Genomic DNA, 61784 nt, shown 5'->3' with positions numbered 1-61784 from the left:
CATCTCATTTATTACCTTCCAGGCCTCCCCGTATTGCCTTTCACCTTGCGCTGCCTGCACTCTTCGCACACTTTCCATCACTTCCTCCCCTTTGATGGTGTCGTAGGTGCTGAAGAGAGACTGTTTGGCTTCGTTCAGTGTCTCGCGACCCTCCTCTGTTGGTTCTCGCTCAAAGTTGAGTCGTGCTTCCTCCATCCTGCCTCGTGCTGCTACAGTGGGCCCTAGTAACTCAGTCCCACTTTTTCCCCCCTTGTGACGCTCCTGGATCCCAGTGCAAATACACTTTGGTGTTACCACACGGGACCAACAGATGGTGGACGCAGTGGTTCTCAAACATTTTTGGCTCAGGGCACCCCTGCAAATAACTTTTTTCATCTCCGGCACCCCTGAATTTCACAGGTAACTTTTTTAGAATCTTGTGTCATATTACACTGCGTAAATATGCAAATCTTTCACCCGATGTCACGGAGGAATATACGTTTCCATTAGAACAGACTGAAGATAACTTTATACGTTGACGTTCAACCACTTGAACCTCAGCATCCCTGTTCTGGGGCCAATGTTGTGGTGCGTTGTGAGCTTGTAGATCAGCTATTTTTGGTGAAGAGAGTTGGGGTTAGAACTCATCAAGTACAGTGCAACTCAGGTCTGTTTCACTAAGTATAGAGGTTCTGACTTAAGTGGCTAAACCGAAGTGATATTGATGAATTCCAAATATTAAATATTATATTATATTATATATTAAGTATTTTGCGAAATCCTTGGACTTGCATCACATTCACAGCACCCTATAGGGAAGTGGTTCCCAAACATTTCAGCCTGTGACCCAAAAGAGAAACTAGATGTTTGCCTGGGACCCAAACTAGTGAAAATAGCAGATCTACAAGCTCACAACACGTCGCTTCGTGGCACGTTGTGAGCTTGTAGATTGGCTATGTTCACTACTTCTTAAAGATTTGCTTTCTAATTAATGGAATTTCTTAGATTATTATTATTTTATTTTTTTTATCATGAAAATCACAAACATCAAATTAAGATACCCATAAAAAATGTGCCCGTGACCCACAAATGGGTCCCGACCCAGTGCTTGGCGCCATATAGGGTGCCACAGCACCCACTTTGAGAAACCCTGCTGTAGGGTGTGATAGAAGTAGCGCTGCCAAAAGGTCTTCTCAGGTAATGACATATGCAGTTCTCCTACCTCATAATTATGAACCAGAGGTGGCTCGAATCCAGTAAGATGATGTGGTGGCATCATCACATCACTGCTGCCAAACTCGTTTGTGTATTCAGGCAGCTATATTTTCGTCCATGCCTTACCCCTTATCCCTGAACTTCTTTGCCTTGTTTTACTATTTTGAAAAACATTTTAAAATACTTCAAATAGCCGCTCTACATCGACACATTGTGAGCTTGTGGTAAGGCATGGACAGAAATAGGGCCCTATTAATGTTTTTCCACTCTGTCACAGAGTGGTGAGCTCGCCGATGCCAACTATCTGAGATAGTTTTTCAACGCTATTCCTGTGTAGTCTGTTTCCACCCCAATGCAAGCATTCACATGGTAAAAACACCATCTGAGAAACGAGATTGTTTCGTTTATTTTTGGGCAAGCTTGCATGAAAATTGGAGATAATTGGAGATAAGTGACCCATTGTGGATTGCTCTGGAGAAAATTGTTATTTGAAAATGAAATGTCAGTCTCTTTTCTAGCTAATGATTGTGTCAGCCTTTTGATGGGGGTTGTTCATCCATGTTGGCATGTGTGCTACGCTCGTGGACTTGGACCGGACGGAGGTCACGCTACTCTCATGTTCCGGACAGCATAATGAACATCATTGATCACTGGTTTGGTTATGCACCATTTCCTTTGACTGTATTGAGTTTTACATTTGGCATGGCACTATAGGCAACCGACTGCAACAATCCGGTTTGTTGAGGATATAGTGTTACGTGTTGTAGGCTACCGTAGCTTATGAGACAATGGTACATATTCACTCGGTTAATTCGGGGAATGTTTGGTTAATGTATTTAACGTTGAACTTGAAGCAGTGCTCCACGCTTGACTGACAGTCCACTTTGACTGACACACCTACCCGGCAGAGGTCCTGCCCCCTACGTGTGATTGGCTCCTGCAAAAAAAAAGGGAGGAAAGAAATAGCAGCCCACTGTGGCTTAGATGAGCTTCAAACAATCCTCAGTGTGCGAGAACAGAAAGGGTGGGCAGTTTCATCGCGGCTGCTGCTGCTGCTGTTGTGTGAATGGGCAGAGGAGAAGGGGGTTAGGGGGTCAGAGAACCTAGAACATACAGCTACTGACTACAACTCTGAAGACAAGCACACGAGGAGTGCCAGTGTTGTTCAAAGTCCATCCTCAATGCAGTGGATCTGCTTTGTACAGCAGCTAGTATCAACAACACTGAGTCTGACCAACTTTAAGATTGCTCTCTACTCCCCTGCCTGACTGTGTATGGATGTAATCATGTGGCAGGTAAGGAAGGACTGAAGCTCTACACTTCTAACTTTGTGAAAGTGAAAAAATGTGTGCTTGGTGTAGTGGGTATTTTTGTCCCCTCTGCTGTCTCGCTGTCTTCATGTTTAGCCAACAAAACATTGACTCATCCCAAGTTTCTATGCCTCCAGGCAGGGGCTCAGTTTGAAAGCATGATGTGACGTGTTCCCTTGTTGCATTCAGAGGCTCTATTATGTTCTGATCTATGTAATGCTAAGAGGCCAGGGATAAGATGACCTCACCAAAGAAAGAGGCAATAAGGGGTACCGCTTCTATTACTGTGTCAGTTTATATTGTTTATTAGCGATCAAAACCGAAGGAAAGAACACATTAAAACTTGCCGTGGCCTATATCCCAAGCCTTGTCATGCCTGCCAACTGGGGAAATAAAGAGTAGATCCAAATCCCTCGCTTAATTAGGTAGGCGAGATCATTTGCGGAATGCTGCTGAAATGTCTGCATTAACTTTAAATGTCAGATGTTGTGGTTTATAAATACTCTCTGTTGTGGCAGTACAGTACAGAAGGTCTGAAACATGTTTAGTCAGGTTACACTTTTGATTTTCTCAGTGTAAGTGGTTTATTACGGGGACTGTAACTCAAACTGATCAAGTTCATTGCATACTGCGAGGAAAATGAAAGCACCCTTTCTTTCCATGATCTGATAGCCTCATGACCCACAAAATAACATTTGCTGTACAACCTCTGGTTAGACAATATATATGACCCAGCTTTTATTATATCGTCGTTGTCGGGTGGAAACCTTGTATGTCCAAGACCGTTCGTTTTGTATTTATCATTTTAAAAATGGACTAAACTAGTGAAAACAGCAGATCTACAAGCACACAACGCCTCGCGGCGCGAGGCGTTGTGTGCTTGTAGATCGGCTGTTTTCACTACTTTTGTGCGACAGCCTTGTATGATGATTTGATGAAGCAGGGCTTTACTTGGTGAACAAAAGTACAAATTTGAAACTCGGAGATACGAGGTTTCTGCCCGACAGTGACGATATGCTACATTGCCTTATGCTATGCAAATTGGTATGCACAGAATGTGTAACAGACAGCCCTACAAAGCCAAAGTGCAGTAACTACGTTTTAGGACACGTAACTTATTTATGTATCCAGAAGGTCAAATTATCCTTTGTGAATTTGGGGGATAATGGTTAACTCAATAACAATGAGTTACACATTTAGTGTAACGTATATGCCGATATCTTGTTTGGCTGACTTTTAAAACGATTCATCAGTTTGTTTGTTTTTTCGTAGTTACTGCACTTTGGCTTTGTTAGGGGCACTGAGAAAAGTTTGCTGGACATTCTATATACTGTGTGAAGTTAATTGAGTGGTGATCTGAGACATAGCATGTGGACTTCAGGCAGTCCTTTATTAATTAGTAACCTTTTCCATGCTGGAGGAATGTTAAACATCTCTCCATCAGACCAGAGCACCTTTGATCACTAGCCTGGTATATACAACACATGCTGTCGTCGCCATGGGAACGCTTGTAGATGCTTTGAAAAGAACCATTCCGTGTTGGAGTAATGGAGATATTCTAGTAACACAGAGAATACACAGCTACAACAAAGAAGTTCATACTGTACATGTATTTGTGCAAACTTGTGATATTAAATTTGAGGATTTAAAATGAAATAAACACATATAGTGTGGCTGAATTATGGTTAGAGCTTTTCTAAACTAATTCGTTTACAAACTAACTAGTTTACTTGATACACTGAACTGATTGTAAGTAGTGGAGTGACAGTCCTTTCAAAAGTGGGCTTTACTGTCTGTTGAGGTAATGTTTATTTCATATAATAGCCACAAGATGTCACTCTTTGGCTGCATTGCACAACAATGACGTTTTTAATGTTTTTAATTGGCATGTAGAGAAAGATCAGTTATGGCATTTGAAAATGAGCTAATTGGCTAATTTGCACATTATGAATCTGTGGAATGAAAATGCCATTTCCTTGGGACGTTGAGGATGTTTATTGGGATATGTTCTGTTTAACATTCCTGTGAAAGCAGTACAATACTTGAGGATAGTGATTGATGCCTTTCCTTTATACAGTATGACGTCGAAGGCGTTGGTTCTCAAAGTGGGGTCTGGGGACCACCAGGTGTCGATGGGGGGGGGGGGCAGGGGGTCCTCAGCAAATGTGTTAATATAGTCACAATCATTTTAACCACTTTAACCATATTTTATACTTTTGGCGATTCAAAAATAGCAGATATACAAGCCCATAGCGGGTCACTTCGTGCCGAGCTATGAGCTTGTAGATCAGCTATTTTTGAAAGATCCTGAACATTTGTGCAAAGCTTTGAATACGGGAGGGAGCAAAGAAAACATTTACAGATGGGGGCTAAAATACATATAATTTTGGGGGTCCTTGACATGAAAATGTTTTGAGAACCACTGGTCCTCTCTAAGGCATGCGGCCTCGTGCTCTGAAAGTCACAATCTGTGAGAGTTCATGTGGTTTTGGAATGGATACAGCACATTTTCCCGCTGGTGCCACCTGCCAAGCCACAGAGAGGAAATGAGAGAGTTTGGTGTTTCTGATTACTGACCAGGATAACCTGCAGAGCACACTGACAGAGGCACAGCCAGGAGACCCAAAGGACTCTGTTCAAAAAAGAATAATCTTTTTTTATTTTTATGGTTGGGCTGTAGCTATATTGACACAACGTATTCCCTGTGTTAAGTCACTGGCCTCAAGTCTAGAGTTTCTAATCTTCACTTGATTTGAGGAAAACACATTAGTCTCATAGATTACTGTAACATTTCTTCAGATTGCCTCATTAGCCTGATCTGGGACTTCATTATGAAACACCCTGTGCTCCCAGGAAGGAAACAACGCCAACATCTGAACTGATTATCCTCGATTCAACTCTATGAAAACACTGTGGCTGCACAAGGTTGCCAAGCAAATAATTATTAAGCTGTTTAACTTTTTTGTTTAACTTTGTATGCCTTTATTGATAGGGATAGACAGTAGGCTGACAGGAAATGGGGGAGAGGGATGGGGAGCGACATGCCTGCAAAGGGCATTGGGATCGGGACTCGAACCCGCGACACGCTGTCAGGCCTCACTGAGCCTAGGTGCCTAGACCTGCTGAGCCAGCGGCCCAGGTTCTGTTTTACTTTTTTAATGTAACCTTTTTTTGACAGGTGAGATCTGAATTAAAAAGCTGAGTTCCCTGATCAGCTTGACCCAATTTGCATTCGCTCCTCTGTAAAGTGGAATCCCATCTAAATGAATGTGGGTCAACACTGGGGCCTTGCTGATAATCACAATAATGTGTGCCACTGTAGATCAGGCAGATTAGAGCCCTGTCTAATCGTCTGTCTTGTCTTGCCACAGCTGTAAATCACATTAGGCCCAAGTGAGCCAACGCATTGAGCCGTCTGCTGTAGGGCACAACAACAGGCCAGTCATTGGTCACAGCTATGCCGCGAAGACAGGATTACAGATAAACATGTTAGGTGTCCGCAGGGGCGTCACAAGGGGGGGAAATGGGACTGAGTTACTAGGGCCCAAATATTTTATACTTTAACTATTGAAAAATAGCAGATATACACGCTCGGTGCCGCGCTGCGAGCTTGTGCTTCTATTTTTGGAATTGTGTGCAAATCTTTGAATATATGTATTTTTAAGCGAACATTTGTAACTAAAATGTTGCTGGCGGGTCCCTGGAACTAAATATTTTGGGGTCCATGGCCAAATACATATCATTTTGGGGTCCTTCACATGAAAAAGTTTGAGCACCACTGACGAAAACGGAAGGATTTGAAATATTCAAAGACTTGAATATAGACTGAAAAGTAGCACTACAAGCTCGCTGTGAGCTTGTATATCTGCTATAATTCAATAGTTAAAGCACAAAATAATGCGTAATAATGCGTTCCCTACAGTCTAAATGGGTGAAACCCCCTCACACTATGAAGAACATTCATGGGGGGCCCGCAGTGAATCCTTGTACCCAGGGCCCAGAATTTGGTGCGACAACCCTGGGTGTCCGCCTCGGGAAGAGAAAAAGGAAAAAGGGCAAACTATCTCTGTCAAATAGCGAATGGATCAAGGCCATCATTAGGGGTGATAAAAGACTGCGACCAAAAGGATTAGAGAATGCTTCAACAGGAAATTGTCTCCTTATCTGTGCATGCACAACGTTTCCCATCTCTAAATGGCTAATTACTTGCTTATGAACGTATTTATATTTTGAACCTGATGTCCAAGTTCGATGTTTCTTTCAGAAGACATTGATAAATGTACATGGCTCGAGCCTAGTTTCTACACCCAGCTGCTGCTACCTGCCATTGTTCATGATTAAACACCTAGGCTTTTGTTTATTGTTCTTCTGTGCCTCAGCAGTCATGTGTAAGACACACAATATAGTCAGTAAGAAATTTATGTACGACACATTCTCAGTGGAGGCATATTGATTATTCATGCTGATAGCTTTGCTCTCACAATAGGCTATAGCTGTTTGATGTGTTAACGGACTTGTACTTTAACGTTGCATGTTCCTGGACCATTGATCGTGGCTACCTTTCCGACTCAATAGTTGGGCTAAATCTGGATGTGAAAATAAATATTTCATTCCCCTCATACCCACCGTGGCAAGACAGAAGGTGGTGCTTGCTTAGGAAATTGATCATTATGTCAAATTCATGCATTGTTAATGCGTGTTTCCTCAGTGAGGAAAAAGCTAATTCAACAAGATCAGCACAATAAGATCAGGTTTTGTATGTGAAAAATGTCCGTTAGCTCCCATGTGTGCACAAACATGTGCCAAGATAGCGTACTTTCACACAACCATTGAGCGTGAACAGACAAACTAAACTGACAAGTTGGTATCTGGGAATCTGTTGTACTTGGATGAGTTTGTTCTAACAAGGGCTGCCAGAAAGTGAAGCCATGCATGTGAAACGTCAGAACAAAATAGGATCAATAGTTTTTTTATTTTTTCTCACCATCCTTTTTGAGGTTCTCCTCAAAACTATACATCTTTACAGATGAGCCCTCTTCCCACTCTGACGCCACATAGGGCATTCCTAAGCCAACAGGAGGCTTTGGAGGAAGCCTGGAGTATGCCATTCACATTCCTGTGCTTCTTGACCATGCAAATACATCTTAATACACACCGCTTTGTCTGCACCCGGGCCAGGGTTTTAATATCTACAGTATGTTTCTGTCTGTCAGAGAGGATATTCATTCTGCAGCTTCCCCTGGTAGACAGGAGAAATCAAATGGATATCTCTGTGTGGGGGTGTGGTGGTTGGAAGCAGAGGTACTAGACTAGAGGCACATGGTAGGCAGATGGCACCTAAGTGTTTCCCACATGAGAGAGGAAAAAAACTATAACAGTCTTGAATATAAAGTTCATCCACACATCACCATCCTGTTATGTCAGTGTGGGCACTTGGCGCAATAGCAATATTTGCACGATGGTGGAAACTGGAGTGGATATTTGAAGAGAGTCTGACTGAAGTTGGAAATGATTGCGCTCCAATAGAACCGCTTCACGTCGGGTTGGGATTTTTCATGAGATCCCAGTGAACCTGTACAGTATACGTTGGTGGTGGAGGGAGCGACAACAGGGCTGTGATGTAATCTTTTGCATTCCAGGTCAGCCTGTTGTTCGAGAGCCGAGGGGGAATCGGAGATCCCTGTTTCATGTTGCAGATGAATCCTATTGCGAGCTACAGTACATGGGCTCTGCGTCCTATCTGTGTGTGTGTGTGTGTGTGTGTGTGTGTGTGTGTGTGTGTGTGTGTGTGTGTGTGTGTGTGTGTGTGTGTGTGTGTGTGTGTGTGTGTGTGTGTGTGTGTGTGTGTGTGTGTGTGTGTGTGTGTGTGTGTGTGTGTGTGTGTGTGAGAGAGAGAGAGAGAGACATGTAGAGACTGTACTTGTTGATGAGTTTCCCAAGTTTGTGCATCTGCTATTGTTTGTATTCAAGAATTTCTTGTTGAATGTGAACGCAAACAAAGATGGTGTGTGTGTGCGTGCGTGTGCATGTGCGTGCGTGCGTGCGTGCGTGCGTGCGTGTGTGCGCGCGTCTTCAGCCATTCTGTTTTAATCCCTGGTGACAGACTCAAGAAAAGTTTGGCCACACAGGGCAGCATTGTGCCGCTGGAGAGAGAGAGAGAGAAAGAGAGAGCGAGAGCGGACAGACAGACAGACAGACAGACAGACAGACACACAGACAGACAGACACAGAGAGAGACAGACAGACACACAGACAGACACAGAGAGAGAGAGACAAAGAGAGGGAGAGGCAGTGGGGACAGTCAGTCAGAGAGGGAAACTGATCCTGATGCTTTGACTCTCTCCCCTGGCTGAATGGGCAGGGCTGTGAGGACACTAGCCTGCCTGTCAGGGAGGGGGCATGAAGAGCACCGGGCCGGTGGTTCAGGACAACTTTGCCTCCAACTTTGCCTCCGCTTGTGCCCTCGCTCTCTTTTGCTGCCTCTCTCTCTCTCTCTCTTTCTCTCTCTCTCTCTCTGTCCCTTACTGTCTCTCTCTCTTTTTTCCAACTCTCCCTGCACTCCCTCGACTTCCAGTTGCTGGCCCACTCTCCTACCGTAGGTGGAGCTGGCTTTCCTGGAATTGTGGGGCAGCTTTTCCTGTTGTGCTCCGCTACAGTACCTTACTCTCTCTCTGTCTCTCTCTCTCTCTCCCTCTCTCTCTTTCTCTGTGTGTGTGTGTGTGTGTGTCTCTCTCTCTCTCTCTCCCCCTCTCCCCGAGTCTTCTGGTTAATGACAGCTCTGATGTAGGATTACTGGACTATGAAGACCTGCACCATCTGGATCCCACCGTCCGCACCGATGCTTGTGGCTTTTTTTACGCTCTCGTTGTCTTAAGAGTACTTTTTCGCGATCCGGGGTTTCCGAAGTTCAACCATAATAGCCAGAATGTCTCAGCTGGGCAAAGCCGGGCGAAATCCATCGGTGGGTAAAGTAAACGATAATATGAATGGGACAGCGTTTTCCAGAGTGCGTATGGTGTTGCTGCTGTTTGCGCTGGCGTCTTTCCACAGTGTTACTTTACAAGCTTTTTTTGTAATAAGATGATGTCATCAAAACCTGGGATTAGTTTCCATTGTGCTGTACCTTTTGCATTGTATTCTCTATACAAAGCGCTTTATTCTTTTTTTTTTTCTTTTTTTTTGAACTGCTCAGCCTATCTGAATGGAGTCTTCGTGACTCACCTGACCTGTTTCTCATGTGACTAGACCTGTGCAAGTAAAGTACGGCAGTGGTTCTCAGACTTTTTTTTTGTGCCCAAGGCATATACACCAAAGGGCAAGTCAAAATCTCAAGGCACACCTGTATTAATATCGGTGCGAAATAACCTCTATAATTATGTTATCTGTCTATTAGATTCCCAAAATAGGGATCCAAACTTGAAAACGTAGTATTATTATTATATGGCTTTATTAGATAGTAGTATACAGTAGACTGAAAGGAAATGGGGAGAGAGAGATGAGGAGTGACATGCAATAAGGTCGTCGGGATCGGGATTCGAACCTGTGACACGCTGTCAGGCTGCAGCCTAGGTACCCGAACCGCTATGCCAGCCGTCCGGCCCTATTATTATTAGGCGGATTATTATCATATTATTATTATATATTTTTAGGGTATAGAATTTCCCTAGGTATTGTGTGCTTGTCACAAATTGCAAGGCAAGTGTGCCTCGGCACACCGTTTTAAAAGCACAGCTCTATACAGAGACCATTTTACTGTACAGCACTTTAGCCTTTTCTCTATTTTTGTCTTTTTGATTTTAAGGGGGGAGAAAATCCCCTTTGTGCTAGATACGTCTTTGTTTCCTCTGAGCAACTTTCTTTATCTGTAATTAAAAAAAGAATACAAAGCACTGAAAGGAAGTGATTTAATCATTTCAGGGTAAAGCCTCTTCATCTCAAAACCAGTTACAGGAAGGAGTTCCAATTAAGGCTACTTATGTATGCACCAATGAGTTGTGTATTATTCACAAGTGTAAAGTGGAGCGTGGAGATTTGAAAATTAGAGCACAAATCAGGTTTTTAAGTGGATGCTTAGACAACTATAAACTCTTAATGGGTGAACTGGCGAAAATGAAAGAATTGCAAAAGTGCAGTCGTGTCAGAAGGCCCCATGTCTCTCTCTCTCTGTGTTCTTCTTCCCAACTTCAGCCCGCAGATGACCTGAATAGCAGAGCGCATTGCTTCTGATCCCCATTAATGACCTGCAGACACCTGCATTTGGCTCAATGTCCGCAAAAGAAAACCACAATAGCGCCGTGACAAAAGGTCCACAGATGCTCCTCATACACGGGGGACGAGTGCAACAATTGTCTTCTTGTGCAGTACAGTGGGGACAGTCTAATGCCTCTGCCGATTTGAATAGAATAGAGGGAACAAACCCAGGTCCTTGGCCCTTGGGGTAATTGCTTTATCGACACAACTTCAAAAGGCTACTTGTGCCCGGCTGGCCAAGATAATGAGCTTTTGCCTTCTTTCACACATAATGAGTGGAGGTAGGGAGAGTTCACACAGGGAGACGCTTTGGGCCACAGCGCGTCCCGTCGCAGCTGGGGTGTCTGACTGGGCCCGGGAACAAAGGCTCAGTGTCCAGGATAGTGCGGAGTCCCCGCCATGGGCTGGCTAGGGCCAATGGGCTTCTGCTTGACTGAGCTGTCAGCACTGTGGTGGCCTGCTGCCCTATGCACAGCTCTACAGTGAGAAACACATGGAGACAAGCTAGGCTATTCTTGTACCTGCTGAAATGAGTCACTGATGTTACATCATCAAAATAACCCCGACAGACCTCTCGGATCAAATATTTAGGGACATGATCTTCTTGGGATGTTCGCTTTCTTTTCTTGGTCTATTGTGGCTAAGTACAACATATTTCATATTATTTTCTGTAGTGTCTAGTTGGCAAGACTTGTCCTTCTATTAATGCCAACTAATTGTCTTTACAATTTTCAAATGACCATTGTCGTGTTTTACCATCAAACGTGATAATACAGTCGGGATATGAACGAGGCTTCCGTCTAAAGTTGACCAAGCTGCCTTCACTTTCTGGAAATTGTGCAAAGGCCTGCTCATTAATTTCTATTGAGGGAAAGATGACAGCCCCCCGCAGCTTAAACCTTTTCAGTCCCGCCACCCCTCCTCTCCCCCTTTCTAATTCAATTCTATGTCATCCTCGCAGATAGCTGATCAGCTTCCCTGGATTTCGCTGACAACACTGCTTTGTTTTGCCTGAAGATGGAAACACTGGAGTCGGAGCTGACCTGCCCAATCTGTCTGGAGCTCTTCGAGGACCCACTGCTCTTGCCCTGCGCTCACAGCCTGTGCTTCAACTGTGCCCACCGCATCCTGGTCTCCCACTGCACCCCCAACGAAACAATACAGTCAATCACCGCCTTCCAGTGCCCGACCTGTCGCTATGTCATCACCCTCAACCAGAGGGGCCTAGAGGGACTCAAACGCAACGTCACGCTGCAGAACATCATTGACCGCTTCCAAAAGGCTTCGCTGAGCGGACCCAACTCTCCCAGCGAGACCCGCCGCGAGCGGGCCAACCCCGAAAGTAAAGCCATGACCCGTCCCAGTGACAGGGTCCAGTGCCAGTTCTGCGAGCAGGACCCTCCGCAGGACGCGGTGAAGACTTGCGTCACCTGCGAGGTGTCCTACTGCGACGAATGTCTCAAGGCCACTCATCCCAATAAGAAGCCGTTCACGGGCCACCGTCTGACCGAGCCCGTGCATGACAACCGCATGAGAGGGCTTATGTGTCTGGAGCACGAGGAGGAGAAGGTCAACATGTACTGTGTCACAGACGAACAGTTGATCTGTGCCTTGTGTAAATTGGTCGGTCGGCACCGAGATCACCAGGTCGCAGCTCTCAGCGACCGCTACGAGAAACTCAAGGTAAGACATGGTCTGCTCATGATTACAGGCATGCTTTGAGGGAGCTTGAGGTTGATGATTCACTGTCATACACTGATGATCCCGACAAGCTCGGCCCTTACAGATCAAAGCTGATTTTTACTTTCATGTGAAACCAGTATTAAAGGACCATACTGGTGGTCTGCCATGTTTAGACCATTGCCTACGACTCACAACGTACTCGGCACCGCTGCTGGCCTGACCATTTTCCAAAGCATATTGGGGCGTGTTTGAATTCAGAGGAAGAGACTTACTTAAACTGAACTCAGATAGATCATTACCCCAAAAGAAATTGTATGGTGTGGTTATTTCAAAGTGCATTCAAAAGTTGACCAATGCATTCAAAATTCTAGACAAAAATAGTCCCTGGAAAGATGTTTCACGTACAAAATTCAAACATCTAATGTAAATTCCTTGAAAAGATATCGCCTCGTAAGGGAAAATGTTTACATGCACAAAGCTATGAATAGGACAAGTACTGATGGTGGTATACTTTCTGTACAGCATGTGGATTGTGGACCATGTTTTATATTGAAGCGTAACAGTAATAATACAGATTTTACAGAGATTACAGTTTGTACCAAATGACCACAAAATGTAATATATCGTTGCCTTGGGTGGAAAGCTTGGACCGGTATGTCCAAAATCACTACTTTTCAGCAGATTGAGACAAAAAAAGTGTTCCAAATGGACCTCATTTAGTTATTATTTAGTCACAACTCGCAAGCTCTTTCTTAATACCTTTCTGTGGTTCACACACTTAACCACCGGCATTTACTTTTAACATTTTTCAAAACAATTTTAGATGGATGGAAATATAGATGGAATGTATAATTGGTGGGGAATGGAAATGTCATTTCTATTTCTACTATACTCCTTTGGGTTTAGTATGACAAATAATGCATATTTTCTATTCAAAATGGTTGCTTGTAAAAGTAATTAATCATTGCTGTGAACATGTGATGAATTTGCGTTAAATTGCATTTTATTATTGCAACAGACTGAAAAAAGATGTAGAACAGATCATCCGTAATTGCAAATGATGCATACATACTTTCAGTACCCATTATGTGAAGCTATTAATTTTACATGAGCAGAAAATACTTCTTCATTCGGTTTGAATTTACAGTAACTTTAATCCTGTCATCTCTATTTTGGGCAAGGCATCATAGGTGGAAATCTTATACATAATAGGAAAAAATATTGACATATAAAAAAATCTAAAATATCAGATAACAAGTTCACAACGTGTCACATTGCAACACGTTATGAGCTTGTAGATCTGCTATTTTCATAGAACACCGTCACATGATGAAGTATAAAACAGGGCTAAACTAGTGATATCTGTGAGTAATACAGTATCCAACGGGAGCCAACGCTCTTGGAAACAGTTCTACTCTACTTCTTTGAGGGTTTAAAATGTAATTACAGCCAATGAAAAAGATTGCTTCCAGGGCTGCAGGTTAAGTAGGACTGCTCACTCTCACCACATGGGTGCACATTAATAAGGCATCAAGGGAAGATGCTGTTAGCTGGAACATACAAAAGAGGTGGCTACGCATTCCTTCCATTTTAGACTTGAATGAGCTCGTCAGAAGAGTATGATTCGGGTTTTGCGGGTCAGTATTTTGCCAACACGCACCATGGGACACTAGCGGGAATCCAGAAACCTCATGGGATCATTAATGGTCTATTACAAGTGAACCATGCAGCCTATGTTTAATATCCAGCCTTTCTCATGGAAATTGCCAATCAGATTTAATCATTTAATCCAACACAAGGGGGGGTTCTTTCAACTCCAGTGCATTCTGCGACATATTCTACATGGTGTCCATTGCATGGAATCCTAATACCAGTTGCTTTTCGGTTCTTGTTGGCTCCCTCCAAATACCACTGCTGTTCATGCATGATACACAAAAGGATGGTTCACTGTATTGCACTGTCCCTCGCTCTCACAATAAGAAGGGCCGATGGCACATGCTTGGTCACAGTGAAACCGAGACGCCGTAATCTTAGATTGCAGCTCTTCTGTGATCCAGGTCAGAGCATGAGTCTTAACCTGTCCTCTTTGTTTGATCATGCTGTCATTGTGCAGAGATCTCCAGGCCGCTATCTCAGTGAGTGGAGTGATCAGGCAGACCAGGAGAGAGACCAGGTGACCTTAACAGCATCTTCTTTTACCGAATCAACATCAGGGACAGATTTACTTTACTGAGTAAATCGGAATGTTATTTTTCAAGAGGGACCTTTTTAGATGTACTCTTTCTTTCTTTCTTTCTTTCTTTCTTTCTTTCTTTTTAACTTTTTGGTTCTCATTTTAGTTCCCTCTGAAAATAACAAGAGCAGATATTTGCACTGATTTGAAAAGGTCAGTCAATATGAGCCGCAGAGAAGCGGATGCAGCATCCGTCTTCATAGCTTCTTGTGTGTTCAGTGTTGTGTTGTTCGGTGGTGCTACGGTGTCTGCTGTTGGCGTTTTACTGTTTGTTTTCATCTTTCATTGGCAAAATGATGATGTTGTTGTGGACACTGCCATCTTCCCTCGGGCTGTTCTCTTTGAGGTCAACATCCAGATGATTAAATGTCAGTGGCAGATGTCCACCATGTTTCTCCCATGCAGGGAAACAAAACTCATACCATGGTCTTTCATTGAAATCCAAAGGCCTTTGTTTGTTATCACTCATTGTAAATGGGGCGTGTGTGTGTGCGCACTCCTGTGCATGTGTGTTACTACAATCTGTCTATGCATCCTTTAATCTTACGAACTGCAAACTGTGTGCGAGTGTGAGAGAGACATTTTATGTTGCATTAGATTTCTCATTGCATCTAAAAGAATGCTTTTCCACTGTGATAGCAGAGCGCTCTCTGTGATAGACGTCTCTTTTCCTAAAGCCATTTAAAACCTGATGAGAGGAAAGGATAGCAGCTTCCTCTCGAATGGGAAAAGCTTTTGGTCTCACACCTTTTGGCTCGGCCACTCTCTCTTCCTTCCTCGCTTCCTCGTGTCAATGTTTGGAATTTTATTCTGCGTCAACATTCGCAGTCGTACGCATTTCTACCAAGTGCACTGTACTGCACTCCATTGCAGACTGTTTATTGGTTCTGCCTGTGTCACAACACTTCCATTGCTTCACCGCATGGATTTAATGGATACATTTTAGCTTTCTATTCGTCTGAAAGTAGTTATTTTTCCAGTAGAACTGACTAAATAATTCATCATATGTCTGTCATCGTTTCTTTTCAGTACTTCTTCATGAAATATATTAGGTATGATTTAATTCGGTTAACTGGAATCACTGCTTGACAGATACAATGAAGCTGGAAAGATGAATTATGGAGAAGCCAGCAGTTAACAGAGTCAAGTCTTTCAAATGCTGCTGTCTTGACTTTCTGTGAAAGTTGCATCTTAGATAGAAGCTACAGAGCAGATACTATAGCTAGTAGCATGATCAATAATAATCAAATGTAATGTGGGATATTCCAGGCATTAGGACAATAGTAAGGGTCAGATTGTCTGTACGCTTGGTAGATTATTACACACTACTATTCAGGACACTTGCCCATTAATATTCATTAGATTCTCTTAGATTTTTTTGCCTTTCCCGGAACATTAAACTCAACAATATTCTTAGGGAGTATCAGGCTCGTGTATGCCCTTAATTAAATTATTTTGTCAATTTGATTTAGAGCGTGCTATACGGCTCAGGAGCCACGTTGATGCATTTCTTCTTCTTTTTTTATTTTTTTCCCCCTCACATTTCTGAAGTTAGTTGTTCCTCTCAGGAAGTCTTAACTCTTACTTTAGGTATGTAGGCAACCTTTACAGAGCAAGGCTGAGGGCTTTCTTCACCTCCTCAATCATATAAATAAAACATCTATCTAAGAGCAGATAAAAAATAAAACCTGAGCTATTTCAGTGCACACTGATGCACATGCCTCATGAAAACACAATGTGGAATGTCTGACGTTGAAAGAGCTTTCACCACTATTTGCTAAACCGATTTGAGATACACTGTAACCTTAGATCTTTTTAAAGAATTCTCTGCCTCAGTTCACGTCTCTGGTCGGATGCAAACTTTTTTTGCATTTCCAGGAAAATCAAGCCGTGCTGTTTGAAAAATTGCATGCATTTGGGGCAGCTTAGCACGGAATTGGAGAGTTACATACAGTAAGTCTGCAGTAGAAAAGTCGCGTTTATACAGCAAAATCTTTTTTTTTTTTTGTCAAAATCGACAAGACTAATTTAAGCACTCGGATGTAGCCTACATACTGAACGTCAGTTCCACTAAATAATTCACAGGACACAAGCTAATCTTAATAGAATAAGCCTTTGTTTCAGACTTGACGCACTGTTGTTCTGCTACACGGGGAGACATCTGGCCACCCAATTAGAATTAAAATATGCAATTCCAAACATGAGCTTTTCATCTGAGTCATTGGTGGGTGATTAACGCAGCCAGGGCCTGAGTTGCCCAAATCTCTGGCAGATGCTCCGCTATTCCACTCTAAAGCTCTGTGAGTTTCCTCAGACAGCATGATGGAGGTTTTGGCACGCAGAGCGGATCAGGAGGGGGGTTTTACTGACTGATCACAGACCAAATCTAGACGAGCCTCGCATCCACAGTGACAACGCAGTCTGTGCTCGCGCCGCTTCTTCTCCTCCACATTGTTGGACATGATCAGGGGTGTCGCACCAAATTCTGGGCCCTGGGTACAAGGATTGACTGCGGGCCCCCCAGGAATGTTCTTCGTAGGGGAGGGGGTCTAACCCATTTAGACTGGGAACACATTTTTACGCATTATTTTATATTTGTGCAAGTCTTTGAATATTTCAAATCCCTCAAAGGTTTTTTGAAAAACCTATGTTTCTATGTCAGTGGTGCTCAAACTTTTGCATGTGAAGAACCTTCCAAATTATATGTATTTGGCCATGGACCCCCATCTCAAAATATTTAGTTCCAGGGATTTGAATTATAAATGTTCGCTTAAAAAAATACATATATTCAAACATTTGCACACATTTTCATGACTTTTCAAAAATAGCAGACTTTCCCCCCTTGTGACGCCCCTGGACACGATACGGTCCCGCCGATCCCCCTTCACTCACACTTTCCCCTCCATTCATTCAGCTGTTTACGTATTTAATAGTGCATAACGTTGCAGTGAAATTGTCGCTTGTCGCTTCCCTCTTTCCGCAGCAAGCGCTCGATTCCAACCTGAGCAGTTTGATCAAGAGGACCAATGAGCTGGAAACGCTGATGGGCAAACTGATCCAGACCTGCCAACATGTGGAGGTACCAATGTTCACTTCACTCAGAGCTGCTCAAGCCATGGCTCCTCTCCCAATCTGCCACACAGTAAAAATCCTCTGTGTTCTTTTAACTCTGACAGTGTTCAAACGGAACCAAGTGGAATGGGCCCTTTACTCTCATGATTTTCAGTGTAAAGTAACTAAGTACCTTTACTCAAGTGCTGTACTTAAAGGACAACTTTAGTTTTTTTACAACAAGGGTTCATATTTTAGATTGTAATGAGAGAGAAGAAAAGACGAGTGTTAAAATGTTTTCATTTACTGCTTTCTATCGTTTTAGAGATTTTAAGGATTTCGATTTCAGTGGGCATGCGTACAACTGACTAAATATGTCATTTTAGACACAATAAGCCCATTCCCAAGATGCACCGCAATCTTTCATGATCAGATGTGACGTATGGGGCTAGTATTGTTACTGTAAATAGTAATAAAGAAATCGACAGCTTATTGTGTCTAAAAAGACATATTGTACACATGACCCCACCCACTGAAATCAAAATCGCAAAAAATAAAATAAAAAAATAGAAAGCAAAAATGAAAACATTTTAACACTCATCTTTTCCTTTCTCTAATTATAAAAACAAAGTTGTACTTTAAGTACAGTATTGAGGTATTTTTTACTTTACTGGGCTAATTTTATTTCTACTTCACTAAAATTTCAGAGGCAAATATTTCACTTTTACTCCACTACAATTATTTAGTTACTTTGTAGATTTAGATCAGTATTACAACACATACATTAACCTCTTCAGCCCTATATACTCAAGTTCATTTTGAATTAGCAGAGTATTTCTATATTACAGTATTGATACTTACTTACTAGTAAAATATGTGAGTACTTTTTCCATCACTGATGATTTTACAGTATACACATTAAAATCCTGAGTTTCACTGTAGCTCTCATTTAAACGGGTAGATATGGTATCTACTGTAGCTTACAAGGAAACAGAAAGGAAAGGACAGGCCTAAATCTGTGTACCCAGTGGATATATACAGTACATTTACATATAAAGTACAGTAGGTGTCATAATGTCACTTTCATAGAGGCCTATCCCATTGGTAAATCAAAGAAAACTGTACGTGGCATTTTTAATTTATTTATTATTATTTTTCACGTTGCCAAGCTCTGCATGTGGAGGAAATGCAAAACTAAGCCTAAAGACACATTTGACAGCTATTCATTTTTAGCAAGGTGCAAGCAGTTAGCTTTGGGAGTTGCTAGGTAACTAATTTGCAACAAATAACTGTACTGTAGCTGCCAATTTTTGCTTTACTATTGCAAACAAAGTTATCCAACATACAGTTTATACACTTTGTCAAATCAAGTGTCATTACAAAAATGAATATATATGTTGGCTAAAAGAGAGACAAAGCGCTATTGGTCAGCTCAAGCTGATTGCCTCCTCAGACTTGCCATGACAACATGTGTATAATTGAACATTTATTTTACTTTAGAAAATCAATTATGATCTGTCACCTGGGGCTTGTGTGAATCGTTGGCTCATAGAATCAATAAAATATGCAAATGCATCTGCTTAAATAATCTGACCAACAGTCGGTTATTATTGACTTTCTCTCAACTGCGCTTACTTTATGTCCCCTCAGGTGAATGCATCGAGACAAGAAAACAAGCTGCTTGAAGAATGTGACCTGCTGATCGACATCATACAACAGAGGAGACAAATCATAGCCACCAAGATAAAGGAAGGAAAGGTATTGCTTTATGACATTTTGCTTGCTTCACTGCGCTTCAACTGTTCTAGTTAGCTTATAACTCAACTCATACAAGGAAAATAACATTCTGTGCACGACAGATCCTATTGTCCATTGTAGTTTATTGTAAATACACTTTCTGTGGCTATACAGTAATCTTAACTTTAATGGAAAGGATGAAGCTTTCCGCCGCTGCACTTAAGAGATAAATGCCCTGATTAGGTTTTGTGAGAGATGGGAATTCCACTTGGTTTGTGCTCTAGAAAAAGAGCTTTGCCGCTCACGGTGGCTTAAGTTGTCCGAGAATTATGTGGATTGCGTTAATTGGTTTTGATGATTAGCAAAGAGGGCAGGCAGTCTGATCTGTCGGAGTTGGCCCACGCAGATGAGCTCATCGTCTCTCTCTAACCTCAAGGTTTCAGAAAGCTGGCTGTGTTGCACTGGAGTCTGCGCCATATAGCATTAGAGCAGCCTGAAAACATATTGTTTTCTGTGACAAGGACAATCTATACCTCCAGGAACAAACACGTACACGAGTATACATCTTTGGATACGTGATTTTGTGGAGCTGTAACATGATATCAGTGTTGTCAGCTCATTGAAAATAGTCACCGTACCGCGGTAGCTAATTGGTTTGTTTTCTCAGTATCAGTATGCACGCTCGCTCGTAATGGAGTGGTCTTGGCGCGACACTCGTGCATTCTGACACAAATGCACTTTGCCTCTTTGAATCATTTCCCTTCCCTTTTCCCCCCATTAGTTGCCATTAGAGAGCCTGTGGCATGCTGTGCCATGTCCAATGTCAGGGTAAGATCAGCCCCTGTTTCCTGTGATCCCCCTCTGAGGAGGAGGACGGCTTCCTTCCTCACCCCGTGCCTCTTGTCAGGTTAGAGGCTGCGTTCTGCCTCAGGGCCAATTGGGCCAGGTTGGGGGGGGTGTGTTACCATGGTAATGTTATTCGGGAGACATACAGTATATAAATAAGCTCTCACTTTCTCTAGGCTTAGGTTGGCGGAGAGCGATGGGGATGCCATGTTGATCCATTTGAATCCAACGTTGCTGGCAAACAAACGTGCGTTACTGTCTGCAGGAATAACGAGAAGCTTGTGAACTTTTTAAAAAACAAAAGTGGCGCATGGAGCTGAAGCTGATTTTTGCAATGTTTTCGAGGTTTTACAGCTTGGCCCTGTAAGGCCCAGTACACGCCAACGATTCGCAACGCAACGAGTTGCAACTTGCAACCGTTTGCAGTGGTGTGATTTGGCCCGATGCAGGTTCGGTGCAGTTTGGGGATTCTGTTGCGAGTGGCTGCTGTTGCAGCTTGTTGGTTGTGGTGTCATTTAGTGCTGCACAATACAGTATATCGTTATTGTATCGTTATCGAGGTATGACCATGTGCAATATCAGTATCGCGAAAGGCAAAGATATCGCAATATATCGCCCTGGGTAATATATCGTCCATATCGCCTATATCGTTGCCCAAATGGTTGCCTTTTGTCTTTTGCTACACTTTGACTATCAAAATATAAGTGTGGGAACCCAATAGCACTTTAAATCAAGAGTGATATTGACTTGTTATTATGCAGTTTTTTTAAAATAATGCTTAGTTTTCACTGTTACAACACTTAAAATATTGAATATGAAATGTGTACGGTACGGTAATATTGTATATCGTATCGATATCGAAATATTTGGCATAAATATCGTGATATGAGATTTGGTCCATATCGTGCAGCCCTAGTGTCATTAATGTGGACTGGGCACGAGGCAAGGTGTGGGTCTGTTTGTTTGTCCAGGGCCACATTTGTTTATATATTTTTTGAAATATTTAACTAGTTTCAAATTAGGCTGAAACTGTGCCCAAATTTTGACTGACATCATAGCCCATTTTGAAAGGTCCCCACCGTGACGTGACAATTTAAGGACTTTTAAGACCTTTTTAATACAGAAATAAAGAAAATAAAGAAAAAGACCATTACTCGATTACTGCAACAAAACAAACTGGTCAACTATTGGGCAAAAACATTTTGAAAATGGCCGATCTGCTATTTTCAACTAAATTTCCTGATTCAACTCCTACAATTCTAAATGCTCTTCCCCAGATCAAATATGATTATTTTGGGCGGTCCGAGGATCAAATATGATTATTTTGGGGGGTCCCAAGTTCAAATATGATTATTTTTGGGGTGGGCACGGCCTGAAAAGGTTGAGAACCACTGTCATCAACGACTGACATACAGTAATAGACGGTTGACAATGCATCGTGCTGTGATGCATTTTGAGCTGGTAGAAACCCTGATTTGAGAAAATCCCCAAAAGGTAGCACAATTTCAAATCAATGGAGGACAAAGCACTTACATTTCCACTTTTTTGGTATTGGCACACACCTTTTACTTGTATAACTCATGTGTAAGCAGCTAAGCTAATTCAGTGTATTTCTTCTCAAGTCTGTGCGGTTGAGGAAACTGGCCCAACAGATAGCTGGCTGCAAGCAGTGCATAGAGAGGTCGTCCTCCCTCATCACCCAGGCTGACCAGACCCTCAAAGAGTCGGACCCTGCTCGCTTCCTGCAAACAGCCAAAAGCACTTGTGAGAGGTGAGAGAAAATAAATGGCCACAATATCTTCCCATAGCCTGATATGTGAGTTTGACATGTCACAATGGGCTCTTGTGTGTTGCAGAGTGTCCATGGCAACTGCCTCCTCTCAAATCCTGATACCAGAAATAAACCTGAATGACACGTTTGATACTTTTGCCTTGGACTTCACGAGGGAGAAGAAAATGCTAGAAAGCTTGGACTACCTCACAGGTTTGTGGAGCCTAGCAATTTGAATTAAGTTCAGGACTTCTTTTTTTTTCTATAAATCTCTGAATTACCATGTGGTCCGGTCTGCATTTCTGTTAGCGCCTTTATCCAAAGTGTTTTACAATGTACCTTCCACCATGCACTCACACATTCACTCACCAGTGGTGGACGTTGGTGAGTGAGTACCTTGCAACCATGCCAGGTACCAACCTACTCTGGAGCAGTTGGGGTGTTTTGCTCATGGACACCTTGATACAAAGCCAGGAGGAACCAGGGATCGAACCGGGGACCATATACCTCCTGAGTATAGCTCAGTATAACTGCTAATATCTGATCTATGTTCTGTGCACACCACAGCACACAACCAAGTATAAATCAGACATTACAACCAGTAAGACTCCCTAATCGGGAGATAAGCAACCGCCAGGTCGCATGTAAAAATCGTCCTGATGGTGTCGCTAAATGGGACAGATCCATGTTGATGACATGACTCTAGACATACCGGTACTGTGTGCCACTTTGCGTGATTTTAGGGCAAAATCTGTTGGAGCTGTGTCCAAAAATGTGTTTTTCAAGAATCGGCCTCATGGTGGCGCTAGAAGAGGGCCATGCGCGAAATGAGGGGCGGAGGTTGTGATTTGGCAGGCAAGGAGTGTGTGTGCAAAGTTTGCCATGGATTGGGGCAACGGTGGTGGAGATAAGAGTTGGGGAAAAGTGTGACGTGACTGACAGACAGCCGGTGGAGGTTTTGATAGTAACTGTAACAATAACCTATGTCTTTTGATCTCTTATTTTTTCCAAAGAATCTTTCCTTGATTACTTTTCATACGTATTGAGTAAAGGTGGCTTCCTGTGTGCTTACATACATGTTCATTTTCAAATTAATTCAATATAACTTTTTATTGGACATATTGTGTAACATGCATTGAACTCCGTATGAGGGCTATGACTGCCTGATACCTCAAGGGAACTGTAAACTACTGTAACTCAATTACAGGGCGTATTGCCGTTCCAACAAAAAAACGGTTTCCAAAGCACGATTCACCAAACCTGCTACAACTGATCTCTGCAACTGATTACAGGGATTTTTCTTTTGCTTGTTTTCTCCCTCCAAAATGCAATCCACTCTCTACATCTCTGACAGTTGTCCTAAAAGGACTTTTGACTTAATTCAAATTGTTTCCCCCTTTGCAGCACCAAATCCACCAGTGATCCGCGAGGAGTTATGTACGGCTTCATATGACACCATCACTGTTCACTGGACCTCCGATGACGAGTTCTGCGTTGTCTCATATGAACTCCAGTATGCCATCTTCACCAGCCAAGCCAATGTCATCAGTAAGTTAACCACATGTACCCTATAGTGTCCCAGCCGTCCCTATTCTGGGGCAGGTCATAGTTCTACAAAAAGATTGAAAAACATTCAGCGAAAATAGCAGATCTACTACTTGTGAACTCGTAAATCTGTCTCTGCAATTTTCACTATTTGATGTACAATGAAGTATATAGGGTTTAAGTGGTTAAATGTGTGTGGCTTTTATCATGGAGAGAGCGTTAATGTTTGTTGTGGAAAACATCAATAATGAAAGGGATTTTTCTGTGGAGTCCTCTAAATGGTTTGAGGGATTCATTACATTATCCAGATGAAATAAAGCATTTATCTTGGCAGCAGGGGGCGGAACTCTTGTCTCCTACTTCTGTGTGGATAATAAGATGATAGAAAGAATCTTTGGCTCATATTCATCTAGATCAGACTACAGTAAGCCACTAGTATAAAACTTCAGACGGACTGGATTCCAGACAGTCCAGATGTAGATTGCAAGGTCCAATATTGGCCCTTCGCTGAAGTGGATGACTGATAGTTTGAACAGATCACACTAACAATTTCACAGCGTGTTCAATTAAGTAATCTGGCCTCTTCTGCCCCAGTGCCCAAGCATACTTTGGTCGAGTTGGAATGCTATTGTTCTTGGAGGGTCATGCATTCCCAGAGTAGTGTTAGCTGTAGGAGGTTAAAAACAACTGTTCAGTTGTTGCACTGTATTCATTTGTCACACAAATTCATTAAAGGGGCCCCTGAGTCAACCAACGTGTACGGATCATAGACCGTAATATGAATGGACAGCGTTACGCCCATTTACAGACGGTAAATAAAGAATTCTATTGGTTTGGACAGAGCAGGGGGTGGGCCAATAAATGCTAATGATTGGGAGCTTGTCAAGCCACACCCCTCCTACAGCATACGCTACTTTATCATTAATTTTAAAATACATGGGACCATAATTTGACAAAACGCATATCATGTTCAACCTAGATTTAACACTATAAAATGCTGTCATGAAACTGTACTTTTTCCTATTGCAAACTTCTAATACATTCTTCAATCAATCAATCTTGGCAATTTAAAGAAGACTTTAAACTAGCGACTGGAAGCATAAAGTATTTATGACAATGTTTATTAAGATAATAAAATCAAGTGTAAAGTTCGGCAAAAACCCTTCCACTTGAATAGAGAGTCATTGTTTCTGCCACCAGCACCGGGGAAACAGCTTAACTAGCAGCCGTTGATACGAACTCTCTCTTCCTCTCTCTTCCTAGAGAGGCCCTTTGGTATAGATTGACTTTTAGTTGCTTCTGATCCCTTCTCATCGATCATCTGTTTCTGCTGTGGCTGTAGGTTTGTGTAACTCAGCTGACAGCTGGATGATAGTGCCCAACATCAAGCAGAACCACTACACCGTGCACGGGCTCCAGTGTGGCACCAAGTACGTTTTCCTAGTCAAGGCCATAAACCAGGCTGGGAACCGCAGCAGCATTCCCGGGAAGCTAAAGACCAACAGTATGTCATGTTCAACATTGTTGTTTATTACCCTTGTAGAATGTATTCTACAAAACTACCAATCAAATCAAAACACTTAGTTTAAACACATTTTTTTTGTAGGTCAACCATTCAAACTGGACCCAAAGTCTGCTCACAGGAAGCTGAAAGTGTCCCATGACAACCTGACGGTGGAGAGGGACGAGGTGTTGTCGAAGAAGAGCCATGGCCAAGATCGCTTCACCAGCCAGAGCAGCTACGGCGTCACAGGGAACGTCTACATCGACAGTGGCCGCCATTACTGGGAGGCGCTGATAGGAGGAAGCACATGGTAACAACATTGAGATGTGTCTTCTAAATTATTATGGATAACTAGTGCATGTGCATGTATGTATCTGTTCAAAGTTTTAGTTTTGAGTTTTTGCTCATTTAGCCTGACATGGGGATACTAATGCAAGAAAGGTTGTTGTATCCCAGTTACAGGAGAGCCTTTGGTTTTTTGTGAAGTTGTCCTTGTTAATGTATGCATGGATGTATTTGTTGTATTGTTCAGTCTCTGTTGTACTCTTTGTATATTAGTGATAAGGACCCCCTCGAAAATGTACTATAAACTATGTTCTGAATTATGTAACTTGGTGACTTTAAGGGTGATGACTGAGTTGCACCTGCTGTGAGTATGTGGTAGTGTCTCACAGTGGGGGGTCAAACAATGGGGGTACATCTTTATAAGGAAGTCAACAGGTGTGCATGTTCATATGACCTGAAGAAGACCCACAGCGGATCAAAACGTTGTCATTTTTGTAAAAAATACGTAAATATTACTTTGGTGTGCGGGCTCTACCCTTTTGAACTGAAGCCTCTTTAGCCCAGCACCCACAGTCAATGTGTGTATACAGTAGCTAGGTTTTAATGATGTTTGAGATGAGATATGAGATTTGCTATATGACAGAGCCAGAACATTTTGGCTTTGTAACCTGAACTTTGCAAAAGCCTTTATTCTGTACTTTCCTTCTCTAGGTTTGCAGTGGGCATTACGTACAAGTCGGCGCCGAGGCACGAGTGGGTGGGCAAGAACTCTGCCTCCTGGGTGCTGTCTCGCTGCAACAACTCCTGGGTGGTGCGTCACAACAGCAAGGAGATGCCCATCGAGCCTCCCCCCAACCTGCGACGCATCGGGGTGTTGCTGGACTACGACTCTGGCTCTCTATCCTTCTACGACGCTGTGGGCTCCCAGCACCTGCACACCTTTGACATTGCCTTCGCTCAGCCGGTGTGCCCTGTCTTCAACGTGTGGAACAAATGTTTAACCATCCTCACTGGGCTGCCCATCCCGGATCACCTCGAGGGGACAGACTGCCAAAATTAAAGAAGACCCTGTCTATCTGGATCTGGATCCAGGCAAGAATGGCCACAGCTGCGCGCCCCTGCAGTCCTCTATGTCAGTGGTTCTCAACCTGTGGGTCGGGACCCCCCAGGGGGGTCCCCACATGGTTTTGTAGGGTCCCCAAAGATGACAGTGAAGTGACAATTTAAGGACTTTTAAGACCTTTTTAGTACATCAAGAGGAAAGAATGGGAAAAAAAAGAACTACTGCATCGAGTGGTGAAACACTGACCAAATTGTCAAATAATAATAAGAAAGAGGCAAACATTGTGAAAACGGGCAAGCCGTTGTGAACCTGTAGATCTGCTATTTTCGCAATATTTATCTGTAGAACCGAGTCAAACATAAATGTAATGACTCTGCCTGGTCCCTAGTTCAAATATGATTATTTTGTGGGGGTCACGGCCTGAAAAGGTTGAGAACCACTACTATATGTGCAGTGGGGGCAAGATCAACACGGTAGCTAAAAGGATAACAAAAAATGCTGTTGTCAGACTTCATAGATATTAATCGATGCTTTAAATAATCATTTAAAACATGATTTACAGACATGTCTTAGAAACATGTCTAGATTCTTTTCATGCTTTTTGCACTTTCATGCACATTGCTCTGCTGGTTTGTGTTGTTGGGCAGTGGTGGACAGCAACATAGTACATTTACTTGAGTACTGTAGCCTACAAAGGTTTCATTGGGGTTAAACTTATGACCGTCACTCCACTACATTTCAGACATAATATTTTTACTCCACTACATTTCAGACATAATATTTTTACTCCACTACATTTCAAACTTTCAAAAATACACATATGAATTAACCACTGGAGCCCCCATAGAAATGTTCACTATTTTCTTTTTGGTTTTTTATATTTCAAAAATGTATATACATGTGCATTGATATTCAAGTACACGTTTGACTGAGCAATTTTCACTCAGAGTTGAGTAATATTTGACCAGTACTGGGGTCGAGTACTTTGTCCACCACTGGTTTTGAGGGTTCGGTTATAGGAATGGGGGGGTATTATGAATTGCATTGCAACGCTATTTTCATGCAGGCCCAGGGTCATTTTATGTTTGTGCATCTTTTAATGCATGTGTTAACAGCATAATTTTAAACCTTTGAGTACAACATGTTAACCTTGAAAAGTCATAACAACAGTTCTACAGATGGACCAAGTCAACCACAGTACCTTACAGCCCACAGCACCATATCGATCTTTGAAGATTCTACTATGCATTTCCAATGCATCTTTTCAACGTCTTAGCACTTTCAGAATACAAAGCCTGCCATCACTAACTCACATTATGTCTTGACTCTTGACAGTACTGTTGCAAATGTTTTTAAAGAAAATACATTTGTAAAGAAGGTCAGATACATTTTTTAATATTTTTTAGAAAATACATTTAAACGTAATTTGAATTATTTATTAATTGTAAAGGCAAATAGTCAAGTGTCTTTTGTAAATATAATTAAACAGACAAATTTAAAATGAACAACATTGTCAATTTCTTGATGTACATACAGTACAAGAATAGAGAACTTGGGTAAACTCCACTGTAAATTAAACAGAATGGCCGTGACCTGCTCTATACTGTATGTAAAGTGTCATGATGAGATCACTTTTATTGTGATTTGGAATTGGTGCTATAAAAATAAAAAGTGACTTGACTTGTCAAACCTACCCTGCACCACAATTTTCTCTGCGTGCCGTGTTGTAATAAAATTACTTCGTTTGATTATGAGTGTCACTATATTCCCTATGGTTTTACATGCACACAAAAGAATAAACACAGACCATCACCTTCATGAAACTACAGCGTAAGAAAAGCAATTTGTATTTCTTTAAAAGATCCCTTTTCGCACTGTACTTAAAATTGCCAAAGTTCTGACATGAATTTCCCTGACATCTCTTTTGATCCTCAAATAACATGGCTTGAATGTCACAGGGCTTCCTTTTGACTAAAGTAGATCCGGGAGAAAAAAAAGTAGTTTTAACTTGCCGTGACCTCCCGTCAGACACCCTGGGGGAATGGATCTTGACAGAGCTTTAGTACGTGAACATTTCCTACACCATGCGCTGCAAAATCCTCAGTGTCAATGTATCTATTTGCACACCTTCAGAGTTAAATGAACACTGAGGATTTTGATGCCACCTAGATCTGTTGGTTTAGGAGATGTGTACATGCTTGTGTATAAACAAACACTAGAGGCCATTTATGGACTTTGGTGACAGACACTGACCTGTAAGTAAACACGTTTCTGGCCTCGACTTCACACTGCTGTGCTTCTGCAAATGAAAACATGTAGTGTAACTTAACCTTTTGTTCCTCCTTTCTCTTTTTCAAAGGTCCAAATAGGCCTACACTACAGTTTGGGTTTCTATCTCCATATCGCCCCCCCCCCCCTTGCCCCCACCAATTTTACACAAAATAAATCCTATTAGATTTCATGAATTAATTTAAAAATAATCACACTTTGAGGAATTATGGAGAACAGTAAGGATTGCATTCAACTAAATATAATTAGAATAATACATTATATCGACACACATGTACAGTATTTATATATATTTGGTTTACGTTGATGTTGGTTGACCGTCATTCTTGTACAAATTGTATTATTTTTATATGAAATGTTATAATAATACTTTTATGACAGAGAGTATAATGTGGCACAGATGGAAATAATAATAATGAATGTCTCAGTAAATATAATATGATCAGTCACATAATGTTCAAAATGATTGTAGTAAGACCAGTCTGAATAGTTACTGAATATAGGGAGTGAGTTTGATGTGCATTCCACTCTGTACCCTTATGAAGAAAATGGTAGAGGTTCATCACAACATGTAAACATTGTGCAAATTAACCACAACATAGAAAGCATGTTGTTCCAAAAGATCAGACATGGTTATCAAAAGAATATTGTAGTAAATTATGGTTTCACTGGTTTACCTTATAATGATGAACATGTGACTAAAGAAAGTAAAACACTCTACATAGCACTTATGTCCTGCGGAGAAAGGAATAATTGAGGCGATATTTCAGAGACTGCTCCAGGCCTAAATGCTCTAACATTACATCTGGGGTTTTGTGTACATAGGCCTACTACATAGAGTTAATGTATTTTCCGTGTAGTTAAAAGTGGGTTGCTACTTACAATATACTTCAACTTATGCAACTATGATGAACATGTGACCCATTTGCTTCTACTCCTAAAGTCCACTACCTTTAATTTCAGGAATGCATCTTTATCACCACCTGCACTTCCAGAGTTGCTAGAGATGGATGCATTTCAGCTGGCATTTCGCCTACCCTGACCCTCATTTCTGGGTACGCCACTGGTCTCTCATGGGGGGAGGCAGGCACAACTGGTTACCAAAGACCGGAACATTATTGATGCCTTATGCCCCTTTGGGGGCGAAGAGCACAAGTAAAAAAAAAAAAGTAAACACTTCCAGAGTAGGATACAGAAAAGTCATGTGCTCATAAATAAAACGTTTGAAATTTGAATATTATGTAAATGTAATTTCCCACGTGATTAAATGTAGATTCCAGAGCTCCACCTGGTGGTGCTGTTTTTTCTTTATTTATTTTTTTACTTTTAATTAGGCCTACATCTATACTAAAATTTTGCGAATGTCTGTCTGAGTGAGTGAGTGAGTGAGTGAGTGAGTGAGTGAGTGAGTGAGTGTCTGTCACAGCGTTTCTCCTCAGTGGCTGGAGCAATTGATCTGAAATCGCATCACCATTAGCATATGAACACACCTGACATAACTGTGAAGCCCGTTTGTCACTTTCACAAATCGTATGCTGTATATTAGCATTTTTATGGTGTATCTATATCTATTTAGCCTACAGTACCTTTTGTGACCACACATGTTAAGGGAGGGGCGCTGTTGTTCAGGCCATGCACATGCACACACAAACCCACACACACACACACACACACACACACACACACGGGGGGGAGTGTGTATGTGTGTGCAGGCGGGCGGGCGGGGGGGGGGGGGGGTTCTGGCCCTGTTACAGATGTTGTCCAAAAATCATGCAGATCGGTACACAGTATCTCTGTAGCCGTTAAATGGAACGGGTATTTTCTTACATTGATGCTCCTACATATTAGCATGCAAGCACCAGTTAAAGTTACTTTCCATCCCTCATATACTGTGTGCACAGTGCACATCCCATAACCCACACACTGCACATCATTTCGGAGCTCATATCTTTGAACGGGTAAGGGGGTGGTAAGGGCTAGTCTATACTATAATTTTGCGAATGTCTGTCTGAGTGAGTGAGTGAGTGAGTGAGTGAGTGTCTGTCACAGCGTTTCTCCTCAGTGGCTGGAGCAATTGATCTGAAATCGCATCACCATTAGCATATGAACACACCTGACATAACTGTGAAGCCCGTTTGTCACTTTCACAAATCGTATGCTGTATATTAGCATTTTTATGCTGTATCTATATCTATTTAGCCTACAGTACCTTTTGTGACCACACATGTTAAGGGAGGGGCGCTGTTGTTCAGGCCATGCACAATCACACACAAACCCACACACACACACACACACACACACACACACACACACACACACACACGGGGGGGGGGGGGGGGGGAGTGTGTGTGTGTGTGCAGGCGGGCGGGCGGGCGGGCTGGGGGGGGGGGGGGGGGACAGTATCTCTGTAGCCATTAAACGAAACGGGTTTCTTACATTGATGCTCCTACATCATGCAAGCACCAGTTAAAGTTACTTTCCATCCCTCATATACTGTGTGCACAGTGCACATCCCATAACCCACACACTGCACATCATTTTGGAGCTCATATCTTTGAACGGGTAAGGGCTAGTTATTTATTATGATTGTCTATACAGCCTACATTTTATCCAGAAAACGTTGGACAAGTTCTAGTTGGAATCCAATGAGTCAGCATAGCAGGCGACCGAGTATTTCCCGGTGAATCTGTGCGCAACGGTGGGGGCTTGGGAGTGTGGGGGACACGAACCACTGACTATTGCTGATGATGGAGAGGTTATATAGCTTAGCTTTTATGTATTATGTTATGTAATGTAATCTTGCCGAATTAGTAAGAGACTCGTCGCCAATTGCAAGATATTTAAAAGTTATTTGGGGCCATGATGATATCCTTTCTTCCCACAACAAGGATTTATATTGTCTGTGTTATTGTTTACACACAATTATTTACCACAATTATTCACGTGTGGCAAGATCGCGGTTCACTAGTTTTTAGTAGGCTATAGACTCGAGGTGGGTGAAGCCTTTTCAGAAGTTAATTTAATGTTTTCCATTTAATGATTTCCTTTATCCTCATCTAATCTTGCGCTAATGCACGCAACTGTTTTTGCCATGTTTTAAGGCCGTGTTAGGCTTTTCAGAAGTTAATTTAATGTTTTCCATTAAATGATTTCCTTTATCGTCATCTTCCGCTAATGCACGCAACTGTTTTCGCCAGGTTTTACGTTCTTATTTTAGTTGTTTCTCATAAGCTCGCAACCCTCCTTGCCCATCGCCCCCCACCTTTGCGCACAGATTCACCGGGAAATACTCGGTCGCGCATAGCAGTGGGCGGCAAGTTTGGTGCGGATTGGAAACAAGTGGCCTGGGGCCATGTGTGGCCCCTGGTGTGACATATACTGTAATTGTCATGGCAGAGCCCTGGCCTGAACAGTGTTTGTGTCAAGTTTGGTGCAGATTGGAGCAACAGGGTGCCACTGCAAATTATTAGACAATTTTCACTGAAATAGAAAATCCTGACAATTCTAATGGCAGACCCATGAATAGTGTTTGTGCCAAGTTTAGTGTGGATTGGATTAACAATGCGCTTTAAAATTCCGGATAGGTTATGTTTGTGATGATGTCCAACATGGCAACATCCACCATCGGTCCACCCACCTACAACTTCTAGTCTAGGCCATTTTAGAATATCTAACATTTCTACTATTGCTACAAATTGCTACAAAACTTGTAGATCCAGTCATTTTGGGGCATAAGCAAGAAATTGAATAAGTTGAAGGATAAAATTAAGTCTGATGATAATGATGTACCGTGCTATACTTTACATCAAGGGTGGGCAACCTTTTTGACATGAAGTGTCATATGGGTTCCTTTTCTTGCAGCAAAATTAAATATTTCCAACTGATTTTGATACATAACAACTTTATTTGTGTTGCTTCTTCTTTTAGTCATATTTTCTCATCTCATCATTAGACTCTGAGAGAAATATAATTTACATAATCTCCCATGCAGACTCCCTCCCCAGTCAGAGTATCAGTTTGAAATGAATGTAGAATTATGTGCAGAATGTAATTTGTATATAGGCTACTGCAGTTTTTCAAAAAATATTTAATCAAATTATGACTGTGTGGCAGTGATTACCCGCCCCCCTGTGCCAATGCACAAATTGCCTACCCCTGTGCTTATTATTTAAGACCATTTTTCAAATATTTTATTTTTTAACATTTTGGACAAAATAGACAATTTTACATCGAGGTGCCCAGATGTCCCCACCTGACCTGTATCCAGAGAGAGCTGAGAGACAGTGGGTAAACTAAGTAAATAGCATGCAATCTCAGTTTTACATTTATTTATTTATTCTTTTCCCCTAGTCTCAAAATTTTCCTGGAATAAGTATTAAAGTCGACCAGTTATATTTTTTTGTACAGAATAAATACTTTTGAGAGATGTCAGTCCATCAGACGCAGACCTCGCGTCACCAGGATTTCCGCAGCACCCATGGAAATCCTGGTTCCCATTCACAAAATAAGTGGTCTGATCCGCTCTAGAGCCCGCCTACTGTATCCGGCAGATTGTGCATGCACGCCAACGCACTTGTCGTGTCCGTATCCGGTCCAGACGCAGACCGGATCAGCGGTCTACCGGTCAACATCAGAGCAGACGTCATAAGCTTATTAAATCCAACTCCGCCCACTTTCCCGGAACAGGAAGTATCTGTTTCGCTGCTGACGTTGGTGGTGCTTGTGTCTTGTTGTCCCAAAGTGATGATGGCGACTATAGATCACTCTGTTTCGGATGAAACGCGTGAGAAACTTTCGTTATGGGACCGCCGCGTCGACGGCCTGGCCCCCCTCACAGAGAGACAAGCCGACTCCGTCCTGGAGATGCGATCTGCCGCTGAGACGCTGTCAATTCCTCCAGAGGTGAGAGAGAGATGATGCCATCGAAGCCACAGCTAGCTGAGCTAACAAGGTTTCCAGTGTTAATACCTGCTAAGGAGGAGTTAATACATTATTATTAACTGTATGGTGCATGCATGGCTATCATCAGTGGTGGAGAAAGTATTCGAATGGTGTACTTACTGTATCAATACTGCAAAGTGGAATTATTCCCTTACAAGTAAACGTCTGGATTTCAAAATGTACTTGAGTAAGTAAGTATTGGCATCAAAATGTGCTTAAAGCACCAAAAGTAAAAGTACGCAGTATGCAGAATTTCAAGTTGTCAAATGTATAACAATCTTTTGAAAATAGCAGATCTACTTTTCAAATGGTGTTTTCAAGTGGTTAATGCATATGTTTTAATGATAATCATAATATACAAAGTAACTAGTAACTAAAGTTGTCAAATCATTTTAGTGGAGTAAAAGTACAATATTTGCCTCTCTCTGAGATGTAGTAAGTAGTACAGAAAATTGATACAGTACTCGGTTACTTTACACCACTGGTAAGTACTAAATCTGGCTAGTAGTGTCTTTGGCTTTGCCCTCAGCAAAAGCAAGTTTGCTTTAATTTTGAGACAGACACAGCACAACACCCGGCCACGTCAAGCCATCCACACACACACACACCCACCCACCCACCCACCGCTGTAAATCAGGGGTCTTCAGGCCAAGGAGCCCTTATTTGGGAGAGATGAAGCAGGAACCCTCACAACCCTATCATAGATTCCATATAGTATCATCGTTTGACAGCACAATCATCAGTATATTTTGGATTCATGTCAATTTGTGTTTTCAGATATTTAACCATTAACCATTTGAACCGTCAATACTTAATAAACTTGAACTTAGTCTGCTCTTTTCCCGATCTAAACTAAAGTTCTTCTGCGAGGCATTGTGAGCTTGTAGATCTGCTATTTTTGGCGAAAGTTCTCAGAATATGGACGTTAGGGTCCCGGACCCCCTGGGCCCTGTTGAAGACCCCTGCTGTAAATGAAAGCTAAAAAAGTAATAATCCTCTCGCCATCACTTTGTTTTTCAGTTGCCCATTGAGGACTTGTGTAGCCTTTCGTCGCGTTCGTTACAGTCCCCGTTCACAACGACTGTGCCAGCCTCAACAGAAGACGTCCTGCTCAAAGGCTTCCAGATACTCGATATGGAGAACGACAGGATAGAAACTGCACAACAGGTGAATTACACTGTACTACCTACCTACCTATTACAGCCATGTTGCAGAGACATACATACAGTATAGCCGTTAAGCCATATTTATGCACATCCTTTTAAACCTATTTGTTTTCGCAGTTTTTCTCTTGGTTTGCCAAGCTACAGTCCAAAATGGATCAGGACGAAGGAGCGAAATACAGGTGCCCTTGTTAGCCCTCGTTAGTTAAATGGCCTTTCTAGGTCTAATTTCAAAACTGTAAATTAGGGATGGGACGATAAACGATATTATCGTGATAAAAAACACTCACGATAATCGTATTGTGGAGATTAAATTTATCGTCATATCGTCCTCCGTCATGCACTGGGATCAATTCACCTTTTATTGCCGAGCTGCATATCCGGTACCATTTAAACCCTCTATAACTGGTAAAAGGTACTTATAATTTATGTACTTGATAGTCTTTTTTTTCTCCACTCTATTAATGGCTTTGCCAAAAACGTGTTGTGAGCTTGTAGATCAGCTATTTTTTGGCAAATGTTCCGCCCCAGGATAATGGATTTTTATTATCGCGATAATATCGTAAATCGCCATTTCTTTTGTCACAATAACGTGATATGAAATGTTCATATCATCCCATCCCTACTGTAAATCGGGTTATATTAAAACCAGCGATTAACATGCACCAATTGGTAGGCTAATGAGCTTAAATGTGAGCGTCTCCTTTCTAGGGAAACCCGAGAGAACCTAAATTGCTACCAGGAGCAATGTGATGCTATTCTGAAAGACGTCAACGCAGCACTAGAGCACCTGGACTCCCTTCAGAAGCAGTACCTGTTCGTATCCAATAAGACGGGCACTTTACATGAGGCCTGTGAGCAACTGCTGAAAGAGCAGGTAAGTAGCATTCTGCCCTGTCGGCAGATACATATTTTGTCAGATATATAGTAATTAGGGCTGGGCAAATAATTGAAAAATATATCAAAACCAATATTTAGAACTAATAATAACTGACTTGATCTTTCTCATGTACATGAATCGAGAAGCAGGTTTTCTTTTCTTTTTTTTTAAATCAACGCAAAAACATTTGCATAAATAGTTTTATAGAGGGAGGGGAAAGGAACTGGTTGGAATAAATTCCTACCAAGCGCTACCAGGGAAACTCCCCCTTGTCAGGTGAAAAGAAGCGGCTTGCTCACTCCTCGTGTACTGAAGGAAGCATCAGCTCAGTTCATGGCCCTCCCCAGGTTAGCAGAGGGAAGGTAGCGCCCAGGATTACAGCTTAGGCAATTGGCACTGGGTGAAGAATGGGTTACAAAATCGTGGTGTAAAAAAAAAAAAAAAAAAAACCTGTCTAACGATGATGTCACTGGTAGGCAGGTTTCTGAACGTCCACAGCCCAAGAGTCACAGACCACGTAGTAAAACATTGTACCATATTATCATGAGCACTAGCATTAGTGAGGACCAATTATTACCGTACAGATTAGTTAAAATAACATTATTAATATAATAATATTATTTTCTCTTTTTACAGTCGGAGCTTGTTGATCTGGCAGAGAGTATACAGCAGAAACTTTCATACTTTAATGAGTTGGAAACCATAAACACGGTATGCTGAACATTTATTTATGAATTCCATTTCATATCATGTCTGTATCTTAGCAGATAACTTTGTGATATGATACCACATGCAGTACTTTCTCATTTATATTTTGGAGAGGTTAAAGTAATGTTAATTCAGAGAAAATACAGCCAAGTTCTATCAGGGGCAATCTGGGAACCCATTCCGTAAAAGAAAAGTTAAATTATAATATGGGTTAAGTGTCATTTACATTTTTTTTTGTTGTTTTGCAATCACATATGGAATGATGTCTAGACGGTGAAAGATGAGAACAGGACCATAATTCAGTTTCAGATCAGAACAGAAATAATAAGAATAATTCATTTTCATTTTTTCTCTTTCTTTGCAGAAATTGAATTCACCCACTTTATCTGTAAATAGTGAAGGTTTTATACCGATGCTGTCGAAGTTGGATGACTGCATAGAATATGTTTCTTCCAATGTAAGTAATCTGTAAGGCTGAAAGAAATCTGGGAAAAAAAATGTTTTATAGTCTGCAAAATAATGCATTTATTTGATCAAGATTCTAAGAACCAGTAGCTTCAGTAAAACAGGAGAATACACTGCTTTATTGAAAAGTAAATCTCAGCCCACACTTTTAGATGAATAAATATGGCCACTGTATATCCTTGCATATTTGAATAGCTAATTGTAAAGCATGTTGATGACAATGTTTAGAAAGGCTTCTCCTTTTAAAGCGTAATGAACGCTCTCGCCCACTACACAGATGTGAAAATCAACCAAGGTTGGGTGGATGGAATGGGGGGTATCGGGGCATGCAGTTTGTAGTGACTGACACCGTAGTACTTTTGTGACACAGGCACCCTTGCTCCAGGGTGGGTGTACTGACTGTACTGTGCAATGTGTGCATGTACCAGCTGGCTGACATTGCACCTAGTTGAACCAAATCTGTTTATAAATCTCGGCGCCTCAAACACACTAGGAAACTTCAACAGATTACAACTTCTGTTGCCCTGAGTGTTTGAAGGCGAGAAATCGGAATCCTAACCCATACAGGGTTGCTGAGACTGTATACATGGTGATTGGTGACCGACCCTGTTAATTAAATGCACTTGATTATTGCAACACTGTTGTTGCTGTTCTGTCTGAATTGTGACCAGGAGGTTGCTGGCACTTCTTAAATATGTGCACCCACTGTCACTGTCACTATCACTGCCAATTACTTTCATTTTAGGTGGGTCATTAGTTATGCAGCAGGGTGACTTTCAACCTGTAGATGGCAGCACTCACAATACAAATACATTACCCTTATTGGAGCTGTGTGCAGCTCCCTATACATGGCTGTGTGGGTCTGTGTGTGTGTCTGTCTGTGTGTCTGTGTGTATGTAGCCTGACTTCGGCGCGTAACTAGTGCCGCACCATTTACGCCACTCGCGCAATATATACATCAAAATGTGCGGCTCGGCCGGGAATGGTGTTCTATTACCTTTCGTTCCGATCCGCCTTACCATGCCGACGTAATCGGCAAAAAACGACGCTTAATTGTCCCCATTGACTTATAATGGGACAATGCAAGAAATCACTTTCAAGTATTTTTCTCTCGTAAACCATAGGAGCTACAGTTTCAAACCTCGGAGAGGAGATTCATAATGATTTTAAGAATGAATCGAAAAATAATTACATCACTCGGCCTCATGGTGGCGCTATAACGGCCCACTTTACGTTTTGCCCCGTAACTCTTGAACCGTAGATCGAAAAATTAAAATTCTTTTTTCCCTGGATTCCTTGGGTCAAGACGCATCTCCCCATATAGGCCACGCCCATTTGCGCCAGGATAGATTTTCCGCCATCTTGAATTTTCTCCAAAACACACTTTTTGCTCCTTTTCCTACATATTTTCTTCAAATGTCACAAAAATCGGTACACATGATCTACACACACACACACACACACACACACACACACACACACACACATACAGCTCCACTTCACACGGGTGTGATTTTTTTTTGTTTTTGAGCGGTGGTCACAACGCTCCTATACGTGGCCGTGTGTGTGGGTCTGTCTGTCTGTCTGTCTGTATGCGTGTCTGTCTTTTATGGTGTATGTAGCCTGTATGTAGTACCTTTTGTGACCACACATGTTAAGGGAGGGGCGCTGTTGTTCAGGCCAGGCCAGACACCCACCCACCCACACACACACACACACACACACACACACACACACACACACACACAATATATATATATTTGTTTTGCTGTTGCGCAGCCTCCACGACCACCGCTCAGTTCACACGGGTGTGATTTTTTTGGTGATCATGACTGGAATTGACACATTTGATCAAATTAGGCATAACAATGGTTACAGCTCCAAAAACATGACTTAAGCCATTACTCCTTTTCCACTATATCTTTCTAGTTAGGTTTTCAATTATACATTTAAAACAAAAATGTATAACTAGGATTATAAATGTAACATGGACTGTAATGTATTATGTATTGTAACTAATATTCTGTTGTTTATTACTATTAATTGCAGCCAAACTTCAAGGACTATCCCGTTTATATGGTCAAGTTTAAACAATGTCTTTCCAAAGCTATGCATTTCATAAAGAGCCACATTGTGAACACTATGCAGAACCTCACCAGCCAGTTATCTAAAAGGGTAAGAAAATGTGCTTTAGCCTTTGTAAATCAACATGATCCATACACCATATGTTTAATCCAAAACACATGACAAGTTGTCCCGACATAAGAAAATAATAACGTCTTCTACAGAGTTCTTCACTGCCACCTTGTCCAATATCTTCCTATATCGGGACACCTCATCATGCATTATCACTCACGTCTCTGATATTTTCCAGGATCCATTGGGCTTGGCAAATGCAGACAATGCCTTCACGTTATACTATGTCAAGTTTCGAGCTGCTGCACCCAAAGTTAGAGTGAGTATATAACGTTATTGTTAATATATGGCATACTGTAGATGCCTTTCGAGCATTGTGATGAATGATCAAACCATGAATTAAAACAACATGCATCCATAATGTGTTTCTTGCAGTCACTCATTGAACAGATAGAGCAGCGGGCTGAGAAGATCCCAGAGTAAGTATTGCGAACTGTGCATTCTAAAATGCCTTTGCTTTATTGATTGATTTTAATGCAGAGGTGTTCAACGTTTTTCAGCACAAGGACCCCCTTAGCTGAGAGAGAAATTACATATTGTATAAAATTGTGTTGCACATTAAACATTTTCATAGATTGCTTCATAGACTTGTTTGACAGCACTATCACGTTGGTTCATGTATTTCAGACATTTAACCACTTAAACTGTCAATACTTGTCAAGTGGTTAATGTAAAAAAAAAAAATCCTATCACACAAAGATTTGGCACCCCCTGTTGTAGACCCCTGATTTAATGACTTCCTCCCTGCTCTCGTATGACCAGGTACTGTCAGCTTCTAGATGAGATCCATCAGTGCTACCTGGACCAGAGAGAACAGCTCCTCAGCCCCAGCATCACCTCCACCATTACCGAACTGACCGGCCAAAACAGCAAAGACCACTGTGCACTGGTGAGACACAACTAGCTAGGGCTGGGCAATTCAACGGAAATATTATTGAAAGTGATATCTAGAACCAATTACAATAGGGATGGGTATTGGCAGGAACCTCACGATACGTTACGTATCACGATATTTGGGTCACGATATATTGCGATAGGATACATGTTGCGATAAAAATTGTTAGGACAGGAGTTCTACTATTGGTTTCTATGCATGGGAACAGAGTTTTGTTTTCTCCAAATGTATTGAAGCACGGTTTTGTGTGTATTTTCTCTTGTACTATATCATCGAATCGACACAGAATAATTCAAATCGAATTTTATGATCGACTAAATTGATTGGTCTGATTAACCACTTAACCCTGTTTTAGACTTCATTTTACAACAATGGTAGTTGTACAGTCACAGTTCAAGTGGATAAGAAAACCATTGAATTATCATTATGGATTTTTAAAATGTATTTATTCTGTAGATCACAGGCAACCATCGTTCATTTCCATTTTATTCACCACAAAGGTAACCAGAATGCTGCTCACCTCAAAACACGCTCGCCCTCATTCTTTTTGTCGACCGCTCGGTGGGCGGGGTGGTTCTTGTGTATTTGTTATACTGAGGTTAGATATAAGTTCAGGGTACCAAGGCATAGTTTTACTGAGGTTAAGTTTAGGAATAGGGTATGGTTTAGGCATAGTTTACTGAGGTTATGTTCAGGAATAATGTTAGGTTTAGGCATACTTTAATGAGGTTACGTTCAGGAATAATGTTAGGTTTAGGCATACTTTAATGAGGTTACGTTCAGGAATAATGTTAGGTTTAGGCATAGTTTACTGAGGTTACGTTTAGGAATAATGTTAGGTGTAGACATAGTTTACTGAGGTTACGTTTAGGAATACCAGGTAGAAACCGCTCAGAGTTCGCCGGAATGGTGCCCGGGGCGACTGTTTTGAGGCGAGCGTTCTGGTATTCACCATAAACAGTCAAGAGGAAGGTTTATGGTGTTATATAGCCCCAGTCCCTCTATCCATCTCTATTTAGTTTCACTTCAGTCAAACAGTGGTGTAAAGTAACTAAGTACATTTACTCAAGTACAGTATTTACAATTTGTAAAATTTTTGGTACTTTCACTTCACTGTAGTATTACCAATTTATACTTCTACTCCACTACATATTTGAGGAAAATATTGTACTTTTACTCCACTACATTTATTTGAAAACTTTAGTTACTCGTTACTTTGCAGATATTAATTATTATATTATAAAACATACATTAACCACTTCAGCCCTATTTATACATAGGCTATTTGAAAATAGCCGATCTACAAGCTCACAACGCGTCGCATCGCAGCGCATTGTGAGCTTGTTGATCGGCTATTTTCAAACATTTCAGTACTTTTACTTCTGGTACTTAGATTAGATATATTTTTATGATAATACTTTTGTACTTTTACTCAAGTAACATTTTGAACACAGGCCTTTTACTTGGAACAGAGTATTTCTACATTGCAGTATTGATACTTTTACTTAAGTAAAACATGTGAGTACTCTTTCCACCACTGCTTTTCATGGACCCGTCCATAGTATGTTTTGCAGTGCTGCAAGGTCCGTGATTTCTGTGTGTTCCTACAGGTGCGCAGTGGCTGTGCCTTCATGGTTCACGTCTGCCAGGATGAGCACCAGCTGTACAACGAGTTCTTCTCTAAACCCACGTCCAAGCTAGAGTGAGTGAAACCGCGCTCGATCTAAATGCACAGTGAACCATTGTTCTGGCTGCGAGCATATACGTACAAGAACTACATGTTTGTTTAGGAGGCTGGGCTCACTTGCATTTCAGTGTGCACTTTGTACTGTGAATGCGTTACCGACGTTTTATCTGTCAATGTACAAATAAGAGTCTCAGTAGTTTTTTTATAACTTTTTAAAAGATGACAAGCGTATCCCCATATACACCATTATTTATTTAACCCATTAAGACCTGAGGTCGATTAAAAAAATCCTTCCTAATCAGTAGTTAACACACAGCATCTGTGTCACAAATGACACAGATTCTTTGCTTCTTTGCCTTGTAAAGGAAAGGCATTCCATCAAAGTAATGTCTTTGTCCCTGACAGTGAGCTGCTTGAGAAGTTGTGTTTGTCCCTGTACGACGTCCTCCGGCCACTAATCATCCATGTCATCCACCTGGAGACGCTCTCAGAGCTCTGTGGCATCCTCAAGAACGAGATGCTGGAAGACCACGTACACAACAATGGTGGGCCGTCTGTTTATTTTCTTCTCGTTTCCATTATCTTTGTCATTCTTAAAGCTTGTCGAACCTGGCTGTCACACTCGCCAAGAACACATCCATATTTATGGGTCCAGGAAGAGCCCCACTGGAGTTTTTGGGGCTTAACTCATTGAGTGCCTATCCCGAATTAGTTCGGGATATATGATCGTATCACAGGGTGCCTATCCCGAACAAGTTCGGGATATAAAAAAAAAAAAAAAAAAAAAAAAAAAATTTTTTTTTTTTTTTTTGAAAAAAATTTTTTTGAATTTTTTTTTTTTTTTTTTGGACCCCATCAAATCTGGTGAACATGATTTCAATCGCGATTTTGCATGTTCCACCCCCATACAACCCCATCTAACATACAGGGCAGCCATTTTTGTTTACATTACATGTAAAACATAAGGGCGATTATCTCAAGAATGCCTGAACGGATTTCCAATCGGATTTTTTTGTTTGAAAGCTGTGAACAAACTGCACAAATCCACTCTGGATTGCATTGGATTTTTCAGAGCTCATTCTTCTCTGTTTTTTTCCCATGCATGAGGTGTGCAAGGTTTAATCATGGCTAAGTTGACGAAAATAAGGCTTCTAAAATGCTTGGTAGCCAATAGCTAACTTCAAGCTAACTTCATCCTCTTCCTGTACATGCAGTCATGCACAAAGGAAAGTGTTCAGGCAAGTCATGGTTGCAGGGCTTCTGCATATACCAGCATATCTCTATGGGATTTTCTCTGGCCACTGGGCGCCCTCTAGTGGTGAAAGGGGTGGCACTAAATGAGTTAATAGTCAAGATTGTTTTACTCAACATTGAGATCAGGATTATTTATCATGATCTTTGGGCCATTTTGGGCAACAAAACCATTTTATTGCTCTTGAATTACAATATTACAGAGAGCTGCCTTCACTTTCACATTGTACTTATATAGACCTAGTGTACGAAACTATGTGTCGGCATTTTTCTTGACACGGGTCAGTTGTGGTTGTGAACTACTGTACTCTGAGAGATACCACTGTATTCCCCTCTCCATTATGCATATGATATAAGTTATAACAAAGCATTGTTGACTTTGACAGCAAATTCTGATTTAGCTTTAGTCATAGTCTTTTGCACCACAGGCAATACCAGAGAAAGAGCTGCATGAAGGGATCTTATATCTTTTGTCTACAGTGTTTATCATCTTCTGACAACCCTCACTACTTAGAATGTTTACTAGACACTTCTTTCGGCAAATGGAACATGTCTTTGATTGCTGGACTGACACAGAGAAGTGTCATAGCATATAATGTCCCGGTTATGGATGTCTGTGTTGGGCAAGAACAGGTACTGTGTAGGGTTGTGACGGAAATGTATTGCTGCTGCTTTTATTGTGTTGCTTTGTGGCACTGACACAATGCTTAAACAACTCATTGATTGCCATGCCCGAGTTTCCCCGAGATATTTATTTCATTTCATTTAATCAAAAATTACGCTGGTGCCGATTTGCTCTAAAAGTACCGCACCGGTTTGTGGAAACAGGTTTAAACCGGACATCCATTGGCTCTCATGTTACATTTTGCTGTAAAACGGCCATTTATCTGTGCATCTCCATTGTAATTAAACAACTAGGACTTCGGTTGCCCTCATTCTAGCTCGTAGCTGACGCTCGATGCAAATATGCACGCCCGTCAAAACTGTCTGTACGGGTCCATTTCCTTCCATGCATTTGCAGGGACGCGCGCGGGTGTTTGCATCTGCCATTTTGGGTCCCATAGGCTAGGAGGCATAACATGGGCGTATACCAGGCCTTAGTCAAAATGTATGTATAGATAGATAGATGGAACAGTATGATGGATTCCAGTGCGGTCTTTTGTCATCGTGGATCGTGCACCATCGTGCACGATGGACACGCCGCGACCACTTTAAAAGATACGAAATACATACAGTAAAAGAGTGTGGCAGTGAACTACCAAAGTCAAAGTTTAATGTTGGCATTCAATGAGCACAATTTGCATTGTACGACGTATACCTGCTGATTCACATCACTTTGACCTGAATCCAAGATCCTTCTAAACAGTAACATATATTGATCCACAGGCATCAACCTCTGCCATGGGTCTTGCAGGTTAAGCAGATACTCGATGACTTGTGGTTCCTTTTATCTCTGGCTCGCACAAAATGTGTAACACCACCAGCAATCAATGCCTGATTCATAGCAGACTAGCAGATCTACAAGTTCACAACTTATCATGCTGTGGCGCGTTGTGAGCTTGTTGACTGGCTATTTATGGTGCGTGACACCCTTTCTGGTGCACCCATGCGCAGTATAAATCAAGCCTAGCTGTTGAGCTGAGGCTGAAAGACCAGTTCATGCAAAAGTGGCAAAGTGAACTCTACTGTATGTAGAATTTAAACAAGAGCTTAAACTGGAAAAATATCAAAGTACAGACGGGCTATTTGTACATTTTGGGTAAACGACACCAGTTTGGATAGAAATCGAACTATCTGCAGTCTTTGTAATGACACCCACTTGGGCAAGTGGTTGATCTATCTGTGTGTGTGTGTGTGTGTCTGTGTGTTTGTGTGTGTGTTTGTGTAGCTGGTCAGCTAAGGGCCTTTGAGTCGGTGGTGAAGCAGATGCTGGAGGATGTCCAGGAGAGACTGGTGTACAGGACTCACATTTACATTCAGACAGATATCACCGGCTACAACCCTGCTCCAGGGGACCTGGCCTACCCAGAGAAACTGGAGATGATGGAGGTGAGTCACACATTCTCTATACTGGGCTATACGCATACCTGTACAACAGTGGTTCTCTACCTGTGGTTCGATTATTTTGGGGGGTCTGCAGATGATTAACTTAATGTGCAACATCGTTTTCTCTCTCATCAGTAAACAGACCAACATAAAGTTTAAGTGTATAGGGGGCATCTGCGCACAAGTGACAATTTAAGGACTTTTTAATACCCCTAAAATGACAAATTAAGCATTGGCCAAATTGTGAAATATTAGAGGCAGAAATTGTGAAAATAGCAGATCTACATGCTCACAACGCCTCGCGTTGCGAGGCGTTGTAGATCTGCTATTTTCACAATTGAACCGTGATATACTGTACAAAATGTGATGTCTCAACTCTTAGTGCTCGTCTGGGTGGGGGGTTCCCCTGTTCAAATATGATTATTTTGGGGGTCGCAGCCTGAAAAAGTTGAGAACCTCTGCTGTACAAGACTTAAGTCACCGGAGACAGAATGTTCATATTATGCTAAATACAGTATGTTTGTTCACTGTCGGACAAGTTATGAAATGGATAACTTTAATAATGTTTTTGCATTTCAATTTTTTTTTTTTTGTGGAAAGCCTAGAGACTAAGACTAAGAGCCAAGTCACCGGGCTTTGTATGAGGGGTGAATTAATTAAATTAAGTTGTGGTGATGTAAGCACATCTGGCTTCTAATAAACCAGCATTGCGTAACGTAATTTAATTAATTGAGCTCAAGCAGGAGGGCTGGTTATTTGCCAAAGCTGTTTTCACACGAGGCACTGCCTGTTATGAAAGTATAGTTTTCAAATTGTGTGAGAAAAAAAATGTCCTTGCAACTAATTAATTTGGTAATTATAAAAAAAAAGAAAAACAGAATGAAGTGCATTGATTTCATATAGAAGCTGAAAACTGTAAAATTGGTTAATTGCTTTAAACAAACGGGAGGAAACACACTTTTAGTTTTAACATCCCCCTCCCCCTCTTTTCCTTATCTTTTTCTCCCCATGTTGGAACAGAGAATCGCTCAGAGCTTAAAGGAGGAGCAGCTGAAGCTATTGTCACAAGAGTCTTCATTTTCTGATGTGCAGCTCGAAGATTCGGGTTCCAGGAGAAACAGTAATGCCGGTCAGTGTTCTCCACTAGCCAGAACAGGCCTCTTCCTTAATTCACAGGTGTTACCGATGTTACTAATGAAGGCTCTGTTCCATTCTGGTCAAACAGAGTCAGGGTGCTGGCATTGTGCACGTTGGCGTCACTGAAAACGCTCTGCTACACCAGTGGTTCTCAAAGTGTGGTCCAGGGGCCCTCAGGGTTCCTTGAGGATGTTCCAAATGGCCCCTTACGGGCGCGTAACTCTGAGAGTGTACAAATGGAACCAAATATACACTCTCAGGTTTATGGGGGCCCTAGAAATTAAAAGGTTTGAGAACTACTGTCTACACTAAATGGAACAGAGCTGTCATTAGTGTCACTGGTAACACCTGTGAAGGAAGTTGGGAAGAGGCCCAATTTCTTTGCAACATGACTGCTGTGCAATAGAGCATATTGTATTATGGCTGCCATGGTCTGGTCATGTTTCTCCCCCCCCCTAAGATTGTCGGATGCATTCTTGACATGTGCTTTGTGGCTCTCTCTCTCCATTTGTGTGTACTGTGAACACAGGGACAGTAGAGGCATCACGCCTGCAGACATCTGTTTCTCCTGCTGACCTGCATGGCATGTGGTACCCTACAGTCAGAAGAACACTGGTTTGTCTGTCCAAGCTCTACAGGTGTATAGATGTGAGTCATTGCTTGCCACATTTGCATAATGTCTGTTGGTATGGAATATACATTAGTCACAATTGCGTTATGTAGGGTGCCGTATATATAATATAATTCTTGTCTCTGAATTTCTTTGCAATGTTTTTTTTTTTCTTCTTCCAGAGGGCAGTCTTTCAAGGTTTATCTCAAGAAGCCTTATCTGCCTGCATCCAGTCCCTGCTTAAAGCCTCCGATATCATCCTTAAAAACAAGGTTTTTATCTCACATTGTTTTATTATTAAAAAGATGATTTCTTTTGAAAAACATTTCAAGTGCCCCACTCTGTTGATGTACGAAACAATATCCAATCTGTTTCATAAAGCATGCTTTTTCATTTTGCTTACAATCTTTTAAGGCTAGTGGTCCATAATTGAAACAGCCGTGCTGTCAACTTATGAAATTCTTGACGCTTAATTCATATTTTGTTGCATGCAAAAAGAAATATTTAATAGCAGATGTGACGCATTGTAGATCTTCTATTTTCGATGCCAGCATGCAGCAAAGAATAAATCAGGCTTAATGGTGCTCTGTCAAGCTGTGCCATGTGATCAGCAGAGCGGACCATACTTTATTTATATTTGCTTCTCACCTTCACACCCGCTGTCATTGTGAGTGGTAACTGGCCCGTGTCAACCTCACCTTTCATTCCCAGCTCAGCAGCATCAGTCTGATTGGAGGAGACTCCGCCCTGTGCCAATGCAGTTGTTTTCCTAACATTTATGCCTCTTCTCTGAGCAATAATTGTTGCCAAATGCCTGTTGTCGCTGTAACATTCCCCTTTTGTTAATCAACAATTATTATGCCTATCGTCGTTCTCTCAAGGCCCCGTGCTCTTTATCTACTCGCTGTGCCTCAGTCAGCCGGCACATGGCCTTCTGTGGTTAGCTGCTGCCCGCGGTGGATCTAACAGTGTGGTTTCATCCTCTGTAGACACAAATAGACGGGCAACTGTTCCTGATCAAACACCTGCTGATAATGCGCGAACAGATTGCCCCCTTCCACACCGATTTCGCCATCAAAGAAATCTCCCTGGACCTGAAGAAAACACGAGGTGAGATAATTAAAAGGGGAGGGGGGTGGGGGGTGGCTCAGCTCCATAAAGCCAGTCATTACATTATGTCCTCAGTGCTCATTAAGGTACTTGTGCCCATCACATGCACCAATGGCAACAACCAAAGTGGAAATTACAGTGTAATCTAACGCCGTAATGTACATTAACGTTTGGCTGGGAGGGCAGACATGCTCCTCCTGTTGCCTCCCCCACACGCCCCACACCCCCACCATCCAATGTGAGCTCATCTCAGTCAAGGTCATGTTTACTTTCCGACACTAGAGGGCAGTCATATTCTGCATCCAGTCTGATCTAATCTTTGTGTGCTCTCTGTTCAGATGCCGCCTTCAAAATCCTGAACCCGAAGGCTGTTCCCAAATTCTTCCGACTTAACAGTCACAATGCCATACTTGAATTCCTCTTAGAGGTAGAATTTCCTTTTTTGTTTGTTTGGTGTGTGAGTGTGAAGCATACAGTATCATACACTTCATATACTTTAATAGAGCTCTGCCTTGGGAAATGGCAAGTGATGATAGTAAAGACATTTCTTCTCTTTGGCCCCCCAGGGAACGCCAGAGATAAAGGAGCACTACATTGACTCTAAGAAGGATGTGGACCGCCACCTCAAGTTCAGCTGTGAGCAGTTCATCCAGCAGCAGACTCAGATCTTTGTGGGGAACCTTGAGGAGTTTCTTACCAAGGTAACTGTTAGATGGAGCAAAGGCAGACTGTGCCACAGGCATAGACTGCACATCCTGACCTTCATTTCTTTAAAAAGAAGGGGAGAAAAAAAGAACTTTGCTTATTCACACATCACAGAAGGTCACCTTGGTTTTTTTTGTCAAAAGAAAAAGTTAAAATAATTAAACCCATCTGAGTCGTTTTTCTATTCAGTCATTATGCAATTCAGCGACTCATGATGGGTCTTTTATCTCTGCCTAACAGTGTAACTAACTACTGCTGTGCTTTTATTTAAATGTACCACAGTACTCTAGCGTAAGTGGCATAGAAATGCTTGTTTTGAAACGGGCATAATTAGTCACTTCCATTCGTCGGATCCCTCAGATTTACTATGGCTTTGTCTGCCTTCAGGTGGCAGCTCTCAAAACCATGGCGATCCAAGGAGGTCCCTCATACAATCTCTCCCAGCAACCTTGGGCACAGCCAGGTGAGATTTGTCTGAGGAAATGCCAATGGCATCATAATTTATCAAACTCTAAAGCTTCTACTATAAGGCATGCCACTAATATTCCCCCCTGTCCCCCCCGTGTGTTTCTATTCTCCTTTTAGCAAAGATCAACGATATAGTGATGGCTACCTACCGGGTGATGAAGAGCAAGCTGCCAGCCACTTTACAGAGCATGTCCTTGTACCTGGCGAACAGAGACACAGAGTTCATTCTTTTCAAGCCTGTCCGGGTGGGTGGCAGAAAGACAAGGGGCTGCCTGAGTCCGTGTCTCACAAGGCATTGTTAAGGCTAAGAATATCTCATGCATACCTCCACGGCCAGAACACCACTCGTTTGTAATTAGCTACACATTTTCAGTTGATATTTCCACTAATAGTGGAATCTTTGTGCTCTCCGTGCACTGTTCATCATGTGCCTGGATAAGTGGAGCTGAAAGCGAGGGGAAATAAAATACAGCGGTTGACATGGAAACAAGATAGTGAAGGGACCTAGGCCAGAAATATGGTATTCTTTTCCTCCCAGCATTCAGTAATAGGATGCCTTTTTCCACAGAATAACATCCAGCAGGTATTCCAGAGACTGCATGCCTTGCTTCAGGAGGAATACAGCGGAGAAGACCTTCAAATCATTGCATGTCCCTCTATGGAACAGGTGAGCTGTACTGGCAGCACATACCCGGGCATCTGTAGCGGGTTTAAAAATACACAAAAATTGGTTGTCGGATTGCAAAGTCCTGTGACTGGTTTCCGCACAGGAACATCAGACATGGTTGCTAAACATAGTGAGCATCATTATGCTTTTCCTGCTTCTTTTTCAGATTAACCTGCTGCTGTCTGTGAATAAGTAGCCTCCAGGAATGGTGTTGTGACTGTGGAGGACTCCCCCTGGATCACAGAGTAGTAGTGTTGCTGTGACTCCAGCCTTGCCCATGAAGCCAAGAGCCGAGTGTGTGATGTGTGTGTGGGAGGGGGATGACCAGAGGACTGTGCTTGTCCCACTACCTGGACTGGGCACTATGATGCAGCAACGTCCCACATTAAGGCCAAAGACTCCCCGGCAGAAATGCCATATTCGCAATGCAGCCGTTTTGCTTGTACATTATACTTGGGGGTTGGGCGGGGCGGTGCGGGCGCACCTCAACGGGTCTGACGTCACAGCAAAATGGCAGTCGTGTGAATATGGTGAATAGCTACAAGCACGTTGTTGAGGTTCAGTTCTACATTGTGTAGTCCTTAACAGACCCGGAAATCAAGGTTTCTCCTTTTGTTTTCCGATTTTGATCAGCTTGTTTTGAGTTTAAAAAAATGTAATGCGTATTAGCAGTGGGTTGCTTTTATGTAGGGAGACATCCACTTCGGACAAGGGATGGTTTTAGATTACAAATGCCTTTCTCGTAACATAACAATGTTCTGAGTATAAAGAGTTTTTTACACTAAGCGAGGGCGGGAGAGCTGGCAGGGTGAATCATGTGGAGTGCTCAGACAAGGACACTCGAGCCAGGCTAATAGAGGCACTGAGGGCTGTTCATCAGCCCAGGTAGCTAATGGGCAATAGGGGGCTAACACTCCGATGTTTAGATTCCCTTAATGGAAATGGAAGGATAAAAAAGACAACACGCTGCACAATATGTAATTCCTCTGTTTAAAGCCTTTTCTCTGAAATGTACAGTAGATATCTTTAATGGCCTGTACAGGGTTCTCAGGTTTAACAGATTTTCCCTTTTTATGGCAGTCCAAATTTGTTGCTCTTCACCGGTCAAATGTTCACATAAAAATTCTTCCATGTGGTCCTCATGTATGTTTTTTTTTTTTTTTTTTGCCAATTTGTTGCATATGTTAAATCTTTATGTTTTATACCCTTTCTTTTGTATCTTGGATGCTTAAAACCTTTACTTTTAGACTGGCAAAAATAACAGATGCATTTAATCGGTTTTGCACTGTATCTAAACAGAGACATGAGCCATGGGTGTGTTTGCCATCTCTATCCCTAGAGAGCAACAAAGTTGCTGAAATGGTCAATTACAGCACTTGCTTTGGCATTGTATGTGTAAAATGATGTGTATAGTTAAACTATTTATGAACATTCTGATTAAAAAAAGTGGTTTAAAAACTATAGTGACTGTTATCATGGTCTCACACGTTTCGCTTATGCTTCCTCATGCTATGTGTATAGGCCTATATACACACACATAAATATATATAGGTATAATTGTGTAAAGTTGACCCTAGAGGAAAAGTCGTGGGTCACCAAAATGGGCAGGGTTCATATGACAGTTCATACTGGGGAGCATGAATGTGCTCTAAAGCTACATGCAAATCTATGATGTGCAGCCTTTAGCCAATTCTATGGCAATCCAGCCCCATTATTTTCTAGATACCGTGTGCGTAGGCTACCAAAGTGTTGGACAGACGCATGAATGAGTGACTAACCAACACTGTCATCCGTAGAGCCCCACCAATAACATGAACAAAGAAAAAAAAGAAGCATAATATAATTACATTTAGATTCAAAAACACGCAAATATACTAGGCATTTCATGTAGTAAAACTGGAAGAGCATAATGTGAGGAGTCAAATGGATGCAGACTCTTTGGGGGGGGGGGGGGGGGTCTACTTGGCAGGCTGGAGCTTTTTCATTGGCGTTCTGTGTCTTGTCCATCTGTGAGGAGGCTGCTCTGGGGCCTGACCTTCCATGGACTCCCAGTCTTTTGATATGTGATAAGGGACTGGATGTTCTGGCATAGGCTATTGATCTTTGCACTTCAGATGGAGTTGCCTCTGCTCTGGACCGTGGCCGGCCTTGGCAGCATCAAACCCTGGAGCTCTTTTCTTGGGCTATAACCATGGGCCTCTCAACCACTTCAGGGATGGGGCATAAAGTATATGGGGAGTTTTAAATAAACCCAAGTGGGGACCCCTATATGATGGGTCATGGTCCATGGAGTATGCATTAAACTGTCTGATGTCTCACCTGAACGTCATACCATGGACTTTCTATATGTGTTTCTATACAGTATGTGTTGCTATTGTATTGCTTTTGTTCTTTATGAATGCAACATAGGGACCTCTCTAGTGCACCTCCAAAAGCACTTTAAGGGGGCGCCACAAATAAAGTTGCCCTTCTTTCAGGGTGGGTCTTCACTTGGTAGAACCAATAGAAGCCCTAGAAACATTAAACATACATAGCTTAAGCCTACTTTATAATACATTTTATTGATTGAAAACAATTAAAGTGCTTATGGAAATGTTTACTAAGGTAATACAATCAAGTCGGGCTAAAAAACCTTGTTTACTTCCATTGAGATTAAATCTTTCTGAATCTGCTGGGCCATTAACTGCATGCTGATAATAGTGGGAGTGTTTCAGGCAAAAATCGTGCACTTTATGAAAGAAGCATGACATTTGGCACACAGTTAGAACATGCCATATGGAACATTTTTGGCTATAGGGGCATCGCAGATTTGTCTTGGGAAACTTGTGGGAGCCAATCAAAGTTGGGCTCTTACTATAGAGTAAAATAATACAAAAAATAAATATGCTTTAAGTAGCATGTGAGGGGTCAAACTAGGTGTTTTTCGGGATTCTGAATCCAATGCAAGCATTTGTTTTGCACGAAAAACATTCCTTTCCGAGAAACGGCCACCACAAAACTGTTGAAAAGTGATGACTCATCACTAAACCATACTTTTATCACTTATATGGGGTCCGTTTTTAGCCCAAGGAATGGTTTTCCTGCAAAATAAATGTTTGCATTGGATTCAGAATCCCGAAAAACACCTAGTTTGACCCCTCACATGCTACTTAAAGCATATTTATTTTTTGTATTATTTTACTCTATAGTAAAGTCTATGAGAGCCCAACTTTGATTGGCTCCCACAAGTTTCCCAAGACAAATCTGCGATGCCCTTATAGCCAAAAATGTTCCATATGGCATGTTCTAACTGTGTGCCAAATGTCATGCTTCTTTCATAAAGTGCACGATTCCATCAAAATACTGCCCGAAACGCCTGCACTATAATGACTTGTACGAAACTTGCCCCTGGTAGAAATTCTATTTCATACATCCCAGCTTTCTCGTGCCTACAGTAGAATAGGCTACGCCTGACGGCCTGGGCTGCAACTGCAACCCACAATTTATAGTCATCATCAATGGCTTGGCAATCCAGCCTGGCGAAGATATACGTGTGCCAAATGTCAGACAAAAATTCTCGACTGACGTTTCATGGTTGTTTCTTAAGTTGTGATTGAATATTGACAGTATGGCAGAAAAATTATGCGACCAATCATATGGCAATATTGGCAGTTAATAATGGCAGAAATTAAATTACGCTAACTATATGGCATAATCACGATTTTTGTTTTCTAATCTGGCATTGCCTAATATGCACAAAAAGAAGCCACGCGAAAATCGAGTTTGTTTTTGAGAAGGAAATGGTTCATTTCGAAGATTTCGCAGGTGAAACCATCAAACAAACAACACCAAGCTAGCATGACGGTAACAGCTCAGGTGGGCTGGGCACCTCGACGTAAAATTGGCTATTTTGTCCAAAATGTAAAAGAATAACATGCTTAAATATTTTACTATTAAGGTCTAATATTTCTTATATATATTTCTAATATTTCTGCTACAAGATGTAAATCCGTCATTTTGGGGGATAGGCCTAAACAAGAAGTTGAAGGATAAAAAGTCTGAGGAAAATGCACAGAAGACGTCAAGATATTGCATGTCTACAAAAAGGTAGGCACCTATTTAGCCTAGATTTGTGTGCTGCTGCCTGTCATTGTCATAAGTAGTAGGCTATATCCTGCCAATTTGATTAAGGACATTAAACTATTGCTGTTGTAGGCCTACTGGGGTCCAAAGGCTGGGTAGTGGTTGTAGGCTAATGATTACACTTTTGGCATTACAAAGGGTTTGAAGGATGATGTAAATGTATGCATTTTGTGGCTTATGTTATTTTGTGGGTGATGTTAATGTTTGAGCTAGCCTGGCTGTGATGTGATGGGCTGGGTGACCTTTGAATTCTTGTGACATAAAATATGTTATTCCTTTTCAAATGTTCCCATAGATCCTCATACTCTCCAAGCTTTGTTTTCCGACTCATTCCCAAAGAATTATAGCCTAATAGCACAACACAAACCTGACAGGGCTTGAAATTAACTTTTTGCATCACCAGCCAATATGGCTAGTAGATTTAAATTTACCAGACAAAAGTGTTTTGAAATAAACCAGAGTCAACATATTTGATATAAAAAATAAAATACATAAAAAACATTTTGCCACGTTATGGCATGGGTGAACACTAGAAAAATAACATAACACTGTATCAAGAATAGCTCACTGTTCATTGAATTGACATCTGACACCAAATGTTCAGAGCTTTCATCGTCAGAATTCTTTGTCACTTTGGATATGCTCACTACCTGCTGCTTGGTCTTTGCACATGAACTCTGGTCTGTGACAGCTTGCCAAATCTCAATGGCATTCACAGCTCACAGTCTCTGACTCTTCAGGCTTGTAGAGTGGCAGGCTTACTACATCACATGGAACCCGCAGTCTGCTGTAGAGGAGGATGATGAAAAAAGATAAGAAAACAGATGGAGGATATCAGGACACTCATGCTGGTCCCCACTTGTCGGTAAAGTCAAGAGTTGAGAACTGTCCACATATAACTTATCAGGGATAGCAGAAACTTTTGCCACTTGGAAATTACAGGCGAGCTCTTCCACCTCAGCATTGTCAAAATCTAAAAACAATACATTTCGATCTAAAAGTTGTTGTCTAAAACGTGGTATGGGCTAAGCAATTGCATTTCAATGGGCATTGCTAAGCTGGTTTGTATCTGGTCAGCATTGGAAACTAGTCAGTCGCATGGCCTTCCAGGAAACCGATGTATACATCCCCAAGCTGGTCAGTGATGTGCTGCCACAGAGAGGCAATAAGCTGTTTTTCTTGGCCCTGTCGAGCTGATCAGCATTAGCAGGCTTCCGGTGGATCCCTTCATAGTCTGTTTCCTGCACTGACTGCAGCTTAGGCCCAGGGCTATGGCTGATTGGAGTAAAGAAAAGCAAATTGTATAGGCTGTTTGGTGACTCAATTACAGTGTCAGTGAGCAACACAATTGGAAAACACGCACGCACATGCCAGCAAGAGTGCGCGTGCTCTTTCTGTCTCTCACACACACACACACACACACACACACACACACACACACACACACACACACACACACACACACACACACACACGACCAAGTGCAACTTAGAATGTGCAGTTTCCCTTACTTTCATTTTTGTGTGATAAGGTGGAGTTTTGAGCCTAAGCCACTATCGTTGACAACTTCTGCGGTGTGAGTGATAGGGAGGGTCAAGGTGTCACGCGGGAGGCAAGAGAACTTTAGGACCGCACCATCCTTATCTTTCTTGGGCCTTGGCCCTTCTGAGCTTGATTGATCTCAGCCTGCAGGCCCTACAATAACAACATCAAAAGTGAATTATCATACAAATTGAAAGTGCAGACGGAAAAAAAAGACATTACTGAAACTAGAAAGGTGCGATCAGTGGAGCGCAAATCTCCACCAGGAGGCATGTCCCAGTAATAATACTTAAATATAGCTGCAAGCAGCGATAAAGTGTCCAAGGCATAAAAAGCAGGAAAGCAAAAAGGCATCAAGGGAAAGCAAAGAAGAATATCAAAGAAAAACTAGAAGCAGTGTTCTTCCGAACAGGACTCCGGCAGGTCAGGTAGGTTTTTTTTTGGCCTAGCGGTGACTCTATAATAGGCCAAAGTGAAAAGGGTGCCACGTGTTCTTGGGCCTTTCACGGCAATCGGACGCTGCATGCAGGATTTGAAGCATTTTGTTCCAAAAATGTGTTTTGCAAAAATTGACCCGCTGGTGGCGCTATAACAGGCCAATGTGAGAAGGGTGGCATCTGTTCCTTGGCCTAGTGGGAATGTGTGTGCAAAATCTCACACACATAGCAGGCTGCGTTTGAGACATTTTGTTCAAAAAGGAGCAATCCTGCAAACCTTGGAATTCAATGTTAGCCAATTAGATAGAATATGATATCTGACAAATCCGTCATGATTACATCACTGTAGAGATACTGTGTACTGATTTGTGTGATTTTCGGATAAAATCTGAAGGAGTAATATCGAAGAATGTGTTTTACATACTGTAAGTTGGCCTTCTGGTGGCGCTATAAATGGCAGATGTGAAAAATGCAGGGCACAGGTTTTTCCTTGGCCCCTGGGAAGTGTGCATACAAAGTTTTAAACTAATCGGTGGTTATAGGTAAAAGCACAAATTGGCCTCTACACAACATGTATGCAAAAGACTGTAGGCCTATATGCAACAGACATAAAAAACTGTGACACTATGCACCTGGACAGTTTGATTATGTACTGTACATAGTAAGCCTTGCTGAGCTATGAAGATCATATGAATCGGCACGGCTATGAATCTCATAGGGCAGGAGCCTATCTCCTGTTTCTGTAGCGTAAGGCAACTTGATGTACAAGTACACCCCCTGGACATGACGCTAGCATGTCACAGGTAGTTTCCCCCATTCCAACCCCTGATTCTGAGTTTCAAGCAGGGAGGCACTGGGTAAAATGTTTTAGAATCTTTGGTATGACGCGACCGGGGTTTGAACCTGGATCTCCCAGTCTCAGGGCAGACACTCAAACCACTAGGCCACTGAGCTGGTACATGATATCGTTGCAATCCTTGGAAATCACAACATAGGTGTATACATGACAGTTTGTATTATAATGCTTGTTTCAGGTTTCAGGATTTATGTCATGGTTTTATGCTTATACAAGCCCCAGGTGGGATTCGATCCAACGAGCTTCTGCATGTAAGGCATGTGCCCTGACCACTACACTAGGCAGCCACAGGATCTGTTAACCATGTTTGTTTAAAAAAAAAAGTTCTATGTAGGCTGAGTGCCTTGATTTTACTGATTTCTTTTTTATATTTTGGAGGCTTGGGGTGAAATCAATCTGAGTAAATGTAATCTGAGTATTTCTGACATTTTCGAGTGATCATATTTTCTTTTACTCAAAACGGCCGGTAGAGAAGGGCTCATTTTAAACATGAACTGGAGTTAGATCAGACGTGTCAACATTAATGAGTTTGACATACGCACATGCCATGGGCATCCAGGATGTTAACATCAACTCTACCCAACGTGGGGTTCGAACTCACAACCATCCGAATATCAGGCACAGGCACTGACCACTACACTACGGCAGTCACACATAATGGACCTGTCATTTAAAAAAGAAAAAAAAGAAAAAAAAAAGTTTCATGTAATGTACTTGACGCCTTCTTTCAAAATGATATAGCGCCCCCCTCTGGCCAATTGGGGTAAGATTGGTTTCAGTGATATTTGGACTAACCCTCTATAGCAGTTCATGAAATTTTACTTTGCATGTATGTTTTAGAGGCAGAAGAATAATTTGCATAAGACTTGCAATGTTGATTGAATTATTAAAAAAGCATGTTTCAATTTAAAAAAAAAAAACGATCTGACAGATCTTTAGATATTCGTCCAAAGTTCATGTAAAAAAAGTTCCGTGCACGTGACGCGAAAGTTCCGGAATAAAAGCGGGTTTAAGTGTTTTACAAACTGCTCAAAATGGCGGAAAATATAAGGGCGGAGCTTACTTAACAAAGACACAGATGTCTTCCGCTTGAGTCAAGGCACGCGTGTAAGCAAGTTGCATGTCTTCAAACGAAACGAGGCATGACTTATGCCCCTTTAAAGTTTGAGTTTTCAAACGCTTCGTATATCGCCCCCCTTTGGCCAATTGGAGTAAGATTGCTTTCAGTGATATTTGGACTAACTCTCTACATATTTGCCAAATGCCATGAACGTGTCACTTTGCATGTATGATTTAGAGGCAGAAGAATAATTTGCATAAAACTGCAACATTGAGTGAATTATTAAAAAATAATGTTTCGCTTTAAGAGAAATCCGGCCGCTGTGCGATGACCGCATTGGTCCAAAGTTCATGTAAAAAAGGTTTCGCGCACGTTACGCGAAAATCCCAGGAGGAGATAGATTTTGACTGTTTTTCATATAATTCAAAATTGTGGGAGAGGTAAAGGTCAGAGGTCAAAAGTCAGAGCGTAAAAGTTGTTCGGCATGAGGAGACGCATAAGTGTATACAGGTTTCATTGCTGTACCTGAAACAGGGCATGAGCTACACCAGTTCAAAGTTTGCACTTTCGAAGGCTTCCTACAGCGCCACCCTTTGGCCGATTGTTGCGAGCTTCGCGTTTTAGCCGTTTGGCATAGTCCTCTGCCATACTGCCATGAACGTGTCACTTTACATGTATGATTTAGAGGCAGAAGAATAATTTGCATGAAACTGCATTATACAGTGAATTATTAAAAAATAATGTTTCGCTTTAAAGAAAATCCGGCCGCTGTGCGATGACCGTGTTGGTCCAAAGTTCATGTAAAAAAAGTTTCGCGCACGTTGCGCGAAAATCCCAGGAGGAGATAGATTTTGACTGTTTTTCATATAATTAAAAATTGTGGGAGAGGTAAAGGTCAGAGGTCAAAAGTCAGAGCGTAAAAGTTGTTCGGCATGAGGAGACGCATAAGTGTATACAGGTTTCATTGCTGTACCTGAAACAGGGCAAGAGCTACACTAGTTCAAAGTTGGCATTTTTCAAAGGCTTCCTACAGCGCCACCCTTTGGCCGATTGTTGCGAGCTTCGCGTTGTAGCCGTTTGGCATAGTCCTCTGCCATACTGCCGAGTTTCGTAAAAAGCGACTGCACGGTCTAGCCGCTAGAGAAAAAGTGGCGGAAGAATAATAATAATAATAGTAATGATGAAGTCCAATATCAATGAGTGGCCATTTGCCACTTCGTGGCCTTGGCCACTAATGATACTATTACTGAAGTAAAGTCAAACTGCAACTCACTCAGTCTGTGTTTCTTCCCTATATCACATGCATGCATGTGATAACAGTGATTGTTATTTATTTTGGTCCTAGACCAGTGGTTTTCAAAGTTTTTCATGTTAAGGTCCATTATTTATTCGCCATTTGAGTCACAGAGCCGTAGAGGTCCATTTGGTTTCATTTTACACTCTCCTTAAGGACCACTGGTGGTCCCCGGACCACTGGTTGAGATCCACTGCCCTAGGCCATTCAGTGCTTTATAAATCGTAGTATTAATAGTATTAGTAGTATTTTGAAATGAATTGCGGTGACAGGCAGGGAGCCATTGTAACATTCGGAGAACTGGAGTGGTATGATAGACTTTCTTGTAGTTGGTATTTGTAGGTGTTATGTGGAAGAGACAGACATAATGATCTTTATAAAACTGTACAAATGAAATGAGACACTACTCCACCACAACAACAATGTTGGTGTACAATTGGTGTAAGTAAAAATGCATGGATTATATTCTACAAGTTAATGTATATTAGGTTGGCATTTCACTGTGGAGCTGGCTTGCCGGAAGGACATGGAGCATTGTAATTGCCTAGTAGTAGATCTCATTATGCTGGATGGACAGTTTGTGCCCAGCATCTTGCTACGGTAGTTCTACCCCCATAACTTTGCAGACACATAGAGGCTGAATCTCAATGTGGATTCTTGTCTAGACTTGCGTCCTCCTGAACTTGTGATACGTCATCAGTCTCTGCCCAAGTACCCTTCCAATCTCAAGTCTGGTTTGACCAAGTAGAGACCAAATTCCCGGATGTGAACTTGATCCTCCCACTTTACAGAGGATGCATCGGAGCTGACTTCTGTAGACTTTCCACAGCAAATGGCCCAGAATGCAACACGACCCGGATAGGACCACCCACAAGAGAGCCAGAAAAAAACAAACCAGTATGGCTGACACAGACGGACCCATGGACGGACCGCAGTAGGCCTACAGTCCGAATATTTTTTTCGTTTTGCCACAGTGTCCTTTTATGATTTATTTTAGGCTTGAATGTTGTAAATTAACTTCAAACCGGTGCACCGAACGTGTGGACGCTTGAGTCGCCGCCAGCCGCCGCTAACCTGACTGCAGATGACCGGCCATCAGGACGACACTGTTCCAAGCAATTCCAAGCAAGAGGAATTCGTCCAGAGAAATATGCATGTGTTTATTCATATTTATTATTTGGGGTGTGTGAGTGTGTAGGGCCACTGTTTATAGGACTAAAGTTGCATTAATAGTTTTCACACCTCTTAACAAAAGCTGTCAACAATGTGTGTCAATGCGATATAATGTAGGAATGGAATATGCATATGAATGGTCCATTAATTGTGTGTCATGCTAAGTACAGTAGACGAATGGTCCATTGTGTGTCATGCATGCTAAGTAGGCTACAGTATACGAATGGTCCATTGTGACATGTGTGACATACAAGTACAGTAGACTGAAGCAGTCCAAAGATGTTTTGATAATGGATTCATGAATTCAGCTTACGTCTGCAAGGTGTGTGACATTTGGCTCCATCCATAATCAGGTAAATAGAATAACATTATGCAGTGTTAATAAATAGTCCTACACATTAAATAGGTTATCAGCAATTGTTTACTTCATGTCATATAGAGTACAGTACATCATTCATGAATGTCATTCCTCTCCTCTTTCTTTCTATCCATCAATTTCATTCTGTTTATATTTTGGGAATAAAATTTGAGATCATCTCCTATGCCTGTGGTTTGTGTGCGATTTTGTCTTATAGGCCACTTTATGTGTGAACGTAAGTTTTAACTTGCTTTGATGTGCAGAATTAAATTGTAGACACAGTGATATTTTCAAATAATACCATTAGTCTCTGCTAAATATTGAATGTTTATTTTGTTTAGTTCTATATTCTATTATATAGCCTACTACTTTATACACAGTGGGGGAAATACATTATTACTAATAGCCACCCTAAACCTACAATGATCAACATTATTCCAAACGAGCTCCCAGACCTTCAAAGATGCAGGCAGCAAGCTTCTCTCCTCACCTCCTCCATACACCAGAGGTATGACAACGGATGCAGGATGCGATAATGGAATAATAATAGCATACAGTATAGGTGGGCACGAAATGGCAGTGGCACTGTAATGTAAAAATTGCTGTTTTGTCAAAATGTTAAATGGAATATTTTATAAATGGTCTGAACTCTGAAGTAATGTAAGCCTGACAGTACTGTCTCATTTTCGTTTTACATTGGATAGACATTCATATGGCATATTGATAATGTGTCATAAATAATGACACATTATAAATAATGCCACACGAAAGGCTATCCAATGTTAAACAAAGATGAGTTCATGCTCCCCTTAGAATGTTGGCTGTGGAAGTGGCCAGTGATAATAACCTGCACTGCAGGCTACTGTTTCGATGTGTTTACAGTAGGCCTATATCTATGTAACATAATGGCATGCCATATACTTTCCAAAGTTTGGTGCGCAAATCATGAAAAAAGAAAACGACGCATTGCTCTATTGTTCTGATGGCAATGCATTAGGGTCTGTACTAAGGCTCTCATAAATTACACAATCGGGCAGCCGCCTATCATAATAAATGCCAAGTCGTGTATTTATTTTCCTGGCTGATAGGCCTATCCCTACATTAACATTTATATAATTATAGAGAATATAGGCTACGTTGTGGTTTTATGTCCTCACTTTATTTGAATAGCTCTGGATTAAGAGCACCTGCTAAATACCTATATTGTACATTATAAACAGTGGTGTTTGTATAATATTTTTATATTGTAAAG

At 41.7% G+C, this 61784-nt stretch overlaps 2 protein-coding genes and 1 long non-coding RNA gene across 4 annotated transcripts; 2 read left to right on the top strand and 1 right to left on the bottom strand.

The window, feature by feature from the left end:
* Positions 1–2270: 2270 nt before the first annotated feature.
* mid1 (midline 1) lies at positions 2271–28433 on the top strand. 2 transcript variants are annotated; one of them, XM_080752499.1, is made up of 10 exons: positions 2271–2489; positions 11716–12437; positions 17654–17749; positions 19372–19479; positions 21927–22075; positions 22161–22288; positions 23480–23623; positions 24963–25124; positions 25227–25434; positions 26121–28433. In XM_080752499.1, exons 2-10 carry the CDS (start codon positions 11772–11774, stop codon positions 26467–26469), a joined length of 2010 nt encoding a protein of 669 aa, XP_080608625.1. In that variant the 5' UTR covers positions 2271–2489; positions 11716–11771; the 3' UTR covers positions 26470–28433. The 2 variants fall into 2 exon arrangements, with proteins under 2 accessions (XP_080608625.1, XP_080608626.1); XM_080752500.1 differs by lacking the exon at positions 2271–2489 and adding an exon at positions 9425–9465.
* LOC308307309 lies at positions 24998–28596 on the bottom strand. The gene is made up of 3 exons (XR_013963219.1): positions 28485–28596; positions 25262–25414; positions 24998–25111 (listed from the first exon to the last, which is right to left on the bottom strand). It is a non-coding gene; the product is annotated as an uncharacterized lncRNA (long non-coding RNA).
* A 4909-nt stretch (positions 28597–33505) lies between these two features.
* On the top strand, positions 33506–51019 carry cog3 (component of oligomeric golgi complex 3). Its single transcript, XM_080753753.1, has 23 exons — positions 33506–33663; positions 34723–34869; positions 34986–35047; positions 35577–35742; positions 36382–36456; positions 36818–36910; positions 38968–39093; positions 39293–39373; positions 39490–39533; positions 39877–40003; positions 41620–41711; positions 42102–42241; positions 44836–44996; positions 46014–46122; positions 46660–46778; positions 46923–47012; positions 47730–47850; positions 48189–48277; positions 48417–48551; positions 48943–49018; positions 49141–49268; positions 49592–49690; positions 49857–51019. The coding sequence occupies exons 1-23, from the start codon at positions 33508–33510 to the stop codon at positions 49884–49886; spliced, it is 2466 nt and encodes an 821-aa protein (XP_080609879.1). The 5' UTR covers positions 33506–33507; the 3' UTR covers positions 49887–51019.
* Positions 51020–61784: the final 10765 nt, after the last annotated feature.

This window comes from Nannobrachium achirus (assembly GCF_963921795.1).
Source record: "Nannobrachium achirus genome assembly, chromosome: 22".
NCBI lineage: Eukaryota > Metazoa > Chordata > Actinopteri > Myctophiformes > Myctophidae > Nannobrachium > Nannobrachium achirus.
Note: the sequence above shows the minus strand (reverse complement) of the source record. Positions and strands in the feature narration are given on the sequence as shown.

Coding starts and splice junctions, on each gene's coding strand:
- mid1 (XM_080752499.1), top strand. CDS start 11,772: ATGGAAACACTGGAGTCGGAGCTGACCTGCCCAATCTGTCTGGAGCTC. Junction 22,289..23,479: donor AAGCTTGGACTACCTCACAG/GTTTGTGGAGCC, acceptor CCCCCTTTGCAG/CACCAAATCCACCAGTGATC. Junction 23,624..24,962: donor CAGCCAAGCCAATGTCATCA/GTAAGTTAACCA, acceptor CTGTGGCTGTAG/GTTTGTGTAACTCAGCTGAC.
- cog3 (XM_080753753.1), top strand. CDS start 33,508: ATGGCGACTATAGATCACTCTGTTTCGGATGAAACGCGTGAGAAACTT. Junction 34,870..34,985: donor GGATAGAAACTGCACAACAG/GTGAATTACACT, acceptor TTGTTTTCGCAG/TTTTTCTCTTGGTTTGCCAA. Junction 39,094..39,292: donor CCAGCCAGTTATCTAAAAGG/GTAAGAAAATGT, acceptor GATATTTTCCAG/GATCCATTGGGCTTGGCAAA.